Source organism: Rosa chinensis, chromosome 5 (genome assembly GCF_002994745.2).
Source record: "Rosa chinensis cultivar Old Blush chromosome 5, RchiOBHm-V2, whole genome shotgun sequence".
Lineage (NCBI taxonomy): Eukaryota > Viridiplantae > Streptophyta > Magnoliopsida > Rosales > Rosaceae > Rosa > Rosa chinensis.
The window spans coordinates 18,394,635-18,466,343 of record NC_037092.1 but is presented as its reverse complement, the minus strand read 5'-3'; the positions used below and the strand labels follow the sequence as shown (position 1 = coordinate 18,466,343).

The following is a 71,709-nucleotide window of genomic DNA, read 5'->3' as shown; positions in this document are numbered from 1 at the left end:
ATGATCAGAGGTGGCGCAAAGGCGGAAGAAAGTCGCCACGAGTAATAACCGTTGACTCGCTAGTGCTTATGCACTATAGCTACATACATGGAATAGGCTCTAGTAGGATTAGTGTTTGGTAAGATTTTGAACAAGTACCTTCCCCACTATATAACTTCACATGATCACTAATGTTCACATCAAGAATTTCTCTGAAACTACATAAATTTCCATCGAAATTTCCGTAATTTGAAAGTACCGATATGAAATTCATATGCTATATCATTTCCGTTAGAAGTTTCCCGAAATTTTTTGAATTTTTCTATACAATTCTGCGAAATTCTTAATTTCTGAAATATCTACACACACAATATATTTAAAAATTCACACCGAAATTTTGTCCGAAATTTCTGTGAAATTTGTATGCCACCGACAACGAAGTTCTTTACTCATATTTTCATAGAGAAAATATGAAATTTTGATTTTTTTTTTTTCCAATCAAGTTGAATTCAACGAAAAAACTTTTTGCTTTTATCTGCTACCAAATCATTTCCAAAATTCATGTACTTGAGAGCAGTATTGTATAATACTAAATGGAAGTAGTTCTACCATATGGATCAAACCACATTGTAGCAACACTTATTCTTAATACTTTATATTGTTTTTCTTGAACTTCTTCATTTTCATTCACGGGATTTTGGTATTACATCCCCACCCACCCCCCCTATAGTTGTATTTTTCTAATTATTAGTGAAAAAGACGTGATGTCCAAGGCTCCCACATGTGAACTTCACATACATAGTAACCAAATAAGAAAATGTTCACATGACTGCATTAATGACCAGTTTATCAGAGCAAGTGATGCTTCTATTTTAGAAAAAAGGGATGCAGAGAACAGCAGAGAGAATTGGGAAATGAGTTGTACTTTCATTGATAATATGAGCCTCTTTATATTGAGGATTACAAGTATAGAACCAGAGTACTCTTACAAGGAAACATAATCGTACAATAATTTGGATATCTACGAAGATATCTCCGAGAATATCGGTATGACTAACCCTATTACAAATCAGATAAGTAACTAGAGTTTGGGCCAAACACACAAACTAGGTGTCCTTAAACACTCCCCCTTGTGTCGCCCAAACGTGGTGCTTCTCTCGTTGCCTCATCAAAAACCTTGCCAATATGTGTCTAAATCCAAGAGATCTTCTCTCATGACTTTATTGGATTTAATAGCTCGAATAGAGGTGACATAAAGTCCACTAGAGAGACACATAAGTTTCTTTAAGATGCGCCTTTATTCGCAATCATTAGAAATATCGCAAAGGAACTCATTTCCGTTCTCTACATGTGTTTCCGCATGGAATCCGTTGGCTCGAATACCTCAATAAGATTCGATTCGCTATAAGAGCGTAGAGAGTTTTTGTGACAGTAATCAAAGTGCCATTTGGCAAGCGAAATTTGGGCTATTCCATGTCCTTGAACTAAACTTGATCGCCCAACCATCATAGTCACAGAGGAATATGCTCAGAATTAAAATGGAGTCATAATGAAAAGAAATTGAAATTTTATTCATAAGACAACGGAGTACATCATTGTTTCTTAAACATTAAGATAATCTAATCCAAATACTAGCTAATGCAAAACAATGGTAGTAGTTTGACTTTGTTCAGTAACTCCAAAATAAATATGATCAGGTGAGTAGAGAGATGTCGGTGGAGCAAAGCTCGCTTAAGTACCACTTAGCTCAGAACCTTCCTAGACATCATACTCACTTTGGATGAGCCTAGTTGGAAAAAAAAAAAAAAAAACCCAATGGCATTTACTACAAAAGTATATGGCAATTGCTTTTTACATCTCTTGAAAATAAAGACCTTATTCCAAATCGCCAGTCTCTTGATCTTAATCGGATTTGAAGTCTTCAACCCTTTGTTCGAGATCACCTTCTTGATCTCCTTGTTTCATGTAGTGAGCTTCTCTTGCTTCACAATATGCTTTGTAGGCGGTGACAACACTCTCATGAGCTCTACAAACGTGTGCCCAATGACCGGATGCCCCACATCGAGAACATACATCTCTGTGCTCAGACTCCCATGATTGAGGCGCTTTGAAAGCGACATTTGGATGGCTCTTAGTGTTGGTGGCGCCACTAACTTGGCCAGAGACATTGCCTCCCTCTCTCTTTCTACGTTGACCTCTTTGGTTCTGTGTCTGCCTATTTTGGCGGTTACCTTCCCAAGTAGAGCGATTATATAGACCAGAACGTCCAGAAGTATCCCTAAGATTAGGATTTCGATCTTGGAGTCCTCCCTTTGGGGCGCGACTATAATTGGACTCCGGAATAGTTTATGTTCCCACCAGGTCTCGAATTATAGTTTTTCACAAGAATGTTGTCATGCTTTTCAGCGACATTCATGGCTTTAATGAGCTCATGAAACCTTGTGTTCCGTCCTGTAGGAGCATCGATTCGATAACTCTTAGCAACCATCAATGCATAGACGGGGAAGGTAGAGAGAGTCCTCTCAATCAACAACACATTTGTGATATTTTTTTCACAGAATTCCATCAAGGATTTGATGCGAAGTGCTTCCGAGCTGTAGTCAAGAACTGACTTGAAATCACATAAGCAAAGATTATGCCATCTCACTTTTAGGTTAGGAAGCAGGGAGTCAAGGACGTTGCCAAAGCGTTCTTCGAGTGAAACCCACAGCCTTCTGGGGTCTTCTTCATTGGTATGCTCACACTGGAGCAAATTATCCATATGACGAGTCATTAGGATGATGGTTTACACCTTATTTGCCTCCAAGGCTACTCTATTTGCTTCCAAAGCTTGAGCTTGCTCAACAGTTAGCCCGTCCTGACTAGGCTCAAGAATCGTATCCAGGATTATTTGGGCATTGAGATGTTGGCAGACATCACGAACCCACTTGTGATATCCAGAGCCAGTTGTTCCCCATAAAGCGAAGTCCAATTTGTCAGGTTAATTACTCATCCTGAAAAAGAATAAGAAAATGGTTAGTTTCAGAGCAAAAAGGCTACCACAAAAACAAAATAAATTTATGAGCGTAATCGCTCCCAAGAAATTAGAAATTTCTTAGCGTAATCACTCCCAAGAAATTTGATTCCAAGAGGTATTGGATTAGATCGAATAATGATGTAAGTGGTCGATCATAAATTCTCTACAAACTATAAGTTTGGAGATCTCAACAAGCTCCAAGCTTGGAAATAGCACGAACTCCCACAGTTCGGCTTAGGTCTCCTCATCAAAGAAGAAAGGGGGGTAGAAGAAGGGAGATTCCAAGTCCCCGAGAAAAAGAAAAAAAATTGAAAGTACAGAAAGCGGGAACATTTAATAAAAAAAAGGGGCTGTGACCACTTACCCAATTTTAGCCTAAAAATTGCCCACTTAATCCACTAAGAGTTTTTTAACCTCATTCACCCAATTTAACATTTAATGACAGTTTTGCCCTATCAATTAAACTAAAACTCATCGATCTCTCTCCTCTCTCACTCTCTCTCCTCCAAGACTCTCTCTCTTTCCCTCCCTCCCTCCTCCCTCCTCCCCTTTCAGTACAGTCGTCGAGGCCCAATCTGAGGCCATCGAATCGCGTCGTCATTGACACTCAAATCGGTCCGACATCAAGGCTCTCAATCCGTCGTCGTGCAGCATTGTTTCGACTCAAACAAAGACTCTGACACAGTCGTCGATGCACAAATCGGAGGTCACGGCAATGGCTACGCCAGGTTCCTTTTTGTCTACTCTCTGTTACCGTCGTCAGAGGTAAGATTTGTGGTTTTCTCCTCTCTCTCTCTCTCTGCACACACTCACATTCTCAGTTTGTTTTGCTTTTTTATTTTTTATTTTTTTATAAACTGTTAATTGAGTGAAAATGGAGACTCATTGAAAGCCTATTGTGGAGTCGAAACACTAAAAAAAAACATTATTGCCCTCTAATAATATACCTATTGGGGGTCAATAACCACTGCACTATGTATTTAAGTACACTAATCTGTTATTGATTGAAAATGGAGTGTTTTCTTGGTGGTCTATTGGGGGGCAATAGACAGATTATTGGCCCCTAATAATTTCTTAAGTGTGGTTAATTAATCACTAAAATTGGAGCCTTGAAATGTCTTTTGTTGTTTTGAGTTTATTATAGTACAATAATCTGTGAATGATAGAAACAGGTGATTTTTGGGTGGTCTATTGGGGGGCAGTAGATAGATTATTGCCCCCCAATAATGTCTTTATTGGGGGTTAATATTGTTAGAAACTTCGATTTTGAAAGTCTAAGATAATGATTTTGGTTTTGTTTGCGTGCAGAATGGCAAGACCAAAATTTAACCTATTGAGTGATTCTGAAGAGGAAGCACACAGTTGAGTGAATCATGCCTCTTGATGCAGCTTGGAGAAAGTGAAAACTGAGATCATGAATATGATATCTAACTTCTAATGTACTGTAAAGGAGGATCTTTATTTTGAAAGTAGGAATTTAACATAGGGATTCTGAAAGTAGGGATTGTACATTCTCCTCTGCAATTTATTCTTCATGTTACGGTGAAATGATATGATATACTTTTGTTGCATTCAAATTATTACAGGTCCTTTCAACAAATTGCAGATGGATTCAATAAACATGTTTATTGTGGGGGGGGGGGGGGGGGGGGGGGGATAAAATCTCCATTGCCCCCAATATACCTCTTATAAACAGTCACTGCAAACTCAATCTTGTTGAAAATTTAATTCACTTCTTAAAAAGCAACAAAAATCAAAATAAAAGTCAATATCAATCATCCTCAAAAGAAAAATGTTACAATGAGCCTGAACATTAACAATTATTGCCCCCAATAAACCTATTATTGTCACCCAATAAAAACTGTAAAACCCAACAATTCTATCCAAAAACATGTACTACTACTTCAGAGGAATCATATAACCTTTTCCAGAATAAATGCACCTAGCAACGAAAGGATCACCCATATTCCTGCCAAAAAATCAACAAAACAAAACTATTATTGCCCCCCAATAATAATTTCAAAACAACCAAAACACATCAGAAGTAGCAACAAATTACTTTGAACACAAAGAAAAAGATCATTGAATAACTATTATAGGGACTTCATAACAATTAAGACAGATTATTGCCCTCCAATAGATAGATTATTGTCCCCCAATAATGTAGTAAGAACAACCAAAACACTTCACAAACTGTAACAATTTGCTCTTAACACAAAGGAAAGATCACTAAACAACAACTAGAGAGACATAATAACAATCAACACACATTACTGCGCCCCAATAGACATATTATGGCCCCCCAATAATATAGTCAAAACTACAACACAACCAGTTCAACTAAACACGAAGCTCAGATTCACAAAAATCACTTCAAAATTAACACAGCAATTCAAATCTAACACAATGTACACAAAAAGACCCAGAAATTCAAATCAAACATATTAGATCTAGCTAAAATAATACAATTTGAGATCGATGAAGAAAAGAATCAAACCGCGATGAATGAGGAACAGAAACAAGACCTTGATCTCGATCCATGGTGATAATCATAGCACAGCTCCTCCCTCTCTAGAACTCGCAGAGTTTGAACTTAACACGAAGCTTAGATTCACTAAAATCAGTTTGTAACCCAAAAATTTCAAAACTAACACAACGTACACAAAAAGACCTAGAAATTGAAATCAAACAGATTAAACCGAGCTACAATCAAACAATTTGAGAACGATGAAGAAAAGAATCAAACCAAATGAAGGAGAAACACAAGCAAGAGCTCGATTTCGATCCATGGTGATAATCACAACACATCTCCTCTCTCTTCTAGAAATCGCAGAGCCCTCTCTCCAAAAACTGCGCAACTTCTCTCTCTCTCTCTTTCTCTAAAATGGCAGAGATTCTCTCTCTAAAATCGGGGAGTTTCTCTCTCTATCTCTTTCTGTTTCAATTTTCAGCTTTGACAATTAGAAAAGGGCAAAACGGTCCAAAAATATGAAGAAAATATGTCCAACTCTTAGAGTTTTGGGTAAGTGGGGTTTAAAAATAAAAATTGTTGTGTAAGTGGGCAATCTCTTAGAGTGTTTGGGTAAGTGGGTTTAATTAACCCCAAAATTGGGTAAATGATCATTTCCCCTAAAAAATACCTGAAAATAGGTCGCTGGAAAAGTTGGCCGGATACTGGTTTGAAAACATTAGCCGAAGGTCAATCTGGTCGCCGGTGGCTGGCCGAAACTTGGTCGGAATTGGGCGAAATTGTCCTAAATAGCTTTTGTTCGGTTTTCTGCTTGCTGTTCAATCACTTAGGCGGCCGGTTAGATGACTTTTGGACCAGTTTTAAGGTTTTGCCTCCTGTTCATGAGATTGACGCTGCTGCTAACAAAATTTGGTGGCAATAGGAGGTCAGGAAGGCAGTGAATAGGTGGAGAATCTAATTCTGCTTCCGGGGGTTGGTTCGTTACTTTTTCTGTCGGTTCTAGTGATTTCGCCGCCGGTTCTGAACTCCTGGAATTAAGGCCTTTAAGGTGTGCGGTGGAGGTAGAAAGTGTTTCAAGGTTTTGTATTCGGATTTAGGTTTTGGCTATTTGTTTCAGGGTTAGGGTTTCGTGCTGATAACGTGTTTTAGAAAAAAAAGGGATGTATAGAACAACAACGAGAATTGGGAGAATGATTATGGGAATATTAAGGTTTTGATGGTCACTGTGGGTTCGCTGGGTTTGAATGGGCGTGCGAGAGAGAGAGAGAGAGAGAGAGAGAATTCTGGGTTTCATGGGTTTAAATGGGAACGAGAGAGAAAAAGAATCATGGGTTTGAATGGGGACGAGAGAGAGAGAGAGAGAGAGAGAGAGAGTACTCTGGGTTTGAATGGGAACGAGAGAGGGAGGGGGAGAGAGAGAAAAAAATTTAAAAAAAATGTTTAGATTAAAAAATAAGGGATTAAGACATGAAAATACGAAAATATCCTTCAGTATTTAGTCTTTATAACGGAGCTAACGGCTCCAGGTACCAATCTTCGGTAGGGGTCGAAACCTCAGGTACCGTTTTGATATTTTCTTAACGTGAGGTATGAAAGTTTAGAATGGGGAAAATGTCAGGTATTGTACGGACGATTTTCCCCTGATTTTATGTTTGTAATCCTCTATATAAATAGTATATAGGGAGGTAGAGCTCGACAAGGGAAACAAGTTTGATACCCAAGTCAAAACCAAACTTCGCCGAAAGACGAAGCAAACTTCGCCGAAAGACTCAAAAACTTCTTCTCCTCGATTATCTTTCTTGGCTTACCATCTGAATGAGCAAATACCATGAATAGGTCGGCCACATCGAGAGGAAGCTTCTGATATAGGTGCAAGACCACGACGTGGCAGGAATCAGAAAAACCTGCCGGAGAAGCCGCCACATTCTCTCCTTCAATTCTCTGTCATTGGACATCTTTTGACAAAACAGAAGGCATAGGGAGACGGCGACACCGAGACGAAGAAAACTAGGCTGGTCTGACGTCGGGAATATGCCGGAAAAGTGTGGCGGCTATTCGGGTTGGTCCTGACCCGGTCTGGGTCTCGATCAATATATTCCTTCACCGGTCAAGATCTTCTGCCATTTGAAATCAACGGTCCGGATGTAGCTGACTTTAAAATTATATTTTTGGATATTAAAAACTTCCAAAAATCATTAAAATTAGCTTGGATTTTCTAAAAATCTTCCAAAAATTCATACGAACTCATAACGACGTCTAGTTTAATCCTACCGGTTAGAAAGATAAAATTTGTAACGTCCCGTATCTTAATTTATCCGTTTACTAGTCATTTGGACGGTAAACGACAATTACTTTCACTTTTTACTTTGTTTCGATACTTTAAGTGGCCCTAAAAGTTGACTTTGTGTTCGGGTCAAAATTTGAGAAAATGTTCTTCATGAAAGTTGTAGAGGACGTTAACTCGAGCGCGTGGATATGTGGTACGTAAAAATCGGAGTTCGTATGCGAAAGTTATAGGCGAAATACTAAAGTTACTGTTCATATAGTAAGTTTCTATAAATAGCCGAGTTACTGTGGTAAGTTGCCATTTTTGGAAAGTTACCCAGCTTTTCTCTCTCCTCTCCCCCGACCCTTTCTCTTTTTCGGCCCGATTTCTTCCTCCTCCGGCCACCCCACGATGGAATCCGGGCACCGGCAAGCTCGCATCTTCATCCTTGTCACGCCTGTGGTGGTGTTTTGCGGTGGCTCGGCCGGTGGAGCTCGGATTTGAGCCGTGAAGTTCACTGTAGCAGTTTGGGAGTTTTGTCGATTTCCGGCGATTCCGGCTTTCTCCGGCCACCAAACCGGGGTCGAAGGTTCGGTTTTTGACATAGATCATTTCCCCTAAGGTCTTTCATTTCAATTTGCAGTGTAGAGGTCGAATTAACAATTTCAATTTCTAGGGTTCTTGGAATTTCTGGAAATTTTTCACAGGCCAAATTGGAGCTCTTCCAGGTAAAATTGGAACTTGTTGTAGTTGAGAAAGAGGTTGGGTTTGTTGAGTAGGTGGTGCTGCCAAATTTGGTGGACATCGGAGGTGGTTGCCTGTGGCGCGTGGGGCCCACGCGCTGCCACTGTTGGTGGCGCGTGGAGATGTGTAGGGCAGTGTTTTAATTTCAATTTTTAGCCCAATAAATTGTATAAATGTTGAAGTGCTTGTATGTGAAGTTTGGTGAATTTTGGAGGAGTATGGAATTGTTTATGAATTTCCGAAGTTCGGAGTTGTGTGATTTGAATTGTGGGAAATCCGGCCGTTGGATTTCCCCTCGTTTTCGTTGTGGAATATGTAAATCGAGGAATTGGTGTTATGGGTGTGATTTGGGTTGAATTGGAGAAGTTGAGGTTTGGGTTTTGAGACTTAATAATTGATTATCGTAAAATTATTTTCCGTCCGGTAATTATTTATGTACGAATAATTGTGTACAGGACGAGGTACCGAGTTTTTGCTCGACAAAAGAACTCGTACACGTGGTCGCCTATATAGTACTGTGAGTGGACTTTTATTTTCAAAGAATGATGCATGCATTTATTTAATTGCTTCCGAATGCTAAATTGCTTATCGTATTACGTTTTCGAATTTATGATTAATTTCGGATATTATTTTTGCTATGCGCGGATTCAGAATTTATACACTACTTTATTTTCAAAATATCCGCCATAGTGAAATATTGGTTATTATGGATTTTTCTCACTTACTTATTCTGAGATTGAGAGAAATCTTGGCGTGCGGGGTCACGTCTTTGCACACTTGGATTCTTATCTCGTGAGAAATGTGGGGAAGCTAAATGGATTTATTGGTTCGACGATTTTCTTCCTCACCATACGCGGGTCATGTGATTAGGTCTCCTCCTCACTTACTTTGTGTTTGTGAGTGGCAGTTGAGGTAGCTTTTCTCCTCCTCACGTGGGTGGCAGTAGAGGTAATGTTCTCCTCCTCGCACAATCTATGTGTGAGTGAAAGTAGAGGTTATTAGTTCTCCTCCTCACACAATTTATGTGTGAGTGGCAGTCCAGGGTAGGTAGAGCCTAAGGGGCTCCTTTACCCGTATGGTGACATCCTTCCCCATATCCTTTTATTTGTTATTTGACTAGCGGGGCTAGTCTGATTCTTTTAGCCAGTGGGGACTGGTATGTTTTCACGAGACTCCGAGTTTTAAAGACATGCGTTTTATAAACGTTGCATGCATCGAAGTTTTACGAATTTAAATTCATGGGAAAGTAATACAACCTCTTTTCTTTTAAATTATTTATTTAGTCGTTTATTTTTGTCCACTCACTCTAACATGTTTTTCAATTACTTTCCCCTGGGCCCTTCGATTTCAAATGCTCAGTTTGCAGGCGAAATTAGTTGAGGTCGGGCGTACATTGGAGTTGAGGCATAGTCAACAACATGGCTTCCGCATTTTTATTTGATTTAGGTTTTCCTCGATTACCTTGCTATTAGAATTGCTCTGATTACCTGAGGAAGTTGATGTTATTTAAGTTGTGATTTGTGTCATGTGATTTTGGTTGATGTTGTAATTTGGGGAGCAGGGTGGCTCCAGGAGAAAAGGATGGATGATTTAGAAGTGTAAATGTTTTCCTACAGGTTTTGGGTAGCCTACTTTTAGGGGAAGTTCCGCCAAATTTTTGGTAGAATTTCTTCTAAGGTGGGCCCCGCAGGGCCACTTCGGATTTCGAGGTGAAATCCGGGGCGGGTCCTGTCAAAATTTGACAAACCAAAAATTTAAATAAATTTTCAAAACTAAAAATAGTTTAAAACTAATAGAAAAAAATTTTGCCTTTTTTTTTTATTATATGAAAAAACTAAAGAAAACAAAAACAAAAGGGTAAATTGGTCATTTAATGATAAAAATATGCCAGCTGTCAGTTTTTGTAACGAAGGTAACGGCACCAAGTACCGATCTTAGGTCGGGGTCAAAACCTCAGGTACCGTTCTGATATTTTCTGAACGTGAGGTACTGAAGTTTAGAATGGAGAAAAGGTCAGGTACTGTACGGATGATTTTCCCTAAAATCAGAGTTTTACAAGGAAACATAATCGTATAATAATTTGGATATCTACAAAGATATCTCCGAAAATATCTATAAGACTAACTCTATTACAACTTAGACAAATAACTAGAGTTTGGGCCGGACACACAAACTAGTTGTCTTTAAACAGTTTCTAATTTTTCTTTCATTAAATTAAACAAATACTTCCTTACTGGACGTATTATCTTTGATCGTCAAATGCTTAGATATTTCTTTGAATCGTTGGACATGGCACTCAGTCTATGATCACCTTTGTCTCATTGCTTTGAACCACTTTCACCGCAAGTTTGTTCTGCCCCCATAACTTTTGAATTGCAAATGTTAAAATGTTCAAAAGAAAAAAGTGAGAGAGGGATAGTTATTAAGCCAGAAGGATGGTGCATATAGATTCTCTCAAAAATATAGCTAGGAAAAAAAATGGTAATAAAAGAACTTAACAAATTAATATTTCGTGAATTGTTTTAGGGAATCAGAAATTGAGAGAAAATTGTTGTGTAATTGTTTTAGGGAATCAGAAATTGAGAGAAAATTGTTGTGTATTCTCATTGACAATAGGGGTCTCTTTATATAGAGGATTACAAGACATAGAATCTGAATCATACAAGAAAATATAATCTCTAGATTATTCTATATTAAACCCTATTACCACTAGGTCAAGTAACCTAGAGTTTGGGCCAAACACAAATTAGGATTTTACTTGAACACTTCCCCTTGTGTTGCCCAAACGCGGTGCTTCTCTCATTGCCTCGTTAAAACCTTGCCGAGTAACAAAAACCCAATGGGACAAAAATAACCTCGGTCGAAGGGGAAAAAGAGCACAACACACCTTTCACGCCTCGAGACGAACATGTAGACATCTCCTCCTGATGTCTGCGCCTCCCCTGATGACTACGATCATGGGAGTTCAGATAATTTCGGCAAGCCAATTCTTGCCACATGTTTCTCGAACGAGGATTTGGGCCATGACTTAGTAAACAAGTTTGCCACATTGTCCTCAGATCAAACCTGATTCACTTTGATATTGAGGAGCTTCTGTTGTTGCTGATTGTAGAAGAATTTAGGCGATATATGCTTGGTGTTGTTGCCTTTGATGTAGCCTTGCTTCATTTGTTCAATGCAAGCAGTATTATCCTCATAAATGCTCGTTGGCTCATCTGTGGTAGACTTCAGACCACAATTGCTTCGAACATGCGTAACTATGGATCGAAGCCATATACATTCATGAACTGTTTTGTGAAGAGCAATAATCACTGTATGATTCGAAGAGGTAGCGACTAAGGTTTGCTTTGTAGACCTCCAAGATATCGCGATCTTTCCCATGGTGAAAACATAGCCAGTTTGAGAGCAACATTTATGTGGGTCATCGAGGTACCCAGCATCAGCAAAACCTTCCAAAATACTTATATTGTTTTGGGATGGGGAGAGGGAACACAGTCCACCATGTATGGCGCCCCTGGCACTTGATGAGTCTGAATCCATCTTCTCTCTGTAGGGATAGAACAAGCCCATATCGATCGTACCACTTAGGTATCGAAAGATATCTTTAACACCAGTCCAATGAAGTCGTGTTGGCGCAGAGCTAGCTATATCTAGCTAGCAAGTTCAGAGCGAATGAGATGCCCGGTCTTGTGCATTGTGCTAAGTATAATAATGCGCCTATTTAGGGGTCATCATGGGCCGGGCTAGGGCCGGCCCTACCCTAAATTTTAGGGCTTATAGTAGGGTCGGGCCTGGTCAAAGTCAACAAAATTTAGGGCTGGGTAGGGTAGGGCCGAGGCTTAAATATGCTAACCCTTACCCGCCCGAAAAGCCCTAGTCACTAGGGCCAAAAGGGCCGGGTCGGGCCGGCCTTCCAAATAGGGCCAAATAGGGCCGAAATGGGGCTAAAAGGGCTTTACTTTGTTTAACAAAAAGAAATACATTATTCTTTTTTCCTCAAAATGTGGCTCCATGGTCATATAGGCAATATAAGACTCATTGTTTTTTGTTGATCATATTTTATATATATATATATTGAGATTAACTTATAAGTTATAACATTTATAAATATTAGTTAATGAGGTTATATTTAATTAACTATCTCTCTAAATCTCTAAATTAATTTTTACTTAACGAAGGAAACAAGAATTAAAGAAAATAAAGCTTAGAAAATCAATTACTAAAAAAGAGATAAATTGTACGCTATAGAAAAAAGAGAAATTTATTTTAAAAATAGAAAAAATAGAAAATATTAGGGCTTAAACGGGCGGGCCTAGAGGGCCGGGCCGGACTTGGCCGTAACGGGCTCAAACGGGTAGGGCCGAAGGGCCGGGCCGGATTTCAATTGCATGGCTCTTACCCTACCCTATTTGAGAAAGGGTCGGGCCGGCCCGCCCTAATGCAAGGGCCAGGTAGGGCTTCCGCCCTATGGGCCAGGCAGGCTTTGGGCGGGCTTAGGGCCGAAGGGCCAAATGATGACCCCTACGCCTATTGCACTTAGGTAGGGCACTTCTGCCTCTAGCACTTCTTCATCGTCATCTTTTGGACGAAATGGATCCTTCTTTGGATCAAGACTACAGACGACCATTGGGGTGCTTGAAGGCTTAATTTTGTCAGTGTTGAAACGCCTAAGCATGTTTTGGGTATAAGCTGATTGATGAATTAAGATACCATCTCTACGGTGGTCAAGTTCCAAATCGAGTCAAAACCGTGTTTTCCCAAGATCTTTCATCTCAAACTCGGATTTCAAGTGTTCAGTGGTTTCCCTTAACTCTTTAAGGGTGCCAATTATGTTCATGTCATCGACATAAACCGCTACTATTGCAAATCCGGGACTTGTCCTTTTTATGAACACATGGGCATAGTTCATTGTTGACATATCCATTTCCAATCAAGTAGTCACTTAGACGGTTATACCACATCCGTCCGGATTGTTTCAATCCATTAGGGGTGGGCGAATAAACCCGTAAGCCCAAAAAACCGGCTTGGACCGCCCGGTTTGGTCCAGGTTTGCAAAAAAAATTTGGTAACATTCTCCGGTCCGGTCTGAACTGGCTAAAATCCGGTCCGGTCCCGGTCTGAAGTTTTGAAATATAATAAAGCCCGTTGGGCCGGACTAATAATTAACAAATATTTTTTATATGTTTTATTAGTCTTCCTACCAACTTTTCTTTTCCTCCTTCTCTCTCCACGTTCTTCTTCTCTACTCTAATTCTCTCCGGGTCCCACCCCTCATCTTTCTGACTCTCTCTTCTTCTCTTTCTTCTCTTCTTCTTTCTTTTCAGTTTTCCCGTCCCTCTCCAGTCTCCCCCCCCCCCTTCTTTCTTTTTTGTTTTTTTCTTCTCTCTTCTTAAGTTCTTATCTTCTTCTTCTTCTTTTCCCCAAACGCCTCCACTTCTTCTTCTTTTCCCCAAACACCTCCATTGTCTTTTTCTTTTCTTTTCCCTTCTCTCCCTAGCCCTCCTTCGGTCCGTCAATTGTAGAGAAATTCCTAATTCTTCTTCTGTCGTTGCTCAACCCCAAAATCTCTCTCTCTCTAGTTTTTCTCTGTTATTCAACCCCAAAACATCTCTATCTCTCTCTCTCTCTCTCCTCTCAATGATGGTGGTTAGGTGGCTTTGGAAGTTTGGAGGGTGGAGGAATCGGTTTGGAGCAAGATCTGTTCTAGATCTGAGAACAGATCTGTTTGTTTTGTTTTTTTTTTTTTTTTAAGTCTTTTGGGCCAGAAAAAACCAGAGGACCGGCCTGGTTTTTTTCGGTCCAGGCCTTTCCTGTCCCTGAAACTTAAAAACGAAATTTGAGCCCGACCCGAAAAATTCGGGCTCGGTCCCGGGCCTTGCAAATTAGGTGCCGGGCTGGGACCGTGCCCAGGCCTACAATCCATATCGTGAGCGTTTCAAACTAATTGCAAATGTGCTCCGTGGTTTAGAGCCACTTGATTTGGGTAGCTGAATTCCTTCTGGAATCTTCATGTATATCTCTGTATCTAGATCCCCATATAGATACGCAGTAACCACATCCATAAGCTGCATGTTCAGTTTTTCAGAAACTACCAAACTGACAAGGTAGCGGAACATTATTACGTCCATTACAGGAGAATAAGTCTCCTCGTAGTTGATTCCAGGGCGTTGTGAGAAGCCTTGCGCCATAAGGCGAGCTTTGTATCTTACAATCTCGTTTCTCTCATTACGCTTTCTAACGAATACCCGTTTGTGACTAACTGGTTTGGTGTTGGGCGGTATTGGCACGATTTTTCCAAATACCTTTGTTTTCGCTAGAAAATCAAGTTATGCCTGGATCACATTTTTCCATTTTGGCCAATCAGCTCTACGTTGGCATTCATCAATGGAGCGTGGTTCAATATCATCGGTCTCAATAATCTCACGCGCCACTGAATACACGAATACATCATCAATGATGATGGAACTTCTTTGCCACGTTCCATGTACACTAGTGTAATTCACAGAGATCTCTACGTTCTCAGGGATAGGTTCTTACATTGAGGCGTCCCCCAATGATATCTCTTGGACGTAACCATAATCTGAACATTCTCATGGGACGGATTTTGAGTATCGATGATCAAAGGATTTGTTTGTGCCTCATTCGCTCTCTTTCTAGGGCGAGTATCCTTCGAACCAATAGGTCTACCGCGCTTTCTTGCTGGACTTGCGGCCATAGATGCCTCATCATTGCCATAATGGGTAATGGTGCCATCTCCTGGTGTCACAGGAGTGGCGTGGTGTCCAGTATTCGGGACATCGATCCTTGTAGGCACTTTTGCAGCAGGTATGTGTGATCTCGTCACTTTGGCAACATTAGAAAACGCATCAGGCAGAGTATCTGCTACGTTCTAGAGCTTGATTATTCTTCGTACTTCAAGTTTGGACTGTGCGGTACGGGGATCGAGATGAGACATAGTGGGGACAGACCACAATAATTCATGTCGTTCCTATTGAACATCTGTGTTCTTATCTCCCCTAACGATGGGAAGACTGTCTCATCAAAGTGACAATCCTTAATTCTAGCGGTAAAGAGATCGCATGTCAAGGGTTCAAGATAGCGGACGATAGTTGGAGATTCATAACCAACATAAATGCCCATTCGTCATTGTGGAATCTTAGTACTCTGTGGCAGCGTAATAGGCACATAAATAGCACACCCAAAAATGCGTAAGTGCGAGATATCAGACTCGTACCCAGTCACTAGCTGTAACGCAGAGTAAGATTGGGTTGCAGTGGGTCGTAGACGAATTAGCGTCCCTGCATGCAATATTGCATATCCCCAAGCAGAAACAGGGAGATTGGTGCACATAACTAATGTCCTTGCTATCATCTGTAGTCGTTTGATACCGGCTTCTGGGAGACCGTTTTGGGTATGAACATGGGGAACTGAATGCTCTACATCAATCCCCAGTGACATGCAATAGTCATCAAACATTTTCGATGTAACCTCGCCAGCATTATCAAGTCGAATTGACTTCATAGGATGGTCAGGATAGTGAACCCGTAGACGGATAATCTGGGCGAGGAGTTTAGCATAAGCAGCATTTCGAGTGGACAACAGCGCGACATATGACCAGCGTATCGACGCATCAACCAATACCATAAAGTATTTGAAAGGTCCGCATGATGGTTGAATTGGTCCACAGATATCCCCTTGGATTCTCTGTAAGAACGAAATGAGTATTTTAGGATCCTTTGCGTAGGACGATCTCGGTCCTAATTTCCCTAAGGAACAGGCTTTGCAAAATGAGCGAGGGGCCTGTGAAGCAACCAATGAGGATTTTGGTTGGGCCTGAGTATCTGTAGCGCTATTAGAAGCAAAATGTGTGACTACATCTCCCAACATGGTGTTGGAGACATGAGAATTAGTATGTATGGCGTCATGGCCATTGGGAGGAACAACCATGGCGTCATGCTCATGGTTGGTGCCATTGATGGCATCATCACATGGGATTTGGGCGGCCCAATGGAGCCCCAAGACGGCTACAGCGCCAGATGCTGCAATTGTTGCGGTCTTGCTAAGTCCAGGAATCAATTTTCGATTCTTGCTTCTTCTCACTCTGAATAATGGATGTCCGTGTGATGTCTTTAGTATACGGAGCATCATATCATGACCAGGATGCCCGAGTCGGTCATGCCAAAGCCAGTATGTGTTAGAATCCAAGAGATCTTCTCTTATGACATTATTGGATTCAATTGGTCGAATTGCAGTGACATAAAGTCCACTAGATTGACACATAAGCTTATCTAAGATGCGCTTCCATCCGCAATCATTAGAGGTAATGCAAATGAACTATTTTCTGTTCTCATTATGCATTTCTGCATGGAATCCGTTGACTCTTATATCTTTGAAGCTCAATAAGGTTCGATTTGCCTTAGGAGCGTAGAGAGCTTCAGTGACTTTAATCAAGGTGCCATTTGGCAATAGGAATTGGGTCATTCCATGTCCTTGAACTAAACCTGATGGCCTAGCCATCGTAGTCACAGAGGAATATGTAGGCAACATTTCTAAGAATAATTACCTATGGTGTAGAATGGTGTGCGTAGTCGCACTATCCGCAAGACATTGTAGTTCATCCATTCCTAAAAGAAAAGCTCATAATTAAAAAGGAGTCATAAAGAAAAGAACTCAACTTTTATTAATAAGCCAAACGGAATTACATCATCGTTTCTTTAACCAAAGAAAATCTAATCCAATAAACTAGCTAATGCAAAACAACGGTAGTCGTCTAACTCATTTCGGTAATTCTAATGCAAATGTGACCAGGTGAGTAGAGAGATGTCGGTGGAGCAAAGCTCGTTTAAGTACCACTTATCTCAAAACCTTCCTAGACATCACACTTACATTGAGTACGCCTACTTTGAAGAAAGACTAATACCATTGGCATCTACTACAAAATAATATGGCAATTGCCTACATCTCTTGGAAAATAAAAAGACTTGATCAAAATCGCCAGTTTCTGGGTCTTGATCCTTGTAGTCTTCCACCCTTAGATCGAGATCGTCAGCTTGATCTTCTTGTTCCATGTAATTTGCTTCCCTTGCTTTACGATACATCTTGTATGCGTTTGCAACATTTTGGGATGCTTTACATGCCGTTGCCCAATGTCCTGGTAGTCCACACCTGAGACAAGCATCATTATGGTCAGGTTCCCTTGATCGAGGTGATTTAGGAGCGCTTTGAGGATGGTTATTGCCTTTGGTGGCGTCACCACCATAACCGGAGGCTTGGCCTCTCTCTCTCTTCACAAGTTTTCCTCCACGGTTCCGTGTACGCCTATCGTGGCGGTTTCCTTCCTCTTTGGGGCGAGAATATGGACTAGAACGTCTAGAATTATCCCTATTCTTAGGGTTTCGCTCCTTGTGTCCTCCCTTGGAGGCGCGACTATAATTAGACTCCGGAATTGACTTGGTTCCCACGGGTCCAGAGTTATAGTTCTTCACAAGTATGTTGTCATGTTTTTCAGCTACATTCATGGCACCAATTAGCTCATGAAATCTTGCGATGCATCTAGAATTGACATCAATCCGATAGTTTTTGGCTACCATCAATGCAGAGACGGGGAAGGTGGAGAGTGTTTTCTCGATCAACATCGTATCAATGATTTTCTGTCCAAAGAATTCCATCAAAGACTCGATACGAAGTGCTTCAGAATGGTAGTCAAGTACAGACTTGAAATCACAGAAGCGGAGGCTATGCCATCTCACTTCTAAGTTTGGAAGCAGGGAATCACGGACGTTGCCAAAACGCTGCTCGAGTTCTACCCATAGCTTTCTTGGGTCTTCCTCATTGAGGTACTCATTTTGGAGCGTGTCATTCATGTGCCTTGTCATGAGAATGATGGCTTTTGCTTCATTAGCCTCTCTCATAACTTTATTTGCTTCAAAAGCAACAGCTTGTTGAGGGGTCAGCACGTCCTGACTTGGCTCTTAGATCGTACTCAGGATCCCATCAGCCTTAAGATGCTAGCGCACATCATGGACCGACTTGTGGTATCCTGCTCCTGTTGTCTCTAGTGGAGCGAAGCTCAACTTGTTCAGGTTACTCATCCTGAAAAACAACAAGAAAATTAGGTTAGTTTCGGAGCGAAAAAGGCTACCACAAAAAACTATTAAATTTCTGAGCGTAGTCGCTTCCAAGAAATTAGAGATTTTCTGAGCGTAGTCGCTTCCAAGAAAATCCGATTCCAAGAGGGGTTTTGGATTAGATCGAAACAATGATGTACGTGGTCGATCGTTTTTCTTCTCAACAAACTCTAAGTTTGGAGGATTCTACAAGCTCCAAGCTTGGAATGAGCACGAACCCCGACAGTTCGGCTTTTGGTCTCCTCTATGAAGAAGAAAAGGGGGGGGGGGGGTAGAGGAAGGGAGGTTGGAAGTCCCCGAGAAAAAGAAGAGAAAAGTAATAAAAACTTCAAAATGGGAACTTTTAGAAAAGTTTACCTTGAAAAATTGTCGGAAATCTTGACCGGAAAAATTGGCCAGAAAAGTCGCCTGAAAAAGGTTGACCGGCGGTTGACCGAGATGCTGACATGGCACAGGCTGCTGACGTGGCAGTCTGATGCTAACGTGGTAGGCTGAATGGACGCTGACTGTGTGCTGACTGGGTGCATGCGTGGATGCTGACATGGCTCTGGGCTGGACCTCTTCTGCTTCTGGCATGGGCTGAGGGTTGGAGACTGCTTTTGGGCCGAGAGCTGGGTTTCTTCTGCTGGGCCGGGTTTGTTTCTGGGCTGAGGCAGAGCAGGGAAGGCTGATGCAGGGGGCTGAAGATGCAGGCGGCGGTTCGGAGGTGCAGCGCTTTTGATATTTCCGGTTCCGGGGATCTGGGGTCAAGGTGCAGCTTCTGGTGGAGTATGGCAGCAGGAGGCAGGGAGGAAGGCTTCGAACTGGGCAGAGAGGCTTTCGGTATTTCCGGGGGCCGGTTCGGATATTTTCCGGCCGGTTCTGAAGGTGGCACCGCCGGTTCTGGCTTCTTGGAATTTGGATATTCAAGGTGGGCGATGGTGGTATCTGGAATTTGAAGGCTACGAATATAGGGTTTCAGGATTGGGGCGTCGTGCTGATAACGTGTTTTAGGGAATCAGAAATTGAGAGAAAATTGTTGTGTATTCTCATTGATAATAGGGGCCTCTTTATATAGAGGATTACAAGACATAGAGTCTGAATCATACAAGGAAAGATAATCTCTAGATTATTCTATATTAAACCCTATTACCACTAGGTCAAGTGACCTAGAGTTTGAGTCTAACACAAATTAGAGTTTTACTTGAACATGAACTTAATTTTGCAGTTGATTTTTTAGCAAATTGGGTCATTTCATCAGTCGAGATCAATCTTGGATCTGTGAGATGCCTCCTTTACTCCTTCAGCATTTCTAGCTAATAGTTTTGATTTACTGCACTCTGAGCGTCATCAGACTTCTCTATTTAATTTTGTGCAAGTCTTAGCATAAAAAAAAAGAGAGAGGAGAAAACAACAACAATAACATAAGGGAAAAAAATATAAACAGTACTCCAACTATGGTCCATTCTAAATTTTCATACCCAACTTTCCGTAACTATCACATTGGTACCCCAAATAGCCAGTCCGACCCAACATACGTACCTGCCGTCGATAACGGCGTTAACTTGCTCCTCTCGTGGCTTTTTTAAATCATGTCAGCTGTCAGAAGAGTTAACGTCGTCATGGACGGTGTGTATGAAAATTAGGTTGGATTGGGTACTCCAGGTACTAAAATGATAGTTTCCAAAAGTTGAGTACAAAAATTTAGAATGGGTTTTACCTCGGGTACTGTTTATATCTTTTTCCTATAACATAACGGATAGAACCCCAAAACCCCAGAATTGGAAATTTGGAACAGTGCTAAAACCACTACTACCTCTGTACTAATGAACCTCAAAACCCACCAAAACTCAGAAATGAACTTCTTCTCTATACAATCTCTTTGATTCCCCTATCCACACCACAAAATGGACCTCATACTCCCCTACAAGCCAAACCCACTTCTCTGTTCTTCAACTGCACTCACCCATTTAACCCCCAAAACCCTTCTCTTCAAGCTCCCCACAAAGCAAAGACTCAAAATTTCCCGGAAAAATTCAAACTTTCGTGTTAAAGCCTCTGCAAACCCAAATGGGCCTGATGGGTTTTCTTGGGTGAGTCTGGCTCGGTCTATACGCCGCGGTTCGGAGCAGTTCTGGTCCAATTTTGGTGACTCGGTGAAGAAGGAAACTGGGTTTGATTTGAATGAGGTGAATGTGAAGGTGGGGGAGTATTTGGGGCAAGCTGGGGAAGGATTAGAGAGAGGTGGGACTGAGTTGGAACGGTTTAGGACCGAGTTAGTGCCCGAGTTTGTGAGTTGGAATCAGTGGGAAAGATGGAAGGTAAAGTTCTTGTATTTAGTTTTAGCTTCTCATTTTGTTGTTGCAATGTGTTGGAAGGTAATGGAAGTTATTACAAAGCTTGAGTCTTTTGTTTTGATCAAGTTGTGGCGGGAACTGAGTGTAACTTTCAATTAGTTGATTTACTGATAACACCGTCATTTGTTATTCTCAGGATGTCAAGACATGGGAACCTAAAAGAATTGCTGCATTGGTTTTCTATGTTTTTGTTGCGGTAGTTTCGTGTCAAAGAATATATGTAGCAATTCGAGCTCCTATCCAAGATCGTCAGAGGAAAGAGTTGACAGAGGCTTATATGGAGGCAGTGATTCCTGAGCCATCTCCGAGTAATGTTAGAAAGTAATTTGATTCCACATGTTGTGTGTATTTTACGTTTTGGTCGCTTTAACTGCATCACATTTCTGCTTAGAATTTGAATATTGCCTTAATATAGACAGGGTTTAAACTTTTAAACTAGAAGGAAGAAAGAGGAATAAAGATAGAGAAGTTTTAAGGAGCTGTGTTTTGCTTAATCCCGGTTCTTTTTTTTTTTCCCTTAACTTGCAGGCTTAAGAAGAGTATGTGGAGGAAGACGACGCCCAAAGGCCTGAAAATGAAGAAGTTTGTTGAAGGACCTGATGGAACACTTGTTCATGATAGTTCTTATGTGGGAGAGGATGCATGGGATGATGATCCGCAGCTGCCTCAGGACAATGTGAAACAATTTATTGACAGTGATATAAAATTAAATCCAGAAGAAAAGAAGGAATTGAAAGAAGACCTGGGAATATCTGGTTAGTGTCTGTTTGGAACTTACTTGGAAGTATTTTGAGTTGATCCTTACTTTGAACCAGCATGGGAAAATTTTATTTTAGGAGTGTTATATAATTGATTCAATGAGGAAGCATATTTCATTATGAATTGTGAATTTTGAACATATCATAGTCTATTACATGTGTATGTGGCAAAGTTTGTGGTGGTATTAGCTGGAGCAGGAGTGGATTTGTTGTCTGAATGATTGCAATTGGGAATTATTTTATAGGTAGTGGACACCTTATTGATTTTAATGAGAATTATGTTTTTTAATATGAAAGGTTGTGGAATTGGCCGATTTGAGTTTCTCTTCCTGTATGGTGTAAATCTGCATTCCAGAGATTTCAGAGATAACTGCAACTCACTGATGTATTACTGAGACAATATCATGTAAACTGTAAAGTTTGCACGGAAATTTGTCTTGGATTTTATCATCATAGTGTCTTTGGTCATCTCTATCCTCATGGCCCAATTGTGTTTTTTTTTGGCTTTGCAGGTGAAGTTCAAGAGGATACTGGAACATGGCGTGAAAGACTTCAGAAATGGAAGGAGATCCTCCAAAAAGAAAAGTTAGCGGAGCAGTTGGACTCTGCAAATTCCAAGTATGTAGTTGAATTTGACATGAAAGAGGTTGAAAACAGTCTTCGCAAGGATGTAGTGGAGAAGGTAACAGAGACACAAGGAACAAGGGCGTTATGGATAGCTAAAAGATGGTGGCTTTATCGTCCCAAACTTCCTTATACCTACTTTCTTCAAAAGCTTGACAGCTCTGAGGTAACCTGTTGCTCTCCTTTGTTTTTATCTTTGTTATACTCGTTGTAGATTGATCCACTCGTTCCTTGTTGCATGGTGTTGCACTAATTATGAGTTTGTGTTGAATTAATTATGAGTAATCTCTCATGCATCTACTGCTTTCCATGCAAGAGTTTGTAACATTTGGGCTTCTCTTGTATCTCAGTGTGTTCAGACAGCACATGACCTTTCATATTCCATAATATAGAAGACTAAACATTTTTTTCTAAACTAAAATAGTTAAAAATGGTAGATAAATAAATATGGTACTGTGCGGTGTAGGTTATGAAATGGGATGTGATCATGGCACCTTGCCATATCTCTCAGTAGTAGTTAAAACTAGTAGATAAATAAATATGGTACTGTACAAGGAGTCAAGGAGGCTGAGGAAACTGAGAGATGTGAACTCATTTCTCAACTGCCTTTGAACTCTGTGTACTTTATGTCTCGCTTGGTGGTTCATTGGATGCTGCCATGTCAATTGCCCGCATGTCCAAATGAAACAGGAAGCATCATGCATCTAAGAGGATTTTTTCTCCATTGTTGGCTAAAAGTGCAAAGGTTTGTGTTGGCAGTGTCTGATGCTGTGGTTTGTTTTGGACAGGTTGCTGCTGTTGTATTTACAGAAGACCTAAAAAGAATATATGTTACTATGAAAGAAGGTTTTCCATTAGAATATGTTGTAAGTTTCCTCAACTTTTTGACAGACCTGATTCTTATGTCTGACTTATGGATGCTTAATGTTTCTCCGTATATGGTAGGTTGATATCCCCCTAGACCCATATTTGTTTGAGAATATCTCAAGTTCTGGAGCTGAAGTTGATCTTCTTCAGAAACGCCAGATCCACTACTTTATGAAGGTTGTGATTGCATTGGTGCCTGGGTTACTCATTCTCTGGCTAATACGCGAGTCTGTGATGCTTCTGCATATCACTTCTAAGCGTTTTCTCTACAAAAAGTATAATCAACTTTTTGATATGGCTTATGCAGAAAATTTTATACTGGTAAAACTTCATTTCCAACCATTTTGTCCCTTGTAATCTTCCTATTGCCTAGATTCTTGAGTTCCCATTGCATTTTTTCTTCCATCAGCCTGTTGGAGATGTAGGGGAAACAAAATCCATGTCCAAGGAAGTTGTGTTAGGAGGTGATGTTTGGGATCTTCTTGATGAGCTGATGATTTACATGGGAAATCCAATGCAATACTATGAAAAAGATGTGAAGTTTGTCAGGGTAAGTATTTCTTGTTTCATAAATCTCTGCTTGAGTTTTGCCTTTTAAATTACTGAAAGAGGAATTTGTTTTATCATTGTGCATTTTAGGGTGTTCTTCTCTCTGGACCTCCTGGAACTGGCAAAACACTTTTTGCAAGGACACTTGCAAAGGAAAGTGGGTTGCCATTTGTTTTTGCTTCGGGTGCGGAGTTTACAGATAGTGAAAAAAGTGGTGCTGCAAAAATCAATGAGATGTTTTCTATTGCAAGGAGAAATGTAAGCATTCCTCCCATTCTAATTTGCAGATGCATTATAATGGATTAGTAAATTGATTAGGCATTAGTCCCAGGAGATCAGTCACTGCTTGTCATTAATATACAAGTCATAAGGTCTAGGTCAGGTCAAGTTATGATCTTGTAGAGCTATTTTGCTCTTTTTAGGGACTATATCATCTCTTCATATTTGTGAAGTGAGCTTGTGTTTTCTAAATGCTAGCCTCTTTGCTGTTGCTTCTTTTCTGTTTTTCCTCTGTAGTAAGCCATGGATTCCTTATCCACTCCTTGCATTAATTGTCTTTTCTTCTCAAAGAAGTTATGCTTACCCAAATGACGAAATGGAAGAAAACTCATTCTGTTATTTTTGCATGATATAGGCTATCAGTATTGTTTCTAATAAGTCTGCGTTTTGGTCACTTCCTTCATTAACTCCTAAAATTTGATCACTTGTACATACTTATTATATTGTCTGGGGTATGATAGCTCTTTATGGATATAGTTGGCCTTCAGAAAATTGTATATTTCCAGCATCCATCTTAGGTGACCTCCTGGGCAGTTGCTAAGAGTGTTGCTCTATCACCTACCACTGGAATTAACTATTATTCCTTACTAGGGTTTGTCTTCCTTTTGATCTTCAGCATGGTGAAAATGTCACAATTGGAAGCATGGTCTTCACCATGGAAAATATCTTAAAAGTTCCCATCTGGTCATATCTAATTGACATACTTGTTTCGATGATCTCTCATGTATATCGCTGGTGATTTTTTCATTGAGGTCAATATGGCAGCTTGTTGAGAGCATATATACATTTTTTTGTTGTTTGTTTATTTATTTTTTCAAGTGAGCTAATAGGTACTCACTGCAGAAATGGGTTATGAGTCCTTGACATCAGCCTGCCAAACCGTGAATTTACTAATACAAAACATTGTGATTTACTATCCATTGCTCAGGCTCCTTGTTTTGTATTTGTGGATGAGATTGATGCTATTGCTGGAAGGCATGCAAGACAGGATCCTAGAAGAAGAGCAACATTTGAGGCTTTGATTGCACAGCTTGATGGGGAGTAAGTGTCCTAATTTATGACATGTCTATTTTTGCTCTTATTAAAGCAATATTGACATACAGCAGTAATTTATTTTTATTTACAATGCAATCTTAGCAGTTTGATTAGCATCTGTTATACATTCATCAAATTATTTTAGACTAGAATTTCTTATATGCGAAAGAGTAAAATTCACTATGAAAGACTTTAGTTTGAATACTACTGTTGGAGAGTATCTAAGTCGAACCACCTTGTGGTAGTCTTGCATGACTGGTTATGTGCTATTTATTATTTAGTTATATCTACTTTTGTCTCACTGCGGGGCCTTGTATTGATGTGGCTGCCAAATTAAAGTTTTGAAGTGTTACTTATTGAACCTATTATTTATTTGTGATTGAAGTTTAATTCAGGTTTCTTGGTCAAAAACTTAGAATATTAAGATCCAATTCCGAAGGGTTATTTCTTATCAATAATTATCACTTGTTTTCTGTTGTATAGCATGTATCTGATTTTACCTCTAGAGATTTTGAATCTTGATAGGTGTTAGGTGCTAACCTTTCCTTTTCCCTTATATATGATTTTTCATACTTAGTAACTGTCCGTGTGTAGGAAGGAAAAAACTGGCATTGATCGCTTCTCTCTCAGACAAGCTGTGATATTCATCTGTGCTACCAACAGGCCAGATGAATTAGACCTTGAATTTGTTCGATCTGGACGTATTGACCGTCGACTGTACATTGGTTTGCCTGATGCAAAGCAACGAGTGCAAATTTTTAAAGTGCACAGCGCAGGAAAGCAACTTGCAGAAGATGTAGACTTTGGAAAAGTAAGTGGTTGGGGTGTCCTGATTTTCTTCATTCCCATACAGTCTGTATTGTTGTATGACCATTGTTATGCTTTTCCGCCAATATCAGTGGGGAAAATGCTCCAGTTTTGAAAATATTTACACGTGTGATTATTCCAAAAGATACACAAACTTTGGTTGCCTCTGTTTTTGTTCTTTCTTTTATACTTTTGTCATTTAGATAAGTAGGATAGATATTGTTGTATGTTAGATATGTTGCAGATACACTGCTTGTTGTGATGGTTGGTCCTTTATACTGCTATGTTTTTTTATGATGTTGATTCTTAATATATTATTATTCTTATCATGTGAGAATTTTGTGTCTTTCTTCCATTCTTCAGGTTGTCTTCCGTACGGTTGGTTTTTCTGGGGCAGATATTCGGAATCTTGTAAATGAAGCAGCAATTATGTCAGTAAGTAAATCATACAAACATCCCCATTGTAGTCTTTTGTCATATGTTTGTATAATCGTTCCCTTGAAATAGAAGCTCTAACCGACATTCTTTCTTTTAATGAGTGAAATATGATTGAATACCATATATACATAGATGGAAGAGTGAAAACTATCTCATGAGTGCAATTCTGCAATCGTGTGTAGCTATAAAATTCTCTCAAGTTATTTTTCCTGTTTGTTTCAGGTGAGGAAAGGACGTTCAGAGATATATCAGGAAGACATAGTGGATGTGTTAGATAAACAATTGCTTGAGGGCATGGGTGTACTTCTTACTGAGGAAGAGCAGCGGAAATGCGAACGAAGTGTATGTCCATGTTGATTGTGCTTTAGTGGTTTCTCTCAATTGATAGTGTTTCGTATTAATTTAGTCACTTAGTTTTGTATAATTGTATTATAGGTGTCTTCTGAAAAGAAGAAACTGCTGGCTGTTCATGAAGCTGGTCACATACTATTAGCTCATCTGTTTCCTCAATTTGACTGGCATGCATTTTCTCAACTTCTGCCTGGTGGGAAGGTAGAAATTGTTTTCTGTATGAAAATATTTGTTGTCGATGCTATTGAAATTTCATTTGAGCTGCTCTCTGACAAGGTTTTGTTTGTTACATGAACAGGAAACTGCAGTATCTGTATTCTATCCCCGAGAAGATATGGTAGACCAAGGTTATACAACCTTTGGCTACATGAAGATGCAGATGGTGGTAGCTCATGGTGGGCGTTGCGCTGAACGTGTTGTGTATGGTGATGACATAACTGATGGAGGAAGAGATGATCTGGAAAAGCTAACAAAGGTAGCAGAATTATTTTCATGTGTTACAATCTAAAGAACTACCTCATCTGAAAGACAAAGAAAAATTGGAAGTGTAATTAGCTCAAAGTGATATGAACAAATCTACAAAACTTCAGATGCAGCTTCTTTATCTTTACCCCTTATCTCTTTGATGGACGGTTTAGCATTCCTTGTATGAATGCACAATGGTATTAATCTCATAGGCAACATGAGTTATCCATGAAACTTGTCTTAAATATGTATTTTTACCTTCCCAATTTTACAAATGTTTAAATGCATGTAATCAACCAGTAGCAATTAGTACACAAATTGGTAGAAATACTTATCTATTTCCTCATCTAAATCCTCTTTTCAGATTGCTCGAGAGATGGTAATTAGCCCTCAAAACTCAAGATTGGGGCTTACAGCTCTAACAAAAAGAATTGGACTAATGGATCGACCAGATAGTCCAGATGGCGAATTGATAAGATACAGGGTAATCTTTTTTCTTCAAACTTGTTAGTATGTACAAAAGTATTCATTTCTTGGTTTAACATCTTGATCAACTAATTTTTCTTATTTTTCTTTGTGGTTTAGTGGGAGGACCCCAATGTGATTCCAGCCAATATGACTCTTGAAGTGTCTGAGCTGTTTACCCGAGAGTTGACAAGGGTGCGTAATTCGATTTTTGTTTATTATCAATCGCCTGCTATACTAAAAGGGTACTACTAAATGGCGGTGGTTTCTCCACTCCTCTTTGGCCTGAAAAATGTCATGGAGTTAATTATTGAGGATATAATGTTATGTATTCAATGTATTTATGGGTGGAGACAGACACGATAAATGAGATGATATAACTCTGAGCCATGTATATAAGTTATCAGAAGAAAAAGATGATTAAGAGAGAGTTTTGAGGCTTTTCATTAACATAAGAAAATAAAATATGTTGTTTGCTGGTCTAAAGTAGGACTTGCTAGGACTGCATAATCCCAAATGCTTGCAACATGATATCGAAACAAGTGATTTATTGTGGGAAGATTTCATCACTGTTCTAGTTGGTTACTGAACTGAAAGTGTGGAAGTTTATCTTTTAAATAGAAACACAATTTACAGTTTTTCTTTTCCCTTAGTTTTTTCATTTAAGTATACCTGGTTGATATTTGGTGTTGGTTGCAGTACATCGAAGAAACAGAAGAACTTGCGATGAAGGGTTTGAGAAACAACAGGCACATTCTGGACTTGATTACTGAGGAACTATTAGAGAAGTCAAGGATTACTGGATTGGTAAGTTATAAAACGTAATTGTAGGGCATTATCACTGTGATATTGATTCTAAAGCAGTTACTTTCATATCTCTTGAAATTCTTGCACTGGACTTGTTAGATCTGTAAGCTCACAATCTGTGGTTCTCAATTATAGGAGGTTATAGAGAAAATGAAGGCCCTTTCTCCAGTCATGTTCGAGGATTTTGTAACGCCATATCAGATAAACTTGGAAGAGGTACTTAACTTTTTTAATTTGATATGATTCATTGAAACACCATGTTTCACATCAGTCAGTATTACAAATGATATCAATCTTAGGAGTTATTTCCATACAATCATTTAAGGTTTTCCCAGACATCATAACAAAATACGTAGTTAAGAACAAAATAAAATTAGCAGGCAGCTGCTCTTCTGGCTGTCTATGCTTTACATTTGAATGTTTGATGGACCAGAGGTCTCATTAAATTTTTAAATGATCAACTACCCATCTGATTAAGTTGAGCATTTGGTGATGGTTTAGGGATCCAAACTGTTTCATCTTGTTTTTCAATTCTACCAATTACTCAGCCAAGTCATAATTATTAATCTCTACTTGGATAATATATGATATCTTGACTCTCGTTGTCCGTAACATCGTAACTAATTCCATTATATATGACGTTTTTCTTAAATTGTATTCTTCTCCCTTTTAGAGTGCATTTTGAAATAATGTTTTCTTTAATGAATTGAACTCACATGTGCTATTTGGTTAAATTTTAGGATGGACCGTTGCCACATAATGACCAGTTGCGATATCAACCATTGGACATATATCCTGCACCACTGCACAGATGTTAAAATATTGATGGGAACCATCAGCTCATTACAGGTGAAATCTCATCTAGCTTATGGGAGTTTGAGAGGTGATTCTTGTCACTTTCTTGTGATAGCCAAGCAGTCAGGTTGTCCACAACCTTATTGGAGTATCTTCTTGAATCTACATTTGCCCGTTTGTAATCAAGCCAACTCCAGCAGATGGCTTGGTGAAATATGCAATTAGGATTCTATTCCCACCAAAAGTTGGTTTTGTTGAAGATACCTATAAACCGGCGAGCGTTTGCTCAGACAAAATTGCCTGTAAATGGAATTCCTTGAATAGTGCTGAGCAAGTCGTGGACAACAGTTACATATAGCATCTGTATTTTTGAAATGAGGCTAGGATAGGTGCTTCACATTTTTGTATTTATAGTTCTTTCTTTTCTATTTTGTTCCTGCTCATGGAAATATAGTAAGCATTGGAAAGAAAGAAGGCAGATCTCAGTTTATGCAAAGCAAAATTTATTTGTCAAAGAGTGATAGCTACAGTGAAAACGAAATATACTGCTCAATTACTTGCGCTTTCATATTTCGGCTTATTATGTAGCACTTTTTTTTTTTTTTAACATAGAATCGACCGTGACCTTTCAAAAGCCATAATCCAATAGAACTGGTTTGAGCCACTTTAAATTGATGACGAGAAAACAGTACTGCTTTCATTATAATCTTTACGATCGTATTATGATAACAACATAAAAATAGACATGTTTACAAATCGATACTATATTCCACACCTGTGATATTACACTATTCTTCTGGTCACAGCATCAGTAGACAGGACAGACCTCGCTGATTAATTTGACTATTATGACTGTTTTAATCTGTTGGCGCCAAATTTCACATAACCAACTATTATTCAACAACGGAAGGAGATGGATTCATCATTCCTCTGTTGGAATATGAGTGATTCAACTAATAACCGTAAAAAATGGTGGGGTGTTTGTTCTATGCCTTACAGCTTGCTGCTTGGAACCCCTACTGGTGCATTTCTAGATCTCTTCTCTACTACACGGGAAAGCTGTTTCACAGCATCTTTTGGCAGATAGCGAGGCCGGCTCAGCCAAAGTCCTCCATCAACTACAATGATAGCTCCATTAACGAATTTCCCTACAATGTTATACAAATCAAAATTAAGTTTCCAATGAAACAAAAGGGAACGCAATGCACGGAAAAGAGAAGGGCAATGAAACCTCTACAAGCAATCACCAAGACCAATATGGTGATTTGCAATGTTTTTTTGTCTCAATTATACTTTATTACTTGTTACTTTGTCATTTTTCTGATTCCTATGAAAGCACAGCAAGTCTGAGATGAGGCTCAGAAGTTGAAGTATTCGAATTATCCTCAGACTGGCTATCTATGGAACAAGAATGATTCCTACAGTTTGATGCCAAACTACTGGTTTGGGCACAGAAATTTACTATTCTCTACATGTTACAATACATTAATGATTATAATATAAACTTGCACAAGTGAATAAGGTTATTAACCTGCATCTGATGAAAGGTAGAGAGCAGCCATAGCAATATCCCATTTGTCACCTAGTTTATACAACGGCATTTGCTCTCTGGCTTTGCCATCTATCTCCTTTGGTGCAAGTTTACTCATGCCAGGCGTATCACCAATAGGGCCCGGAGCTATTCCATTGACTCTGATATCATAGTCAGTTCCCCACTCCAATGCCAAGTTTCGCATAGTGGCATCAACAGCTGCCTGTTGGAAATGAGAATCTTAAATTTTTTTATCACATAAATAAGAAACAACAACTGAAGGACTATCAAACAAACCTTGGCTGCTGACACATGAACTTGATACCAAGAAGCGGAATAATGTAAAGTAACACTGATGTTCAAAATTGTTCCACCACCAGATGAGCTCCTTCCCGGTCCTCCTTTTTTAAGATACTTGAGTGCTTCGTAGCACATTGTGAACGTACCAACAGAATCAATATCCAAAACTGCAGGCAAGAATAGAACAATTTGTTTAAAATATGGAAAAACTTTATAAATATATATGTCTTACAGGTCAATGAATATGTTCATGGAATTTTAAGTCGTCTGATTTCTTTATTATCATGGTACCCTCAAAACGTAAATTGGCTAATAGGTTCTTTTCAATGCATAGTGCATTTTCACTTCCATTATTTTGGTATTTTCACATTAATAACCATCAAGTCATGAGCACACAATGAATCCATATATGTGAACATATTATGAAGATTTTTACTGCATCCAACCTGTTCGAAATCCATTAGGGGATAGATCTTCTGCTGATGCAAGAAAATTGCCAGCTGCAGCATTCAAAAGTATGTCAAGCCTGCCAAAATGCTGAAAAGTTGATTCCACCACTCTTCTTGCATCTTCCTGTTTACGCACATCCCCCTCGATGCCGATAGCCTGAAATGAAAGAGAAAACACAACAATACATAAATCATGGGCAGCACAACCAAGTTCAAGAAGATGACATGTATACAGGTCACAAGTAAATCAGTGTCAGGTAGACAGCGCCTGAAAGCACCCAAGCAACGTGAATAAAAAAAACTCAACCTTTGAAAAGAAGTCTCAGCAGGGTTACTGGATCTGAATGTAACATTGTTGAGCAAGTTGATAAAACCATAGTATATTAAGCATCCAAATTCAATGGTATTAAAAAGCTGGCATCCCAACACTAAACCACTACTCCGATCAACTGGAATTCAAGCCAGCTGACCCACAAGCTGCTATTTAAACTCTATTAGCTACCTATTTGTGTTGCTGATAGTTTTCGATTATTAGTTGCATATATCAAACCATAATGATTTCTGGACATATCAAAAGAGCCTCATACTAAAACATACAGCAGAGATAGTCAATGTTGCAGTGAAGACAGATTCTGCTTTGGTTGATCTGCAGACCTTCCAACTTTAAACTGTTGGTTTCAGTCAATTAACATAATATTTTCATCAATATCTTCCCCCACCCTTCTCATCAAACACCACCCCTAACCAATCAACCACACAAGAAACGCACAAACCCAAAATTGGGTAGCAACACAAATATGTAAACAATAAGCAGATGCAAAAATCAAGTGCTCGAAACCAAGAAAGTACCGGAATTCCCAAAGACTTTAGAGCAGACACAGCAGAGTCCAGCACTTGCCTCCTCCTCCCCATAATAGCAATAGACGCTCCATGTTTCCCGAACTGGGTCGAAATCTCAAACCCAATACCCGACCCGCCTCCCGTTATCAACGCCACCTTCCCTTTCAACGCATCCGCCTTAAACGGTGACTCCATCTCTCTCTAAAATTCCTCTTCTCTGCTTCTCTAGCTTTTTTAGGGGCCAATGTGTTTCACTCTGGTCCAAATAAAAATTGCTTCTTTTTCTGCTCCCTTTTTTTTTGGCGCTAATAAGGCCAACCCGACCCGTCACTGTCACCAACCAACTAAAACGTCGTCGTTTGGTGCCAACCCTATTTCAAAGTTCAAAGCTTTATTCCCAAAGGCGTAAACTTTTACAGAGAAAAACCGAACAGAATGGACGGAGAAGAAGAAGAAGCCACAGTATCTCTAGACTTCCCTCTCTTCAAACCCAGATCATCTAAACCCGCCCCGAAACCCGACCCCGATCCGATAACCCATGCCGCCGCCGAACCGGACCTTGAGAGGTCCACAGACCCGGACGCGAACTCCGACGCCAAGTTCACCGACCTCGGACTCGCCGACTGGCTGCTCCGGACGGTCGCCGAGCTCGGTCTGAAGAAGCCGACGCCGGTCCAGGCGAACTGCATCCCCAAAATCCTGGAGGGCCGGGACGTGCTGGGCCTGGCCCAGACCGGTAGCGGCAAAACGGCGGCGTTCGCGCTGCCGATTCTGCAGCGGCTGGCGGAGGGGCCTTATGGGGTTTTCGCGCTGGTGATGACGCCGACGCATGAGCTGGCGTACCAGCTCGCCGAGCAGTTCAGGGCTTTCGGGTCGTCGCTGCATTTGAGGTGCTCGGTGATTGTTGGAGGTATGGATAAGCTGAAGCAAGCTCAGAGCTTGATGAGTAGGCCCCATGTGGTGATTGCCACGCCCGGTAGGGTTAGGGATTTGCTTCAGGAGGACCCTGATTTTCCCTCTGTTTTCTCCAAGGCCAAGGTAATTTAGGGTTTAAGCATTTCTTTTCAATTTTTTTTATAAATTTGCTGAATTGTTGTGTACATTGTGAGTTTTAAAGTGGAATCTGTATGGGAAGATTAGGACTTTTCGATGGATTTTTGTTTTGAAGATGTGATAGATGTAGATGATATAAGGTGCTTTGCTTGGGGTGTTAAGTCTGAGCTGGGTACTGATGAGTTGTTTTATTGTGTTGTAGTTCCTAGTGCTGGATGAGGCAGATAGGTTATTGAATGCTGAATTTGAGGCCGATTTGAGAGTGGTGTTTCAGTGCTTGCCGAAGAATCGGCAGACCCTGTTGTTTTCTGCAACAATGACTAGTGACCTGCAAGCACTGATTGAAGTTTCTGCAAATAAGGCGTACTTTTACCAGGCTTATGAAGGTCTCAGGACGGTTGGTACTCTTGCGCAGAAATATGTTTTCATACCCCGTGAAGCGAAAGAAGTTTATTTGGTGTATATTTTGTCGAAAATGAAAGATATGGGTATTCGTTCAGCCATTGTGTTTGTCTCAACCCTATGGTATTCTTGCTTTTAAATAGTTTCGGTGCTGGTTTGTTTGTTGGATGGCTTGGTGTTTGGATTATTAAGTAATCATCAATCTTTGGGTTTTGTTATGTGTGTGCAGGAATTGTCACTTATTGAATTTTTTACTGGAGGAGCTTGGTCAAAGTGTTTCAGCGTTGCACTCATCCAAATCCCAGCCTCTTAGACTTTCTGCATTACATAAGTTCAAATCTGGACAGGTTCCAGTGTTGATTGCAACTGATCTTGCCAATCGTGGTTTGGATATTCCTACGGTTGACCTAGTAATCAATTATGATATTCCAAGGTCTTACTCAATGGATTTTTTTATTGTTACTTCCAGTAGGAAATATGATTCTTAAAGCTTAATTGTCATACTACTTGCAGTGATCCAAAGGATTATGTTCACCGTGTGGGACGTACTGCAAGAGCAGGCAGAGGAGGTTTAGCTGTCAGCGTTGTTACCCAAGTAAGTAGCAGATATGATCATTGTGAGATGGGTTAAAATTAGCAACTTTCCTCCCATCCCACCAATGAAATTCTTTAGGTGATCATGTCCAGTCTAAATTTGCAACTATTGAGACAAGTCAGGCATACAGTGGTGTTCTTATGGTTGTTGTTTTTGTTTTTTCTTCTGTATTTTATAGGGATTTTATATTTTATAATTTTACTTTTATTTGGTTTACAATCAAAAGATTATTTGTTTTGATTAATAAGGGAGATTGTGTTTTGCAGCTTGATGTAAAGCTGCTTCATAAAATAGAAGAAGAAGTTGGGGAACAGTTGGTAGAATTTGAATGCAAGGAGAACGAGGTTCTTGAGGATATTCGTAAGGTATTGGTTTTGCACTAAAGCTTGCGGGAGAATTATAAATTTGTTTATAGACTTATGTACTAGCTATGAGGCTATGACTTATTAAAGCTTGTGGGAAAATATTTGTTGAAGTTGTGGAAATGATTGCTTACGTATTTCATCTCCAATGTGCAGGTTTACACAGCCAGGCGTGTGGCAAAGATGAAGATGATGGAATCCAACTTTGTAGAAAGAGAGAAAAAACGGAAAGAACGAACACTAAAGACGCTAGAAGCGAAAGGTTTATTGAAAAAAAGGAGTAAGAAGAACAAAAGAGAATTGGCTCCCGTATAACCTTTCTTCCTCTCGACTCTGCATATGAATACTATCGCTATCCTGGATTCACTTCGTCAATGAGATCATTGGTTGTGCACCATGAATGGCAATTGCATCATTTTTGTAGTATAGTCAGTTTCTTACGATATTAGAATATGAATTACATGAAAGGTACTCTGGCACTGGCACAATTTGAACAAGGACTTCAATATTCATTTATTTCCTTGCATATTTGACTGATCTGACTAATGAAGTTCAATATATGGGATTAGATTTTGTTAGTATGAAATACGATGGCTGAAGAGGCTCTGTTTCTGTCAGAGCCTTCCTTTCTGGCGTTTGCAGAATATATTGTTTCAGTATATGTATGATCAACTCCATCTATTGCTTCAGATTCATGTGGAGAACATAAAATGAAATATGGAAATTGCGGTTGGCCAATTGGGTTTTGTGAGTTCATTAATCTGGGTTCAGAATGGCCAAAAGGATATGTGCGCGAGTGTGAGGCTTCTACCACTCGCATTTGGAAAGATTCATGATTTGTGTTTCTCAAAGTTACAACTTGCAATCTTTGCGAACCTTGATTTACCTTTAGGTTAACAAGAAATTATTATTTAGTCTCAAATTATCACGTATTCGTAGTCCGAGTTTATTGAGTGATCCACAATTCTACATATAGGTCTCTGTGTTTCATCGGTCTAATATATATATATATATATATATATATATATATATATATATATATATATATCTTTTACCTCTTCTATTTTCTATTTATCAAAGCATAATTGTCGCTAGCATATTGGACAACTCCGGATTCAGAATAATTACTTTGAAGAAAGATGTGTATGAAGTCGATTAAATGACAATACAATTTGTGGTCAGCGAAAATCCTCCTTTACAGTAGGAGTGATAATTTATACTACCCCCAAGTCTCCTATTCTTACCAGGTCTTCTCTCCACTGTCAGGCATTTCCGGAAACCTCCTCTTCTTCTGGTGAGTATAGACCAATTTTATTATATTAGCGATACACATGAGCAACATCCGTCGTGTTTTTAGCATCGAATCCTTTATTTCGCAAATGTTCGAAACCCCTCAATATAAAGTTTCTCTCTTCACTTCACCAGAAAACACATACAGAGAAGCAAACACCTGATCATCATCATCATCGTTCCTTTGCTCACTCTTACTCTACAATGTCGACAGAGGAGGACACCGTCCAAGAAAAGAAGACGATCTCCCTGAAGACCTCCGACGATGAGATCTTTGAATTGGAGGAGGACGTAGCGATGGAGTTCGGAACCGTCAAGGCCTTCTTTGGAGACGATGGGGTCTCCCGAGACATGGTGATGCCTATTCCTAACGTGCACAGCAAGGAACTGACGAGGATCATTGACTTCTGCACCAAGCATCTCGCCTTGAAGCCGAAGGCGGAGCACGACGAGGCCGGGAAGAAGGAACTGAGGAAGTTCTATGCTGAGTACGTGAAGGAGGACACCACCGAGCGCATAATGGAGCTGATTCTGGCAGCTGATTATTTGAATGTGAATGACTTGCTGGACTTGTTGAACCAGTCCGTGGCGGACCGGATCAAGAACAAGAGTGTGGAGTATGTAAGGAAGTTGTTTGGGATTGAGAGCGATTTCACTCCCGAGGAGGAGGCGGCGCTCCGGGAGGAGTATGCCTGGGCTTTTGAGGGGGTTGATGAAGACTGAATGGTGCAAATGTTAATTGAGAATTTGGAAGAAGTTGGAAAGTTAATTTAATGATTTTTTCTCTTCGTTCTTTAGGGTTAGGTTACTTATTTTCGTGTTGCAGATATAAATAAAGACGTGTATTTTATTTCATTTAATGATATGGCTCTATTGTTTATAGTGTGAATTGGGTGTTTCTCTTATGTGAAAAATCCGATTGCTAAATCTAACTTGACATCGATCTTGTTGGCTTTGCTTAATTAGGGAAACTTGGTACGATTGGGAGTTTTAGAATATACTCCACCAAGATGAGTTCAGAAGTAGAAGAAGATAGAAGAAATTGAGAAATTAAGTAGCAGTACTGTCCGCACTAAAGGGAAGTGGAATGAAAACAGCTAAAGATTCTAGTTTGGCATGAGTTCCAATTAATTTCCCTACAACAATTCTATCAGAAGAAACAATGGTTTATTTGTAGATGATTACAAAAGATATTTATCGAACTGTAGAGCTCATTAAGTATGGGCGGTGATTTTTGCCTTTATTTTCGAACATATTTTATCACTATTGTGATATCCGATCCGATGTTCGATTTCTCTACGATATAACTAAAAATTGTTTAAGGAAAAAGAGATTCGAGAGAAATTGTAGAGAGAATTGTGTCATATTAATATTGAGAATAGGAGCCCTATATATAGGGATTACAAAGTACTAGTTCTAATGTTACAAGGAATACCAATCCGTGTAGGATTGGGAAATCTAGAACCTTCTCTCCTATTACTACTCCTAGTTTGATAAGGCATACTAAATCGATATTCCTTCAACACTCCCCCTTGTGCCGCTCAAACTTGGTGGTGACGCTTCATCCGTTGCCTCGTTAAAAACCTTGCCAGGTAACAAAAACCCTGTGGGACAAAAATAACCCTGGTCGAAGGACAAAAAGAGCACAACACGTCCTTCACTCTTCGAGATCGAACATGTAGACATCATAACTCCCCCTGATGTCGATATCTCCCCCTGATTGCTACAATCGTGGGAGTTCAGATAACTTTCTCAATCTGATGCTCCTTACATGTTTCTCGAAGGTGGATTTTAGGTAACGACTTAGTGAATAAGTCTGCTACATTATCCTCTGATCGGATTTGATTCACTTCAATCTTTAGAAGTGCTTGTTGTTGCTGATTATAAAAGAATTTAGGCGAGATATGCTTAGTGTTGTCACCCTTGATGAAACCTAACTTCATTTGCTCAATACAAGCTGCATTATCCTCATAAATGCATGTAGGTTCTTCTGTGGTAGACTTCAAACCACAACTTCCTTGAATATGTCTAATTACAGACCTTAGCCATATGCATTCACGCACGGCTTCATGTAGAGCAATAATCTCTACATGATTTGAGGAAGTAGCAACAAGGGTCTGTTTCGTAGACCTCCAAGATATCGCAGTGCTTCTTATGGTAAAGACATAACCCGTTTGGGAGCGACCTTTGTGAGGGTCAGAGAGGTACCCTGCATCAGCAAAACCCATCAAGACATCATTGTCGTTTTGATGAAGGGGGATAGGGTGAGGCCGGCCACCCCTTGTGGTGGTGATGACGTTGGCGGCAACATGGCCGGCCACCTTGTCATGGTGGACGGTGGCTCCATGCCTAATGGGGTCCGATCCCATTCTTCCGTCATTCCTCTTCTCTCTGTAGGGATAAAATAGGCTCATATCAATCGTACCTCTTAGGTATCGAAAGATTGTCTTTACACCAATCCAATGGCGACGTGTTGGCGCAGAGCTATGTCTAGCTAACAAGTTCACTGCGAATGAGATGTCTGGTCTTGTGCATTGAGCTAAGTACAATAATGCGCCTATTGCACTTAAATAGGGCACTTCTGCCTCTAATAGCTCTTCGTCCTCATCCTTTGGACGAAACGGATCTTTTCCTGGCTCAAGACTACGACCGATCATGGGAGTACTCACAGACTTTGCTTTATCTTCATTAAAGCGCCTTAAGATTTTCTGAGTATATGCAGACTGATGGATCAAAATGCCATCACTACGGTGCTCGAGTTCTAAACTGAGACAAAACCGTGTTTTCCCAAGATCTTTCATCTCAAATTCAGATTTCAAGTATTTAGCAGTTTCCTTCAACTCATCTAGAGTTCCAATTAGGTTCATGTCATCGACATAAACTGCTATGATTGCAAATCCGGAACTTGTTCTTTTAATGAACACGCATGGGCATATTTCATTATTAATATATCCCTTCCCAATCAAGTAGTCACTTAGACGGTTATACCACATCCGTCCGGATTGTTTTAATCCATATAGTGAGCGTTTTAATCTTATTGAAAACGCGCTCCGTGGTTTAGAGCCACTTGATTTGGGTAATTGAAGTCCATCTGGAACCTTCATATATATCTCTGAATCTAGATCCCCATAGAGATATGCTGTAACCACATCCATAAGCTGCATGTCAAGTTTTTCGGAAACTACCAAACTGACAAGGTAGCGGAACGTTATCACGTCCATTACGGGAGAATATGTCTCCTCGTAGTCGATTCCAGGGCGTTGTGAGAAACCTTGCGCCACAAGGCGGGCTTTATATCTTACCACCTCATTTTTCTCATTACGCTTTCTAACAAAGACCCATTTATGGCCAACAGGCTTTACATTTGGGGGTGTCTGCGTTACAGGTCCAAATACCTGTCTCTTTGTTAGTGAATCCAATTCAACCTGGATCGCATCTTTCCATTTAGGCCAATCTGCTCTTCGTTGACATTCTTCAACAGAGCGAGGTTCGATATCATCATATTCTATAATCCCTTTCGCAATATGATATGCAAATGCATCATCAATCGCCATAGAATTTCTATCCATCATCTCATGTACACTAGTGTAATTTATGGAGATCTCTCTATTCTCTGGAGTTGGTTTTGACATTGGAGCGTCCCCCAATGATGTCTCTTGGACATAACCATAATCCGGAATATTCTCATGAGATGGATTATTTACATCGATGATTAATGGATTATTTTGTGCCGAACTCGCTTTCTTTCTTGGGCGAGAATCCATCGAACCTATGGGCCTCCCGCGCTTCATGGCGGGAGCCGTGGGCCTAGCCATAACGTCACCATCATTGAGAGATGGGACGTTGGCGCCATGCTCATGCATTCTTGAGTTGGCGTCATGTCCTCTACTTTTAGGGACATCAATCCTTGCAGGCACGTTTGCAGCAGGTATGTGTGATCTTGTCACTTTAGCGATATCAGAAAACGCATCAGGCATCGAATCTGCTACGTTCTGAAGATCGAGAATTCTCCGCACTTCAATTTCTGACTGTGCGGTTCGGGGATCAAGATGAGACATAGTGGGGACAGACCACGACAATTCCTGTCGTTCCTGTTGAACATTTATGTTCCTATCTCCCCCTAACGACGGGAAGACTGTCTCATCAAAGTGACAATCCGCAAATCTAGCGGTAAATAGATCGCCTGTCAAGGGTTCTATGTAGCGGATAATCGTTGGAGAATCATAACCAACGTAAACGCCTAATCGTCGTTGAGGACCCATTTTGGTGTGCTGTGGCGGCGCAATTGGCACATAAACTGCACACCCAAATATGCGTAAGTGTGAGACATTAGGCTCATACCCAGTCACCATCTGGGACGCAGAAAAGGGTTGAGTGGCAGTGGGCCTCAGACGAATAAGCACAGCTGCATGCAATATTGCATAGCCCCAAGCAGAAATAGGGAGATTGGTGCGCATCACCAATGCTCGAGCAACCATTTGTAGTCGTTTAATGGTGGCTTCTGCGAGACCATTTTGGGTATGAACATGAGGAACAGGATGTTCAACATCAATCCCAATGGACATGCAATAATCATCAAAAGTCTTTGATGTAAACTCCCCAGCATTGTCTAATCTTATAGACTTAATGGGATGATCAGGGTGGTGAGCCCGTAACTTAATTATTTGTGCTAGGAGTTTAGCAAATGCAGCGTTCCTTGTGGACAATAGCATGACATGTGACCAGCGTGTCGATGCATCAACCAATACCATAAAATATCGAAATGGTCCGCATGATGGTTGAATAGGTCCACAAATATCACCTTGGATTCTTTGCAAGAATGGTATATTTTCTTTGGTGTCCCTTGCATAGGATGGTCTCGATCCTAACTTTGCTAAAGAGCAGGCTTTGCAGAACGAATGATGGGCTTTGGAAACAACCAATGAGGATTTTGGTTGAGCCATGAAGTCACAATGGACCTTAGAAGTAAAAATTGGAGTCAAGGGAGCAGGGGTGGCGTCAAAGCCACCCTTGGGCCGCAGGGGGATGGCGGCGCCGACCGGTGAAGGCCGGACTTGAGGGGGAAAGGCGCCGTGAGGCGCAGGTGCTCCTCCTTGATCCAAATTTCGAGTTTTACTTCCTTTCGTTCTGAAAAAAGGGATGTCCGTGTGAAGTCTTTAAGATACGGATCATCATGTCACGACCTGGGTGTCCCAAACGGTCGTGCCAAAGCCTATATGTGTCGGAATCCCATAAATCATCTCTCATGACATGGTTGGATTCAATGACTCGAATAGTGGTTGCATACAACCCACTAGAGCGACACATAAGTTTCTCTAATACTCGTTTATGTCCGTAGTCATTAGAGGTGATGCAAAGGAACTCTTGTCCATTCTCACAATGTGTTTCCACATGAAAACCATTGGCTCTTATATCTTTGAAATAATAAAGTTCGAAAAACATGTCTACGACATGAGATAAAATAAATCGATACTTTATTAATAATATCCAATGATGACACCAAAGTTTCGTGACCATAATCTAATCCAATATAAAAATCAAATCGTAGACAAATCGTAGTCACTCTATCCGTTCGGTAATTTCAATTTAGTTGTGACCAGGTAAGGTAAGGCGAGATTTTGGTGGAGCGTTGCTCACTTTTAAAACCGTTCTCTCAGATCAAACCTTGCCTAGACATCACAAGTACTCTTGAGTACGCCTAGAGGGAAAGAGTTAATACAATAAGTCATTTTATTGATTTAAGGCATAATTGCCATTACATAATTCTTGGAAATATAAAAGACTATTCTAAATAAAAATCTGCGGCATGTTGTCTTCATCGCCAGATTTAAAGTCTTTGTGAACTCGATGTCTGGATCACCATAATGCGACTACCTTCGTAGGTACATTGCAAATTCAGGTCCATTGATCAGACGTTCCATATCAGAAATAGACACCATAAAGAGGATTCTCCCTTGATTGAGGCGCATTGGCGCAATATGCATAGTCCCTAAGACTAGTGGTGTTGGAAAGTGGTGCCCATGGCCAACGTTGGCTCCATTGTTTCCAACCCTATGTCCCTCAAAATCACGCCTCCTACGGTCGTGTGATTGTCGCCTTGAGTGATTACCTTCTTGAGCATTTCGATCATATGGATCATGACGTCGATGGCGACTTTCTCTAGCCATAGGACGATGCTCTTGATAGCTATCTTGAAGCCTATCAAATCTTCTTTTCACAAGTTCATTGCCATGTCTTTCAGTAGTGACCATAGCTTCAATAAGCTGTTGAAAACTTGTGATCCGTCTTGCATTTACATGAGTCCGGAATAAGTCAGAGGACCTCATAGCATAGACGGGGAAGGTATTAAGGGTTTTCTCAATCAATTGGTCTTCTGTGATTGTTTTTCCACAGAGACGCATCATTGCTCTGATGCTGAGAGCTTCCGAATAAAATTGCATGACAGTGTCAAATTCAGAGAAGCGAAGATGTTTCCATTCTGCTTCTGTATTCGGAAGTATGGAGTCACGAACATTGCCATATCGTTCGCGAAGCGCATGCCAAAGCTTTATGGCGCTATCCTCATTTATGAACTCAAACTGTAGGTCACTATCCATGTGATGTTTCATGAAGGCAAGTGCCTTGGAATTATCTTTCTCAGTTTGAGGGTCTGGAGCTGTTTCTATAGGACAAAGCTCTTGGATTGTATGCAATAAATCACGGGCAATAAGGTGGATCTCGACATCAGTGACCCAAATTAAGTACCTTTTGCCTGCATAATCCAATGGAACAAAATCGAGTTTGTTTGTGTTTGACATCCTGAAAGATGAAACAAAAACAAGTTAGTTTCGGAGTCAATGCTTCCACGAAAACTAATATAAATAAGATTTCCGAGCTATGCTACCAAGAAATCGATTTCCAAGAATAATTGGATTAGACCGAAACAATGATGTTTATATGGTCGTTAATCGATGCTTACGGACGCTCTTAGTCCGAAGTCTTACGAACGCTCTTAGTTCGTTAATTGCGTGAATCCCCACGATTCCGCTTTTCAAGAATCGAACCCACGTTATAAGAAAGGTGGGATGTAGAAGAAGGGAGGTTTTCAAGTCCCCGAGAAAAAAAGAAATATTTAAATTTCGAATTATAGGAACTTCAAAACTTACTCTTTTGAATACTTACTTGGTGAAAATTAGGAGCAGATTCTGTTCTGAACAGCTTGTACCTCGATTGGTGTACAGATCTAAATATGACTCCGATAAGGCTGAAATTCGGAGGTTAGATGGAAGAGACAGAGACGAACAACTTTGATGAAGAAAGTTTTTCGATCTGAGCTTCCGAACTAGACTTTTCGAGGCTTGCAAGAAGACGGATGTGCACAGGAACGGGAAAAAGATGCAGTGGGTGTGCGTTGGCTTGTTTGCGCAGCAGGGATGCTTCGGTGGTAGCAGGCTGGAACGCAGGGCTGCAGGGAGGGGGCAACAGGGGCTGCTGTGCAAGGTTGCAAGCGCACGGGCGTTCGGGCTGCAGCGAAGGTTCGGCTAGCTTGGGCTAGGGGCTGCTTTGTGAATGAGTTTTGGTTTTCTGTTTTGTGGTTAGAGTCGTGCTGATAACGTGTTTAAGGAAAAAGAGATTCGAGAGAAATTGTAGAGAGAATTGTGTCATATTATTGAGAATAGGAGCCCTATATATAGGGATTACAAAGTACTAGTTCTAATGTTACAAGGAATACCAATCCGTGTAGGATTGGGAAATCTAGAACCTTCTCTCCTATTACTACTCCTAGTTTGATAAGGCATACTAAATCGATATTCCTTCAACAAAAATCATATTAATTTTTTTTTTTAAAAACGGAAAATTCGATGCAACTTGTCACACGAGTAAATGTAGATTGTAGAGATTCGAAGTTTTTGCCAAAGTTCTTGAAATTCCAATAAGCAGTTAGTAGCTCTTTCCGTTTCGTTCTTCAGGGGTCGATACCAGCTGAAATAGTAATACATCAATCTCATTCTCAGTGATGAGGTCTCTGAATTCTGAGAAGCAGTTTCTATAGCAGAAAGCAGATGTCGGTTAAGTTCAAGCCCCTCCATTAGATTCGAGGTAACTCATCTTTTCTGGGATCATATTATACGTTTCTTACTAATTGCTTCTCATTCTGTACCTGATCGATGGTTTTGTCTTTTTTGTTTTTTGTCTTTTTGACTGAAGTACTGCTGCAATTGACTTCGCAAATGCAAAAGCAAAAGATTGTATGAGAGCTCAAAGATTTTATTTCTCATCAAAAACAGTATACATGTGAAACCTAATTACAACTTTTTTTTCTTTCTTTTTTTTCTTTTTTGGATAAACGAGGAGAGGACAAAATCAACGCCCTCGGCGTCCTCCCTCGGAGATTTATTAATGAAGAAAAATAATACAAGTGGGATGGAGGACTAAGCCAAGGCCAATCCCAGAAAAGTTACACAAATATGCTAGCACAGCATGAAACGTTCCTAACCAAAAAATAAGAACAATAATAAACAAAGCATACAGGTACAGTAGAGGAAAACTATGACAAAAACAAACTAGGCCTGAGAGAACAAGCTAGAAAAACAGGAGAAATTAAGGGAACTTATAGGATGGAAGCGAACAAAAGTCATGCCCGAAAACTGGAAGTTAAAACTGAGGTACCGTGTCCCACCAAATAAAACCGTCATGTATGTGAGGCTCCAAAATTTGCTTAGTCTATCTGCCACCGAATTTCCTTCCTTGAGGATATGAGATAACTGAATGTTTATTTGTCCTGATAAATGTCAACAATTTCTCCACTTCATGCGTGAACAAGAGCATCTTACTCTCTGTCACAATAGTCTGATACTAATTAATGAGTTGTTCAATAGTAATCTCTGGTAGTCTAGAGGAATTTGCAGGTTGGGATGACAACACTTGAGAAACCATGTACATTGTTGGCCTGGATTGTGGATGGGAATGTTTGCATGCAATTGCTAGCCTAGCAATTGTTATCAGTTCATTCTCAATTTTCGGTGGAGGAGGGGGAGGCGTTGGTCGAAAACATCCTTTAGCAATATGTCTCCATTGGCGGATGAAGTCGAAAAGGAGGACATAAAATCAGCCAGCTGCCTTCCCATTATCACTTCCAGTGCCAGCGCTCCAAAGCTATAAACATCACATTTCTCGGTAACCTTCATTGTATAAGCAAGCTCTGCCAAAAACATTGAGGAACAGAAAATCATTAATATGTAGACCAAGTATAAAAGTTGTAGAACATTTCTTTCATCTACTCTGTATTACCTGGTGCTATATATCCATATGTGCCTGCGCGTGCAGTCCAATTCGATGAGTCTGGATTTAAAAGCTTAGCGGTGCCAAAGTCTGAAACAACGGGCTCATATTCGTAATCGAGCAGTATGTTGTTGCTTGATATGTCTCGATGCACAATAGGGGGAGAGCAATCATGGTGCATATAAGAGAGGGCATGAGCTACACCTTTCACAATCCTCACCCTTGTGCTCCAGTCCAGTTTGTTAGCTTCGTATTCTTTGCTCAAGATTGAAGCCAAACTACCTTTTTCTATGTATTCATACACCAAAAACGAGTGATGGGCATGTGAACAGAAACCACGAAGTTTCACAATGTTCCGGTGCCGTATCTCTAGGAGTGCCCTTATTTCGTTTAGGAATTCCTTCCGAGACGTCTCCTCACCATCAAGTGTTGGGTGGAGTTTCTTCACTGCAACTATGCTGCCGGATATCAGCTTTGCCTTGTACGCACTTCCGGATCGCCCCTTTCCGATGCAATACAGAGCATCAAAATCATTGGTTGCCTTGATGATTTCTTCATACATGATTCTTCCATCGAATTCAGATATGGAAAAAACTTCCTTGTGCTGCACATCGCTCTGCCCCGTGTCCTGCTCTGTTTTTCTTCTTTTTCCAACCAAGGCAATTGCAAGGACTGCATGTACAAGTAAAAGTGTTCCCAAAATAGGGAAAACAATTAAAAACAAGTGTCTTCGATCTGTTTTTGAGGAATGCTTATTGCAGGGTTGAATTCCTGCAACATTGCCACACAATCGTTCGTTGCCTTCTAATGCGCCTTCTTGAAATGCTTTGTTGTTGGGGACGGGACCCTGCAGCTGGTTGTAGGATAAGTCAATTTGAACCAAGCTATGCATTTGTTCGAAATTTTTGGGTATTAAACCAGAAAGATTGTTGTGGGAAATATTCAGAATTTCCAAGCTTTGCATTTGGCTAATTTCTGATGGTATTTGATCCTCAAGTGAATTGTAACTCAAGTCTAGCTGGGACAGGTGGACTAAATTTCCCAATTGAAATGGAATTTCTTGGCTGAATTTGTTGTTGCTCAAATTCAAGTAGTGTATTTTAGAAAAGTTACCTAAAATGCTTGGAATTGATTCATTCAATCTGTTGGTTGACAGGTCAAGATATTCAAGATCCTTCAATGAATCGAATTCTGAAGGCATGTGACCCGAAAGTTGATTACCTTTCAAATTCAGACTCAGCAAAGAAGTCAAACTCCTTATCTCATTTGGAATCACCCCAACTAAACCATTTGAAGAAAGATCGAGTGCTTGAATTTGGGTTGCATTGCCGATCTCAGGTGGGATGCTGCCAGTCAGGTTGTTTCCTGCAATTCGTAGGGTTGCTAACTGAGGACAAAGTCCCCACATGGGTGAAATTTCACCGTAGAAGTTGTTGCGGCTAAGGTCTACAATGTAAAGATGTGGATAGGCACCAAATTCTTCAGATATATTGCCTGTCAAATGGTTATCTTGAAGGTAGACTCTTACTAAACTCTTGCATATTTTCATGCTTTTGGGTATTGGACCCGTCAATTGGTTGGAATTTGCTGTAAAGTTTTGCAGTGATCCACCACGGCAAATATTTTGGGGTAAATGACCAGAAAGTTGGTTAGTATCCAACTCGAGTACAGTCAACTTCTTGAGATTCCCTATCTCTTGGGGGATGGAGCCAGAAAGTTGATTATCACGGAGGTATAAGAAAACTAAATTACTCAAGCCACCAATTGAAGGGGGAATGGAACCATTGAGTTGATTCATAGCCAACTCTAGATCCACCATTGATTTCAAGTTCCCAATCTGTTCCGGAATGGTTCCAGATAGGTTATTTTGGTAGAGGAAGAGAAAGGTAAGGTTTGTCAGATCACCTAAAGATGGTGGGATTGAACCAGAAAGTTGATTTCTATGGAGATTCAAAGTAGTCAGGTTGCTCAGACTGCCTAGAGAAGCAGGTATAGAACCGGAAAGTTGATTTTGATGGAGAAACAACGAAATCAGGTTGTTCAAATTACCCAGAGAAGCCGGAATCACACCTTCTAGACTGTTCTGGCTCAGAGCAAGCTCAGAAAGAAACTTAAGTTGACCAATCTCGTGAGGAATCGAGCCATTTAACTTGTTATCATTTAGGTGAAGGACCTCAAGTTTTGTTAGAAGACCAAATTCTGGTGGGACTTGCCCAGACAAATGATTAGAAGACAGATCAAGATAGATGAGTTTGGAGAGGGAACTAATCTGAGGTGGGATGGCATCATGAAGTTCATTGAAGCTAAGTTCAAGATATTCAAGATTAGGGAAGGACAAGAATGATAATTCACGAAGCGTACCTTGAATACCAGAATTGCTGAGGTTTATCCTGTTGACACTTCCAATAGTTTTGCATGAAATGCCTGTCCAACCATTGCATGGACTTGCATTTGCTCTTGGATTGGTGGAATTACTGGGAGAGTAAGTCCATGAGGTCAGATTATTCTGGCTTTGGTTTTGAAAACTGCCTTTCCATTTTAGAAGGGCCTTTGCTTCACTAGAACTCGAACTAGAACTAAAAGAAGCAAAAGCATTGTTTGGTGATGAAACGAGGTGAACACACAAAAGAAAGTAAGCTAGAAATGATCTCATGGTTCTCATGGTTTTGTATATGTTTGCTGCATGATATGTTAGAGCACATCAAGCCTAGCTTTATTTATAGCTGATCAGACTTGGAAAGAGGATGTTTTCATTTTCTTTCCTTCTTAATTAGTCATGATGGTTGCGATTAGTTTTTGATATTCATTTTCTTTGTCTCGAAACGGAGACTTGGAAAGTCATTCGTTTACTATTTGTAGTCATTGTTGTGGAAAGACGAAGTAACGATGGTGAAAAGAGTGAAATCGTGTTCCACACACTCAAGAAAGAAGACATGCAGCTGTAGGAGGTTGGTATTCCTCCTAAAGTCATGATCTTTTGCCTCCTTACTAGAGGGGGATTGAAAACTAGGGCAAGAATTGCTCGTTATACTAATATTAATTTTGATTCTTTTTGTGCTTTCTGTGGTTCTGGCATGGAACATTTAAACCATATATTTCCTTCCTGCCCCTCTCCCCAAAATGGTTGGAACCTCGCTGGTGTGGATACACATAGTATCCAAATTTTTAAAAATTGGTTTTCCTCTTAGTTCAAGTGTATACTATAACAATATATAGTCCAGGAGGTCAGATTATTAATTTAACATTCTGGGTTTGGTCTAGAAAGCTGGGTCCCATTTGAAGAGCCTCTGCTTCACTAGAAATAGAACTAGCAGAAGCAACGTTGTTTGGTGATGAAACCAGCTGAGCATACAAGATAACACAAGCCAAAAACCAAGCTTCACCATACAAACTTGATGTGCTAGAATTGATAGAATGGCCAAAATTCGTTTCGGTCCTGGCCTAGAAGTTACATAATCAACTGTTGCATGACAGCATGAGTGAACAGATGGAAGATGTACGAATGGAGACCTGCTTTCACTTGGTTTCTTGTTAATTTGGTTTTTGAGTGGCCTTAAGATGAGCGTGTATGTAGTAGGGCTAGGGTTATTATCTTCTTCCATTTTCCTTGGTTCTTTTGGGAAGAAATTCAATTAATTGGGGTTAGCAGTGAAGGAAGGTTGGGAATAAGGTCACAATTAGGCTAAGATGAGAATTCAATATAACTAGAAAAAAAGAGAGGAAAGATATATGAAATGGTGTTCCGTGATTCATGCGATTTAAAATTCTAGAATATTAGGTACTTCCATCAAATTGTTTGCAATGTGCCCATAACTAGTCTAACAGCTTCAGACTCTAGAATTTCATGACTAGGAAACACTATAGCCAGGCTGTTATGGTTTATATTACCAATTTACCATAGATGAGAAGGTTGGATGTTTATCGCATCAAACAGTTAGACTGGTCAGCATGCGCATGATGCGGGTCCACAAGCAAATTGACCCGGAGTTGGTAGTGGGCTTGGTCCGATTAGACCCGATGTCATCCAATATTGCTAGGTCGCATGCAGCCATACAATTAAACAATATTGTTTAATGGATTAAATTCAATTTAGTCTATTAAACTTTAAGGTTAAAATCAGTTTGGTCCATCTTTTTTAGAATTAATCACGTTGGTCCCTGCATTTTTAATTTCCATCATCCAGGTCTAAAATTTGAATTTGGCTCAAAATATGATGTCATGTGCTGAGTTGGAGCCGACATAGGGGCCAACTTTTCAGATTTTAAACCCCCTAAAAAAGGCAAAATAGATATTTCTAATTTTTCTAATTTTTTTTCTCTCTCTCTCTCTCTCTCTCTTTTTTTTTAAAAAATTTCTCCATATTTTCCACACTCTCTCTCTCTCTCTCTCCTCCTTCTCTAAATTGACGACCACGACAACGACGCCGAAAGGCAGGTGATCGGGAGAGAGGAGGAGGGGGTGGGGCCGGGGTGGGAGTGAGACTGGTGAAGCAGAGGTGGGAGACAGAGAGGACTGGGGTGTCGAGTTAGGAGATGAGTTTCTGAAAGGAGGGGACAGATGGCAGCGTCTGGAGGGAGAGGTTGGAGTGAAGGCTGGTGCTGCAAATGTCTCTAGTATTGGGGTTGAGAGAGAGAGAGAGAGAGAGAGAATATAGAGAAAAATTTTAAAAAAGGGAGAAAAATTAGATAAATTTAAAAAATAGAAATATCTATTTTGCCTTTCTTAAGGTGCTTAAAGTTTGAAAAGTGGGTCCCTATGTCCGATCCAACTAGGCAAGTGACGTCATTTTTTAACCAATATTCAATTTTTGGACTTGGGTGATGTCATCAGATAATATAGGGACCAACATAAAAGGGACCAAAGTGATTCAAGGGACTAAACTGAATTTTTTTTTCTTGTTTAATTGTACGTCAATTAAACAATACCAACACTTATTTGTCATTTCTTGTTGTGGAAGAGAAGACCGGGCTGGATCTGCTAATGAATTTTGGTAGTGACAATTAATCTGGTCGTCAGATTAGAAATTAAGTAATTATATATTTACTTTTTTTTTTTTTTTTTTTTTTTTCTGTACCAATTAATTTGGTCCCTCTAATTTGATTTAATCAATGAAGAGTGAATCTCGGCCCTCCATTGCATAGCTGCCATCTTGAACCCACCACATGTCCCATCGAGACAATATGGCTTTCGTCCTCTGTTCCTTAGTCAAAAACTCAAAATGACTCAAGTTTTGACTCGAGACTCAATTTGATTCTATAATTCTCTGGGTTGGAGCAGCTGAGAAATAATTAGGGTACTTTTGACTAAAGGATTGTCATTAGCTTATTTGTTATCATTTTCTTTGTCTCAAAACTTTATTTGGGGAGACTTAGAAAGTTATTACCTGTGTCAATTCTTTAAAGTTAAAATTGGAACTTTTACGTTCTTTGATTGTTCAATGGGGTATTGAGTCCTGGGGTAGATGTTAATCAACTATTTCACGATGAACAGATGGAAAAATTGATAACACGATGGCAAAACGAATATCATAAGAAAGTGGCTTCAATTTTTAGTCATTTTTGTAGAAAGATGAAGTAACGATAGTGAAAAGAGTGAAACCGTGTTCCACACATTCGAAAAAGAAGACAGGTAGGTGTTGGGAGGTTGGTATTGCATTTGTCAAATGTATACTATAACAATAAATAAGCTGATCAGGACGTCAGATTATTATTCTGGGTTTGGTCTAGAAAGCTGGCTTTCCATTTGAAAAGAGCCTCTGCTTCACTAGAACTAGAATTAGCAGAAGCAAAGCATTAATGTTTGGTGACGAAACCAGCTGAGCATGCAAGACAACACTAGCCAAAAACCAAGCTTCACCATAAAAAGTTTATGCTAGAATTGGTAGAATGGCCAAGATTCGTTTCGGTGCTAGCCTAGAAGTTGCACAATCAACTGTTGCATGAGTAAATAGATGGAAGATGTACGAATACGGACCTGCTTTCACTTTGTTTCTTGTTTCTTGTTAATTAGGTGTTTTTGGGCACAGCCTTAAAATGAGCATGTATGTAGTAGAGTTATTATCCTCTTCCATTTTCTTTGGTTCTTTTGGGAAGAAATTGCAGTTAATTGGGGTTAGCTTAGGCGGTGGAGGATGGTTGGGAATTAGGTTATAGTTAGGCTAAGATAAGAGTTTGATTCTCCTTCAATATAACAAGGAAAAAAAAAAGAAAAAAAAAGGAAAGTTATATGAAATGTTATCTCATGATCAGTGTGATTCAAAATACTAGAAAATTTGATACTTCTATTGAAATTTGTGCATTTAATTTCTTATAAATAATTTGTAGTCATTTATCTAAAATTTTATGATATTCCAAAGTATTGAAAATTTATAGTAGATAACTGTTAGATTGCAAATTGTTTCTAATGTACCCCCAACTAATCTAACAACTTCGATCTCCGGAATTTCATGACTGTGAAGCACTATAGCAAACTCATCATGGTTGATATTACCAATTTACCATAGATGAGGAGGCTTGACGTTTTTGCATCAAATAGTTAGATTGGATATGGGGTCCACTAGAAAATTGACCTAGAGTCGGTGGTGGGCTTGGTCGGATTAGTCCGTCACCCATTAAGGCATCTTCAACAGAATACTTATTTTAAAAAAAATTTGAAATTTAACAAATTTTGGGATAAGTTTTATCTCCAGCAGAATACCTATTTAAAAGCTAAATTTAGCTTTAACTAAAAACTCTAGCTAAATATAGCTAGAGAGGAGAGAGAAAATAACTTCACATAACATCCTCAACGTTTCAAAATTTAAATTAACTCAAGAATAGCTATCCTTGCTGGAGGACAACTCTCAAATTGGATAGTTATATTTAACTTTTAGCAATTTTTAGCTATATTTATAACAAATACTGTTGGAGATGCTCTTACGGCTAGGTCGCATGCTGCCATGGGTATTTTCATGTCCTTTTTTATTTTTTTTATTTAGACACTTTCGTGTCATTGCTAAGGGTCATGGTCGTAGCCGTGCACAACACCCCCGGCCCATGCAATAGCTCTAGTAGACTTGCGCAAGTTCAAGAGTGTGGGGAAAAGGCAACTTCCATTGTGAATTACGTACAGCCTCTTGGCACATAATTTCCACGCCAATGAGATATATATGACATTTGAATGGGATATCTGCCGTGTTCCGCACGTCATATACATACTATTCTAGTTTTCTATATATAATCTGTGGCTGGGGAAGTGAAAACTTATTGTCGTACCTTTATATGATATATAGAAAATGGTTCACAGCAAACCCTGTGCTCTTCTTTACTCCAGCCTCTTCCTATTGCTACTCGTCTCTTCCGAAATAGCATTTGCCAGACTCTCAGCATCTTCAAAATCCAGTACCTAGCTAATTACTCCATCATTTAATGAATTATACATTGTTTAATTGACGTACAATCATATCTGACAGGATTGGTGTATATATACTAACATTTTTTTGTCACTGGCTTGTTGTAGAAGATCTGGATCTGCTGATGAATTTTGGTAGTGACAAAGTGACCAGACCGTTCGCAGGGAAGTTCAAACTGTTTGGGAGTTCCAAGGTGTACGAACCGGAAGCACGCGTACTTACGGGAAGTTCCGATTTCCATCCACTCGTACGCGTAAGTGTAGGGGGTGGATATGGTCATACGCCGGGGATAAATCATGGTCGGCAGTAGAGTGCCGCCCACTTCACCATCTGAAACCTCAATACAGCTGACAATTGAGACGTTCCCCATTGTCTTTTCTTATATATAAGTTTCCATATATAATAAATGAGTACTTGAGATCTACTGATCTGCAAACTCCCTAAGTCGAAACCCAGACCTTCGCTTTTTGTAATAACTAGTTTATAGGCCGCGCTTTGCTGCGGGTCTTTTTGTTATTGGTATGCGTTTATTGGAAAAAAAAAAAAAAAAAAAAAAACAGTGTTCACATGCATAAAAAGGTGTATTATAAACTTATTCATCTGCCCATTAAAGGATTGAATACCTCAATCACGCATTTCTTTCTTAACAAAATATCCACTGAAAAATTTGGTGAAAGACAGCCCTATCTTTTTCTTTTTTTTTTGACAACAAAAGACATCCCTATCTTATATATGAAACAATCCATATAAACCAAATTATGTCAGAAAGATAGAAACCCATTCTTTTCCAACAAAGGTCCCATAAATCACTAATCACAAACAATTATTGCATCCATGGAAGACAAATCTCAGTAGCATCAACGAATAAACAATTTTATTTATTTTATTATTTTTCCGATACGAACTTATTTGTTATTGTCCATAAAATGAAAATAAAACTTTTTATATGCCTTATACAGTTTTTCGATGATTATATGCATTATACAATTACTTTAGATTTTCATAAGCATATATCTAAAATAATAAATAATGTCCATGGCACTATTCATTCAATAGTAACTCATTATAATTTCAATTTTTTTCCACGGCAAATTGACCCACGCCATGCTGTGGGGTTTTTTTTATATTTTATTATTATTATTATTATTTTTATGTGTAATAGACTAATAGATCAATACTCACAATCTAAATAACCATTGGCATTATTTAGAATATGATTTGTTATATATATATATATATATATATATATATATATATATATATATATAGATCCTATTCAGAGAAAGGCCTCACTCTGAAATTAAAGTGCGAGGTTGGAGTTTAGGGTCACTTTTTGGTCTTATATCCACATCTCGACCGTTCATTTTTTAGGTACTAGTGTATAGATCATCTATGCAAAATTTCAGCCAAATTAATAATGATCTTTAAGGTATTTAACTCGCTTAAACCAATGGACAAACTGAATCTGTCCAACCTGAACCGTACTAGCTTTAAGGCAGTTATCAATGCCTTAACGACCATCAATTTGGCTGATATATATATATATATATATATATATATATATATACACACCTGAAAGGATATGGCAGAATTGTAAAAAAAAAAAAAAAAAAAAACTAAAAGGATAGAATATGGTAGGATTGTAATTTCAGTCCAAATTTGGGGGCAAAACGGTCTTTCGAAGTGAAAAATAGAAATGGCAAACTGTAAATCACGAAAAACATAGGGCAAAAGGATCATTTTATGAACAGTATGAACAGTAGTACAGTGGATTCACCTTTAGTATATAGTAGGCCTGGGCACGGGCCGGGACCGAGTGTCAATTAGCTAGACCCGGGACCAAGCCCCTTTTTTTTGGGCAGGGCTCAAATAAAGATTTTCAGTTACAGGGACCGTGAAGGACCGGACCAAATAGGCCCAGGCCGGTCCTGCCGGGTTTTCGGGCCCAAACTCTTTCTTTCTCTTCATGCCAGTCGCACCACCTGTCACCGCCCTCACACTGGCCGTCTGCGACCACCAACTCGTCCCCAATAACTGCAGCTGCTTCGGGTTCCATTGCCAAATACCAAAGTGATCAAAGAAGCCTTGGGGTTTCGAAACCTTGACAGATAACCAAAACCCAAACTCACCTTGATATCAATTTTGATCAAAAGCCGAATCCCCAAATCGGTGAGTTAATCCTTTGATGAAGAACACACCACCCCGACAATTCCTCACGTTTATCAATTGAGTGCCTCCACCGTCTAATTTCCCTCTAACATTGGGAAATTATGTCAGAACTGCCTGAGAATAACCTAAACGATCAAGCCGTCGCCGCCATCTCGATTCTGATCCGGCTTCGAGCTCTCTCTCAGGTTCTGGGTTTGTGTGATTCACTGAGATCCGGTTCTCGTCGCCGTCTCGATTCGCTCACTTCTGGCCTTCTGGGTTCGTGTGATTCGCTGAGATCCGAGGTAAATTGGGTCGGGGTGAAAGATTTGAGATTTGGATGATTTGTTTGTGTGGGTTTGAGCTGAAGAAGAACTAAAGAAGGCTACGAGTTTGATTCAAAGGGTCAGGGTGCGAGTTTGAATGTTGAGACTTGGGAATGGCTCGGGGTTGAAGGTTGCGATGAGATTGATTCAAACTGAAGTAGTGAAGTCTGAGTGTTGGGAAAGGGTCGGGGTTGAAGGCTGCGATGAGTTTCAATGTTCACTTCAACTGACTTAGTGTGACTAGGGAGTTAGGGACGGTACTCACACTAGGGTTATACTTCGGGCTTATCTTCGGGCTTTTTGGCTTGTGAATATCAGGGCCCGGGACCGGCCCGTTTAAATGTAAACGGTTCGGGCTTTAGATTTTTATGTTTTTTTCTTTTCAAAGCCCGGCCCGGACCTTATCGATTCGGTCCCAGTTTTCGGGCTAAAATGCCCAGGCCTAGTATATAGTAAATGTTGGCTTTATTTGTCTTTTAAGTCTTTCCAGAGGGCATCTTTATTGTTAATTTACATGTCTCGACTCTAGACTACTGTTAATTTATTTTTATTTTTATTATTATTATTTTTTTTTTTGGAATTGTTTTCAAGGACAATGCTAGCAGATTCGAAACCTTATGAGATTTCTTGTCTACCTCATGCCGGACCGTTCATTTTGATTGGACCGCCAGAGTGACTTCCTCTGGTTCCCTCTCGCTCTTTTTTATTTTTTTTATTTTTTTTTATGGACCTATCGAAGAATTTATTCAACAAAAATAAGTAGTGATACAAAGAGAGGAATCAATCAAACCTTTAAAAAAAAAAAAAATTCTAATGAACGGGCAGATTGGGAAGATCCAAATGATATCTATTACATGAATAAAAAATAAAAAGGGGTGCCAAGCCCCACCAAACTAAATCATTAGAAGAACAACCAAAATTACCAAGAACACTTGCAACTTGATTACCTTCCTTGAAACCACAACCAGCTTCATTAGATATCTTCCACATCTATATTATTTAATCCAACCATATGGCGGGAGTGCAAATGACCCTCAGTATGGCGAGGAACACGCCTTGGCCTACATGAAGCTCCTAAACGTTGGGCCACTCTAAGATCTTGAGTTGTGTTATTCATGGACTCAAATGCCAAACAGATGGGGCGTTTACACACCCAGAGATCAACCTTTTGTTAGAATATGATCATGTGATTAAGTGGCTTCACAATGAGTATGCTATGTGTGAGGAGATATACCATAACACTGGTACATCAAGACACACTTGAACAAGGAAATTCATGTATCCTGAAAGGGTACATAAATACTGACAATTATAATGAAAGGGTATAACGATTGATCAGTTACCCCTCTTCACTCAAGAGGTACAATGGCTGAGGTCTATAAATAGAACCTCAGCCCTTTGCATTGTTACTTCATTTTCAGTAATTTGATTTCCCTTGTTGTGTCTAGAGTAAAGACACCATACCATTATGATCAACAGTCTGACGACGCCAATCACAACGATCCTTTCCTATATTTTCTTTCAGTGGCATCAGAGCAGTTCTAGTGATGCAAGGGAAATCAAATCGCAATTCATACAAATACAGTCCACAAAGACAGCATTCAAACAATAACGGTTGGTTCAAAGGAGAATCAAACCTGAGAGGAAGAGTAAGTTTCAGACCTTGCAAGATTCATTCTTATCGTCTGAATACTGAGTACAAAAATAGTTTGGGATCGTGCTACAACGGCAACAACGGACCCAAACGTTTCAGACTTCCAGGCCCGCCGTGGTGTAATCGCCCATACCAGGAACCCTGTTTCAACAAGAACCATCGCTAACAGGCGTCCTTTCAACAGAAAGAGGCGTCGTTTAAAGGAAAAGAAGAAGCATTCAATTTGGGTCCGAAAGACAACCATTCGAAGCATTTGGGTTCGGATTCAACTTACTTCAAATCGTTTCGTCTGGACTCGACGCCGGTTTTTGACGAGAATCTTCGTATTCACCAGACCCAAAGGCCAACGGATCTATCATTGAATTAATACATCTCGCCTCGTCAATTCTATAGAACTCCAATCTACAAGAACGACGAATTGAATTGGTCTCCCATTCACCCATCAGAACCAGATTCATCGGCACCAATAAAGATACCAGAAGTGAAAACTCAAGACTATTTCACTTCTTTCTTCTATTATCAACCTGACTTTTCATGGAATTTGGGTGAGAATTTGGTTGAGGATCAAAACTTTGCTGGGTATTCGATTTGGGGCGATAAGTTGGGAATAAGTGGAGCGAGCGACGGGCAGAAGTTTGATTACACAAGGTTTAATTAATCTTGTGCTCAGTAAGCAATTTACAATTAAGTACACATATTATATATAATATAAGTAATATAAACGTACAGTAGATAAGTAATATATATATATATATATATATATATATATATATATATATATATATATACAGATCTTATCCAGAGCGAGGCATCGCTTTGAAATTTCAGAGCGATGTTAGGGTTTAGGGTCACTTTTCGGTCGCATATCCACATCTCAACCGTTCAGTTTATAGGTACTAATGTATAGATCATCTCTGCAAAATTTCAACGAAATTGATGGTCTTTAAGGTATCTAACTCGCTTAAACTAATGGACGAACTGAATCTGTCCAACCTGAACCGTACTAGCTTTAAGGCAGTTATCAATGCCTTAACGACCATCAATTTGGCTGAAATTTTGTAGAGATGATCTATACATTAGTACCTAGAAACTGAACGGTTGAGATGTGGATATGCGACCGAAAAGTGACCCTAAACCCTAACCTCGCTCTGAAATTTCAAAGCGATGCCTCGCTCTGGATAGGATCTGTATATATATATATATATATATATATATATATATATATATATATATATATATATATATATATTTACATATATATTAGACATATTCACGTACATCATTACAAGTACAGTTGTACTACAATTGTATTATTTTGGTATTATTGTTTGTTATATATTATTGTGGTTTTCATTATTATTATTGTGAGTCATGGCCAGTAAATGCAAAGCAGAAAATTTAAAGATAGAGAGGCTCAATAATATCAATCATCGCATATGGAAAAGAAGAATCACCTATCTACTTACCCATGAGAAAACGTTATATACGTTAAAAACTGAGAGGCCTCCCGTTGCATCTCGGAATTATATTAAATGGGAAGAAGATAATGCATTAGCTATTGCTACAATTCTCAATCATATGGAAGATGATTTGATTCCTCTCTATGAAGGATATGAGACCGCCAAAGAAATCATGAATGTGCTGGATGAAAAATATGGGCCTAAATCTCAAACATACATTCAATTGCTGCTTGAGAAATATAACAACACTCGTATGAACGAAAATGATGATATGGTGGATCATATTACCAAAATGGAGGTATTAGCAAAGGACTTGTCTAATGCTGGTCATCCTATTCCTGATCAAATGCAAGTTTCTACACTTCTCAACAGTCTTCCCAAATCATGGGATCATGTGGTGACTTCTTTGACCTATGGTCAAAAAGAGTTGTCCATGAATAATTTGCCTGCTATGTTAGCAGTTGAAGAAGTGAGAATGAACAAGAGAAAAAAGGAAAATAAGAGAGGCAACCTCCTAATAGCCATGGACTCACAAAAACATAAACCGCAATATAACAATAATAATAAAAGAAAAAACCATAGTCTCCACAAGACCAGCAACAAGAAGAATTTCAAGTTCAAAAGCAAAAAATATGGGTGTTACTTCTGTGGGGAAATTGGTCACATTAGATCAAAATGCCCCAGACGTCAAAGGACCAATGACAAGCCTAAGGAATTAATTTTGACAATCTCTGAAGCACTCATAGCAGAATGTGAAGAACAATGGTGTGTCGACTCCGGAGCTACAAGACATTTTTGCAAGGACAAATCCTTTTTCATCAACATCAACGAAAAGGCACAAGGAGATCATCGTATATACATGGGAAACAATACATACATAGATGTTCTTGGAGAAGGAGATTGCAAGCTTCCGTGTAATGGCACAAATGTGATTCTCAAAAATGTCTTGTATGCACCCACCATTAGAAGAAATCCTATTTCTGTTGCTATGTTTGAAAAGAAGGGTTTTGAAGTGAGATTCAAAAATGGTGTAGTCACTATTGGTAAGGCAGGTCGAATAGTACTCAAGGGTACTAGAATCGATGATATGTACACAATTATTATTATTAGTAATAAAAATATTTCTTCCGAGTATATTTTTGTCTCTACTTCAAATACAACTTTATTATGGCATTTGAGATTAGGACACATAAATAAAAATAAATTGCTCAGAATGAGCAAAATTGGAATGTTACCTCAAGTAAATTTGAATGATTTTGAAATATGTGAATCATGTATCAAAGGAAAAATGTCTAGAAAATCATTTTCTAAACATTGGCAATCTTCTGATTTACTTGATGTTATACATTCGGATTTATGTGGACCTTTGAGAACTAAGACTCATAGAGGAATGAAATACTTTGTTACATTCATCGATGATTATTCTCGTTATGGGTATGTCTACTTCTTGAAACAAAAATTGGATGCCTTGGAAAAATTCAAGGAATTTAAGAAAGAAGTAGAAACTCAATTAGGAAGACCCATAAAGTCTCTTAATAGTGATAGAGGTGGTGAATATGAAGCTTTTGATGAATTCTGCAAAGAACATGGCATAAGACACAATTATACCATGCCGTATACACCACAACAAAATGGCATTGCAGAAAGAAGAAATAGAACCCTAATGGAGATGACAAGATCAATGATGTCCCATGCAGACTTGCCTCTTCATTTTTGGGGAGAAGCGCTATCCACTGCTTCATACATACTGAATAGAGTAAATACAAAGGCTAAACCATTAACACCATACAAATTATGGCATGGAAGAAAACCAGACTTGTCAAACTTAAAAGGCACATGTTTTGATTCCAAAACCACTTCGAGATAAGTTAAATTCTAAGACTTTGGAATGTAAATTCATTGGATATCAGGAAAACAGTATAGGTTATCGTTTTTATCACCAGGATAAAGGGTTGATAGAAAGCAGAGATGCTGCTTTTATAGAAACTACCGATGTGATTACACCAATTCAAGAATCTGACGTGGAAATAAATCAGGATGACTTTGATCATGACCAACTTGGTGATCATGCCATTGTTCATGATCAAGTGGGAGATATAGATATAGATATTGGTGATCATGACAATGGCATGGATATAAATATGATAGATATAAATAATGATGATCAAAATAATATTGACGTTATGTCATTTGATCCTGATAGCAATGCACAAAACAGTGAGAGACGAAAAAGAAAAAGGGAACCATCTAGATGATATCTTGCTTGCTGGAAATTGCATGGATATGATTACTAAAAAAAATCATATTTAGGTTCCAGGTTTGAGATGAAAGATATGGGAGAAGCTTCCTATGTCTTGGGAATAAAAATCACTAGAGATAGAAATTCCAAACTACTCCACTTGGACCAAGAGAATTATCTAGATAAGATCTTAAAAGATTCAATATGATAGAATGCAACCTAGTTAGTACACCCATTAGTAAGGGAACGATTCTTACAAAGGAGATGTGTCCTATACAAGAAGAAGAAATAAATTATATGAAAAATGTTCCATATGCTCAAGCTATGGGTAGCTTGATGAATGCAATGAGGAGTACTAGACCAAACATTTGTCATGCTGTAGGATTAGTTAGCAGATATCAATCTAATCCTAGCAAAGAACATTGGCAAGCCGTTAAAAGAATTATGTGATATCTGAAAGGCACTCAAGATATGAAACTTTGTTTTGGAATAAGTGATTTAAATTTGATTTGTTATAGTGATGCAGATTTTGCTGGAGACTTGAATGACAGAAAGTCTACGAGCGGTAATGTAACATCCCGTATCTTAATTTATCCGTTTACTAGTCATTTGGACGGTAAACGACAACTATTTTCACTTTTACTATCGTTTTGGTACTTTTAGTGGCCCTAAAAGTTGACTTTTTGTTTGGGTCAAAATTTGAGAAAATTTCCTTCATGAAAGTTGTAGAGGACGTTAAACCGAGCGCGTGCATATGTGGTACGTAAAAATCGGAGTTCGTATGTGAAAGTTATAAGTGAAAAGGTGAATTTACTGTTCATGATAACTCTCTATATATAAGGAAACTTACCGAGGTAAGTTCCCATTTCAGAACTTACCCTCTCCCTCTTCCCCCGCGTCGCCCTCCCTTTTTCTTTTTCCGATTTCTTCACCGTCCGGCGTCCGATTGATGTGATTCCAGTTGTCCTTGGACCGTCTCTTCCTCCTCTATACGATGGTATCAGTGGGTATCGGTGATTTGGCCGGAAAACCCCGAATTTATGCAATCATTGTTACTGTAGCAATTTGCTTCTCCGGTGAAATTCTCCAGTTTTCGGCTATCTCCGGCGGGAAAATTAGTTCTATTAGGAGCGCCTCGAGTCACTGATCATATTCCCTTAAGACTTCTAGCTGAAATTTCCACGTTTTGGAAGGTGAATTTGAAGGATTTCCAAATTGGTGGGTTTGGAGATTTCCGGGTTTGTGTTCATCGGCAAAATTGGAGCACTTCAAGGTATTTTCTCACTTGGTCACAGTTATGAAAAATGCTTAAAATGTTGAGATGATTATGTGGTTGAAATTTGGTGGCCGGACGAGGAGTTGGCCGCCGCATGAACAGTGTGATGCGTGAACAGTGGTGGCGTTTAAATTCTATTTTTTTAGCCCATTAAATCCTATAAATTGTGTAGAGCTTGTATGTGAAGTTTGGTAATTTTTGGGGAAACTTGGAATTAATTATGAATTTTTGAAGTTTAGGGTTTCGATTATAAAATTACGAGAATCCGACCTTCGGATATCTCTCGGTTCTGCCTTAGAACCTTTAAATTAACGAATTGGTATTAGTGGTATAATTTGGGCTGAATCCGAGAAGAATTGGAGAGATGATTTATGAGGATTCGATTTTGAGAATCGTGTTTGATTAGAATAGTTATTCACGGAATATATTTATGTACAGGGCGTCGTACCAAGCTATTGCTCGATGATGGAACTCGAATGCATGATCGTCGGAATAGTACTGTGAGTGGATTTTTGCTTTTAAATAATGATGCATGCATTTATTTCTTAAAGTAATGCTCTAGTTATTTATCATATTACATTTTGAGCATATAATTGTTTTCGGATTCCTGATTTTGATTTATCACGAGGAATTACTTTCATTGATGAGTTTCATGAAGTGATTATGAATTATTCCGGTTGTGATTTTTGGATATTAATTTTGTTATGCCCGGATTCGAAACTTTGAATTATGTTGTTTTTCAACAAAGTATTTTCCATGGTATTTTCCAAATGAAATATTAGTTCATTATTGAACTTCCTTGCTTATTCATCATTGACCCGAGAATATTTTTGGCGTGTGGGACACGCCGTTGGTTTATTTATATTTTCTTATTTATTTATCGACTTTCGGATTTGGCATTGGGAATGCCTTGATGATGATCTTGGAATTGGTTTTGTTTCGATTTATGGAGATTATGTTTTATTATTATTCTCTCCTATTATTTTCTTGAATTTGAGATTATCTTGGCGTGTGGGACACGTCATGGGAATTCTTTTGCGAGAGTTGGGGAAGCCTTATGTATTTATGATTTTACTGTGGTTTTCGGATTTTCTTTTGCCATACTTTGGGTGACTTATCATTGCTAGCTTTGATCTTCCGCCTTTGTGGCGAGGTGACGGGATCACCGAAGCCCTCCGCCTTTGTGGCGCTGGTTACTGTCTCTGTGACAGTAATTCTGAAGCCCAGTATCCTATCGCTACACTTAGTGGCGTAAGGGTATATTACGGGAGTAATGGGAGTACTTTAGCTTGGGAGGCTATCACCCGAGCCTGGGTGGCTTACTCGTATGGCTATCGTCTTCCCCTACTCACTTTACTATTTTTGACTAGCGGGGCTAGTTCGATTTCGGTTTAACCAGCGGGGCTGGTCTTATTTTCTTGAGTACCGGAGTTTCAATCTTTTCATTTAGTTTGTGACTAGCGGGGCTAGTCGGTTTTTCTTGTTCAGAACTTCTCTTGTTTTGTTTTCCTTAAACATTGCATGCATCGGGAGTTTATAGAGAAATAAATGGGGAAAGTATAAAATTCCTTTTGGTTAAAATTGTTTATTTTTGTCCACTCACGCTAACGTGTTTTAAATTACTTTTCCCCTGGGCCCTTCGGTTTTCAAATGCCCAGTTTGCAGGCTAGGTTAATTGAGGTCGGGCGTACATGGAGTCGAGGCATAGCCAACAGCATTGCTTCCGCGTACTCATTCTATTTCTGTGTTCTTTGCTACCTAATGGAATAGTATTGCTCTGATAACCTGTGAAATTAATCTTGTAATGTGGGTTGAGATTGTTATTTGTGAAATTGGAAGTTGATGTTATTTGGGGAGCAGGGTGGCTCCAGGAGAATAAGGATGGATGATTTAGAAGTGTAAATGTTTTCTACAGGTTTTGGGTAGTCCATTTTTAGGGGGAGTTTTGCCAAATTTTTGGTAGAATTTTTTCTAAGGTGGGCCCCGCAGGGCCTCTTCGGATTTCAGGGTGAAATTCGGGGCGGCTCCTATCAGTTGGTATCAACATTTTATTTGGTGGAGCGGCTGTTTCTTGGTTAAGTAAGAAACAGAAATGTGTTGCAAAATCAACTATGGAGGCAAAATATATTTCTTGTAGCACATTGGTAAGTACTGCAGTATGGGCCAAACATTTCATAGATTATATGAATATAGGTATACCTAAAAAGGCTGTTGATGTGTTTTGTGATAATAAGTCCGTCATCTACCTGATTAAATGTGGAGCAAATAGTTCCAAAGGAAAACACATTGACGTAAAATATCATTATATACAAGATATAGTTGAAAGAGGTGAAGTAAAGGTCGACTACGTACCCTCTGAACTAATGGTGGCTGATCCTATGACCAAAAGGTTAACTCTGGAAAAATTTAGAGAGCATGTTTGTAAAATGGGTTTAAAGTCATCTAGATGTGACTAAGCATGCTGGTAAGCATCATTGTAGTGTTTTAGGGTCGCCTAAAGTGACAATTGATACGACTCTATCTGATTAAAATTGGTCGAAAATAAGATAGAGGGCACTAACTAAGAAACGAAATTATAACAAATCTTCTTGTCTGTAAAATCCACTTTGAGGCAACATGAATGAGTTTGTATAATATTCGGGTTAGCGCGGATTTTAAAGTCACCATTGATATTAGGTGTGGATGGTTAAAATTCCTAATATATGAGAATTGTGCCAACTTATCAAATGAGATAAGTTGGGGTCAGATGGAAAATGATTCATAAGTGTGCACATGTGGTAAATGAAATCATTATCTGACGTTTGGAAAGTCCCGGGTAATCAAATATATGATACTCAGAATGGATATCCAAAGTAAATTAGGATGGATGGTTTAAGGTGATTGTGATGAAACAAGCAACACTTAGTAAAAACATCCAGAACCTAGAAGCCTTTAGAAACTTGAATCATCATGATCAAGTGGGAGATGTTAGAATATGATCATGTGATTAAGTGTCTTCACATGAGTATGCTATGTGTGAGGAGATATACCATAACACTGGTACATCAAGACACACTTGAACAAGGAAATTCACGTATCCTAAAAGGGTACATAAATACTGACAATTATGATGAAAGGGTATAACGATTGATCAGTTACCCCTCTTCACTCAAGAGGTACAATGGTTGAAGTCTATAAATAGAACCTCAGCCCTTTGCATTGTTACTTCATTTTCAGTAATTTGATTTCCCTTGTTGTGTCTAGATTAAAGACACCATACCATTGTGATCAACAGTCTGACGACGCCAATCACAACGATCCTTTCCTATATTTTCTTTCACCTTTGAATCGGTACACATCAGACTCATTACCATCATATCTAGCTTTATTGCAAGTGCGCCAAATGAACCATAGAGTAGAACAAAAGCATGCAACCCAAAGCTAGCTCACATAATTGAGAGCCACGCCCAGCCAACCCCATATTCAATAACTCCAAAATAGAATTAGGAACAACATGAAGCTCAAAGCTTTCAATCTTGCAATTCCATATATATATAGTAGCAGCAAATGAGCATTGAAGAAAAATATGATTTAAAGACTCACCATTCTCGCGGAAGAGCACACAAAATGTAGCATAGATACATCACGTTTCTGCAAGAAATCCTCTAATGAAACACGACCATGAAGTAATTTTCAAACAAGTAAATGACATGCGAGGAGCTTTATATTTCGGCCAAATAATTTTACCCCAACCAAGGTGGAAGACAAGGATGCAAGAATTTATAAGCTTCACGGCAGGGCCCGCCCTAAGGGTTGCTGCCGCCTCAAGCCACTGGATTCCGGGGCCTCCGAAGATTAGACTCTGCACACAAATTATATGGATATATATCTCTTTTGATTTTACAAAACACTAAGTATCGTGCTACTCCAGAGGTACCGTAGTTATCTTGTACCTGCCTTACCAAGATTTATTTCACTTGTTTTTCCTTTTTATTTCAATGAAATAAGTGAATACAATATGGCTCACCTTTTCCTTTTTCCATGTAGACAACCGACCCAATAAACATGACGTTTATTCAATTCATATACTTTGTTTTGTTATTAATTCTATATCTACTTTTATTCATATGATTTTGTATAGATATTGGCAAAAAAAAAAAAAAAATTATATATAAGGGAGAGGCCTTTGAAATCTCAGGACCGGCCTTTGAAATCTCAGGACTGGCCCTGCTTCATGGGCAAAAAGCTATCCAGATGAAGAAGCTGACCAGATTAGCTTGTCTGATACCAACAGATTTAACGGCAATGGAACTTGTAAAACAATCTTACAAATAGCAAGAAAATGGAATTGAAAGAGAGGAGGAAAATTCCAAAACCCATTACTAATTAAATCACCCAGTCTCAATTAAATGATCTTCTCTATTCCCATGCATGCCAACAAAAATCACTGAAAGGCTTCCCTAAAAAGATGTCGCGCCAGAATGACACTTGAGAACCCAAGCCACTAATCCAACAATTAGTTTCAATAACCTGAGGCCAATCTGGCCACGGTTGCTGGAAGGGGTTCAGTGGCTTGTTGGTAATGGAAAATCCATTAGATTCTGGCGTGACAATTGGTTGGGGGAAACCCTTGCTACTTCCCTCAACTATGTTCAAGAGGTTCAAAAGTTATTGAATGACAAAGTGTCTTGCTTCATTGCGAATGGCCGGTGGAACTTACCAGCAAGCTTCTGTCGCACGTTGCCTGCTCTTGCCCAGTCCATCCGCTCAATTGATCTCCCAGAGGAGCCCTCCCCTGATCAGGTTATTTGGTCTGAAACGGCGTCAGGATCATTGACATCCAGCGATGCTTACAACGGCTTGGATCCTTCTATGCCTGGTCCTTCATGGTGCAAGCACATTTGGCATGCTGCAATACAACCTAGAAAGAGTGTCACCACTTGGAAAGTCTTGCATGGAAAAATTCATACAGATGATTTTCTTCAGAAACGGGGTACAAGCCTGTGTTCTAGATGCCTCATTTGTGGGACAAATTCTGAATCACATATGCATCTTTTTCAGACTTGTGAGATCGCCAGTTCATTATGGCATTGGCTCCACCACCTCTTCAGATTGCGATTCCCCCCAGGTGCGTCGCTCCATGATTTTTTCCTTTATAATTTGCTATCCCCCCTCGATTATTCCTCCAAGTTACTGTGGTACATAGCTGTCTGCAACCTCCTTTGGTGCATCTGGCAAGAAAGGAACAAAAGAAAGTTTGATGGGGGAGCTTTTTGTCTATCAAGATTTAAGCAGTTTTTCACCCTATCACTAAGGGAATCTGCAGGGTTAATATTTGCCTCATCCTCCCTGGCATCCTCTGTAACCCCCATTTTCGGCCTATTGGGCATCTCCCCCCTCCGCCCCATGGCACCTCGTTATATTCCAGTCACATGGACTCCCCCGCCAGAGAATTGGTTCAAAGCAAATTCAGATGGCTCTTTTCGTGATCCCAATCATGCTGGCTTTGGTGGCATTTTTAGAAACAGTGAGGCAGCTTTCTTAGGCGCCTTCTCTTGTAAAGCATTTGTGCCATGGGCAATTGACACTGAGTTATTAGCAGTAATGGCGGTTGTTAAATTGGCAAGTGATCGTAACTGGTTTCCTCTATGGTTAGAGACCGATTCAATGTTGGTTATGCACTATTTTAACAATCCATCCAGGGTGCCTTGGCGTCTTCGTACTAGATGGAAAAACTGTGTTGCTTCGATTCGCCAATTGCAAATGCACATCTCCCATATCTATAGAGAAGGGAACCGTGTGGCCGATAAGCTGGCTAATTTTGGAGCCACGAATGACAGTCCAACTTGGTGGGATTCAATTCCGCCTTTCCTGATTAGCGCTTTTGGTCATGACTATTCAGGCCAGACGGACTACCGGTTTCGTTAACTGGTTCAGTGCGTTAGTTTGGTTTCTCTAATTCTCGACAGTTCGATCTCAGTTTCTCTTTTCCTGTGATCTTAATTGGTTCTTTAGCCAGTGCCTTCATGGGCTCCTTTCTGGAGTTCCAACTTGTACTTTCCTTTTCAGATGCTTGATCTCCTATGTAACGAGCTCGGGGTACAGGTTGTTATGTCCCCCCCGTTGCTTTCTTCCTTTATTAATTTGAACCGGGCGTGGGGCTGTGCCTCCCAGCTCGGCTGGGTTCCAAACCCTTAAAAAAAAAAAAAAAAAAAAAAAAAAAAACCTGAGGCGAAACCCTCTTAATACATGCCCAAATAGATGAAGTTGCCTAGGACCCTTGTTTTTTTTTTTTTTTGGATGATGAATATTTCATTAAAAGGTAAAGGCCCAAGAGACCAAAGGCAAAGCCTAGGCTCAAAACAGTACAAGAAATGATACGATTGAGGAAATAAAAAGTATTCACCCTAAAGTGTCTAAGACCTCTTTTTTTTTCTTTCTTTTTTTCTGAGAGAAATGGATAATTTCATTAATTTATCTATAGCCAGAAGGCACGTACATCATATGTTGTCTCATACCAAAAAAACTAGATGGTCTAAGCTACCAAACACATGACAGGTAACCCTCACTGTTGAACCAAATAAGCACACCTTTTGACATAACCAATGAAGGCAAATCCAACACTACCTAAATCCTTGCTAGAGTAACTCTAATCGTCTAAGACCTCAATTAGTGTACAATTAGAGCAACTAAACTTAAATAGCAACAGACTTGAAGCTTCAACTGCTAGGTACCGAAGAAAGGAAGCTTAGAGCTTTCCTTTGCCCTTCTCTATAGGGCTAATCTCTTGACCAGTTTCAATAGTAGGGTAAGTAAGACGCAGAGGAGTCCTACTCACCATCTTTTGAGGACGAGGATTCTTATTTTTACTCTCCAGAGGCCTGCCAACTAGGGCTGGGTTCGGTTCGGTACCGGAGCTGCAGGCCCAAAACCAGCTACCGTAGCAGACTAGTTTGGTACACAAAATCTTCTCTCATTACCGGCCACAGAAGTCGGTATACCAACATATCGGTATACCGAGAGGCTCGGTTGGTTGGGCCTCCAACCGAGTTTCTAACAAGAAGAATCACCGAATCTAAAACCCATAAATCGATCTTGAAGAACCACCAAATCCAAAACCCAGAAATTGAGCTTGAAGAATCACCAAGCTTCGAGGTTGAAGAATCACCGAGCTTGAACCCAGAAATCGAACCCAGAGTCATGGGAGAGCCAGAGAGCTGGAGGAGTGGAAGTCCAGTTTAACCAAAGGTACTGAAATCCCATCATGGCCGGAGAGAGGTTGAGAATCGAGGGCCCGTGCCGGAGAAAAAGAGAGAGAGAGAGAGAGAGAGAGACGGCGTTTCTTTGAAGAGTTTGAGAGACTCAGAGAATAGAGAAGAAGAAGAGAGAGTCCAGAAAGAAGAAAGAAGAAAGAGTCCAGCAACAAGAAGAAGAATAAAAAACTAGAATAAAGAAGTGAGCGTCCGGAAAGAAGAAGAGAAGAATAAAAAACTAGAAGAAAGAGGAAAGAGAAGAGAGAAGAAGAATAAAAAACTAGAAGAAAGAGGAAAGCGAAGAGAGAAGAAGAATAAAAAACTAGAAGAGAGAGGAGAGAGAAGAGAGAAGAGAGAAGAAGAAGTGAGTGTCAGAAAGTAGAAGAGAGAAGAATAAAAAACTAAAAGAAAGAAGAAAGAGAAGAGAGGGTCTAGAAAGAAGAAGAGAGAAGAACAAACAATTAAAAAAATATGAGTAATTAATTAATTATACATAGTTCGCGGTACGGTATACCATGTATATACAAAAATTGAAACCATTACCGTACCGTGTATGTGGAGTCGGTACGGTTGTACCGTACCAAGAGTTCGGTTACTGACAGTGTCGGTTACCAACTTCTTTGGTTCGGCTCGGATTCGGTTGGTTGGTTTGTCTCGGTTGAAAATGCCAGCCCTATTGCCAACCTTCTTCTTCAAGATGCCTTGCTCACTCTCTTTGTCAGTTTCCACCAAATTACCCAAAGCATCTGCTTGAAGAGTAAGAAGCTTACCCCCAGGATAGTTTTAAACTTCTTCGGGAAGGGGGTACAGCCTCCATTCTTGCTTCTCTTCTTGTAAACCTTAGGTTCCACCTGCACATCTTCAGTAGGAGGAATGGATTTCAGAACACCCTCCATGGAGGCCGATCCCGAGACCACCACCTCATCCATATTCATCGTTGGCTGCAATATCTCCTCCTCAACCATGCTTTGCACTGTACCAGCAGAAGTATCCAACCCTGAAACCAATCCCTTCTTTCTTCGAATGATAGGCTTCTTTTTCTTTATTAAAGCAGGAGAAGATAAAGGTAGATCAATACTAGCTTGGGCCGAGAAGGAGAAAGAACCACCAGCAGTAGGGGGGTCGCTAAAATGCAATACCCTAGGAGTAGAAATTGTCGCATTAGGGTCCTCACACTTGGCCCCAAAATGAGTAATCAAGCCACATTGAGCGCATCTACCCTTAAGGTGTTCAAATTGAAATTTCAACAAAGGCTCAATACCTTTTGCCAAGAAAATTCTGCATTCAAAGAGAATGGGTTTGGAGATATCATGCAAAAAGAATATGCGAATAACTCCTTTTTGAAATTCTTTCTTGTCATAATCCAGAAAACCTCCCAAAAGGTTCCCAATGAGAGTAAAATTATCAGGTTCCTCATACAGCTGCGGAATGCCCGAAACCCTAACCCAAATACGAACATGTTTCATCGAAACCTCAGCAATAGGTAGGACTCCATCATACTCCTCTAGACAGACCGGAGTACGATCAAAACACCAAAATCCTCCTCTAAAAACCTTATTTCGGTCTCGTATTGATTCAAAAGAGAACAGGAAAATATTATCCTCCCTTTTCTGGACTCTAAAGTCCCTTTCCTCCATCCATGTTCTGAGGAAGTGAGATTTGAAGGCAACAGAGTCCACAGTTTTGAGAGTAAGAGGTTTTCCAAGGAGAAAAGATTGGGAGGATTTGCGCATAGGACCTCCACCCATCTTTCCAAGGTTCAAGGCTTTACCACCCTCAGCAAGAGCCAAGGAGGCAGCAAAGCTAGCAGTGACGGCATCAGCGGAAGCCATGGATGAGGAAGAAAAGTGATAGATCTTGTTTGGTAGGGGAGAGCGGCAAAGTTGCCGTGCTAGGATTTTGGGGGAGGAAACTAGGTTGAGAGAAAATCTCCTAGCATCTGTGTTAAAGTGTCTAAGACCTCTTGAGCTTGCTATTTCAGAAGAAACAAATACGAAGAAAATCACAACTGAGTGAGTTTGAGGAGAAACCTTCCCAAGCTTTTTCAGCAGAAAATAACATTTTAAGATGACAAGTTGCTTGAGCTCTAAGCGTCCCTCCTCATATGGGGAACAACACACTTCCCATGCCATCAATGGGATTTCTCTTTTATTAATTGAACCAGAACACAAAAAATTGCCACACCAAATCTCTATGTTCCGGATTAAAGATATAGGTCATTTGTACATTTGAAAGCTGTATACAAGCATGCGCTCGAGATAATAGATTTAATTAACTGCAAACGACCCACCATAGACAACATAGAACCCTTCCAACTTACAATCTTAAACGAATTTTATCAACAATAGGCTGAAAATATCTAGCACGAGCCTTACCCCTAAAATTTGGCACTCCCAAATAATTAAAAGAAGCAATACCAAGGGAAATATCCAATACATTAGCAATAGAAATTCTCCTCCTCCGAATGCTTTTAACAAGAAACACATTTGACTTATCTTTATTAATAACTTGTCCGGAATTGAGTCCATATTCCTGTAGAAATTGCATAATCACAAGCAAATTCTTTTTATGACCCGATAAAAAATTATTATGTCATCAGCAAATAAAACAATGAAGTTATTGGTCCTCCCCCTTTTTTCTATCCTATCAGTTATTGTTCGGTAATGAAACCAGTTGAGCATACAAGATAACACAAGCTAGAAATCAAGCTTCACCATAAAAAG

The 71,709-nt window shown here is 39.6% G+C and overlaps 4 protein-coding genes and 1 pseudogene across 4 annotated transcripts; 3 read left to right on the top strand and 2 right to left on the bottom strand.

The window, feature by feature from the left end:
* The first annotated feature begins 20,352 nt into the window (after nt 1–20,352).
* On the top strand, nt 20,353–29,693 carry LOC112202199 (ATP-dependent zinc metalloprotease FTSH 12, chloroplastic). The gene is made up of 19 exons (XM_024343131.2): nt 20,353–20,902; nt 21,075–21,259; nt 21,467–21,693; nt 22,209–22,486; nt 23,109–23,186; nt 23,266–23,508; nt 23,597–23,737; nt 23,827–23,994; nt 24,944–25,056; nt 25,645–25,861; nt 26,221–26,292; nt 26,518–26,637; nt 26,731–26,847; nt 26,945–27,121; nt 27,476–27,595; nt 27,697–27,771; nt 28,276–28,383; nt 28,519–28,599; nt 29,124–29,693. Exons 1-19 carry the CDS (start codon nt 20,489–20,491, stop codon nt 29,199–29,201), a joined length of 3,012 nt encoding a protein of 1,003 aa, XP_024198899.1. The 5' UTR covers nt 20,353–20,488; the 3' UTR covers nt 29,202–29,693.
* Nucleotides 29,694–29,849: 156 nt separating this feature from the next.
* LOC112202202 (peroxisomal 2,4-dienoyl-CoA reductase [(3E)-enoyl-CoA-producing]) lies at nt 29,850–32,575 on the bottom strand. The gene is made up of 5 exons (XM_024343133.2): nt 32,308–32,575; nt 31,456–31,615; nt 31,007–31,176; nt 30,710–30,932; nt 29,850–30,326 (listed from the first exon to the last, which is right to left on the bottom strand). Exons 1-5 carry the CDS (start codon nt 32,491–32,493, stop codon nt 30,172–30,174), a joined length of 894 nt encoding a protein of 297 aa, XP_024198901.1. The 5' UTR covers nt 32,494–32,575; the 3' UTR covers nt 29,850–30,171.
* Nucleotides 32,576–32,690: 115 nt separating this feature from the next.
* On the top strand, nt 32,691–35,296 carry LOC112202200 (DEAD-box ATP-dependent RNA helicase 36). The gene is made up of 6 exons (XM_024343132.2): nt 32,691–33,336; nt 33,554–33,876; nt 33,983–34,186; nt 34,267–34,348; nt 34,615–34,713; nt 34,867–35,296. The coding sequence occupies exons 1-6, from the start codon at nt 32,734–32,736 to the stop codon at nt 35,023–35,025; spliced, it is 1,470 nt and encodes a 489-aa protein (XP_024198900.1). The 5' UTR covers nt 32,691–32,733; the 3' UTR covers nt 35,026–35,296.
* Nucleotides 35,297–36,065: 769 nt separating this feature from the next.
* Nucleotides 36,066–36,889, top strand: LOC112201731 (SKP1-like protein 14). Its single transcript, XM_024342638.2, has one exon. It carries the CDS (start codon nt 36,205–36,207, stop codon nt 36,721–36,723), a length of 519 nt encoding a protein of 172 aa, XP_024198406.1. The 5' UTR covers nt 36,066–36,204; the 3' UTR covers nt 36,724–36,889.
* Nucleotides 36,890–44,346: 7,457 nt separating this feature from the next.
* On the bottom strand, nt 44,347–47,945 carry LOC112203329 (annotated as a pseudogene).
* Nucleotides 47,946–71,709: the final 23,764 nt, after the last annotated feature.

Coding starts and splice junctions, on each gene's coding strand:
- LOC112202200 (XM_024343132.2), top strand. CDS start 32,734: ATGGACGGAGAAGAAGAAGAAGCCACAGTATCTCTAGACTTCCCTCTC. Junction 33,877..33,982: donor GTGTTTGTCTCAACCCTATG/GTATTCTTGCTT, acceptor ATGTGTGTGCAG/GAATTGTCACTTATTGAATT. Junction 34,714..34,866: donor TTCTTGAGGATATTCGTAAG/GTATTGGTTTTG, acceptor TCCAATGTGCAG/GTTTACACAGCCAGGCGTGT.
- LOC112202202 (XM_024343133.2), bottom strand. CDS start 32,493: ATGGAGTCACCGTTTAAGGCGGATGCGTTGAAAGGGAAGGTGGCGTTG. Junction 31,616..32,307: donor TAAAGTCTTTGGGAATTCCG/GTACTTTCTTGG, acceptor CTTTCATTTCAG/GCTATCGGCATCGAGGGGGA. Junction 31,177..31,455: donor CCCTAATGGATTTCGAACAG/GTTGGATGCAGT, acceptor TCTTGCCTGCAG/TTTTGGATATTGATTCTGTT.
- LOC112201731 (XM_024342638.2), top strand. CDS start 36,205: ATGTCGACAGAGGAGGACACCGTCCAAGAAAAGAAGACGATCTCCCTG.
- LOC112202199 (XM_024343131.2), top strand. CDS start 20,489: ATGGACCTCATACTCCCCTACAAGCCAAACCCACTTCTCTGTTCTTCA. Junction 23,509..23,596: donor ATGCAGAAAATTTTATACTG/GTAAAACTTCAT, acceptor TTCTTCCATCAG/CCTGTTGGAGATGTAGGGGA. Junction 23,738..23,826: donor AAGATGTGAAGTTTGTCAGG/GTAAGTATTTCT, acceptor TGTGCATTTTAG/GGTGTTCTTCTCTCTGGACC.